The 72,089-nt window shown below is 42.4% G+C and overlaps 2 protein-coding genes and 2 long non-coding RNA genes across 4 annotated transcripts; all 4 read right to left on the reverse strand.

Moving 5' to 3' along the window:
* Positions 1-7,739: 7,739 nt before the first annotated feature.
* On the reverse strand, positions 7,740-10,922 carry LOC311252332 (uncharacterized protein). Its single transcript, XM_084345410.1, has 7 exons — positions 10,688-10,922; positions 10,506-10,556; positions 9,937-10,009; positions 9,589-9,742; positions 9,369-9,479; positions 8,823-8,935; positions 7,740-8,560 (listed from the first exon to the last, which is right to left on the reverse strand). The coding sequence occupies exons 3-6, from the start codon at positions 9,994-9,996 to the stop codon at positions 8,826-8,828; spliced, it is 435 nt and encodes a 144-aa protein (XP_084201536.1). The 5' UTR covers positions 9,997-10,009; positions 10,506-10,556; positions 10,688-10,922; the 3' UTR covers positions 7,740-8,560; positions 8,823-8,825.
* A 3,432-nt stretch (positions 10,923-14,354) lies between these two features.
* LOC311252430 lies at positions 14,355-15,768 on the reverse strand. Its single transcript, XR_014621530.1, has 3 exons — positions 15,608-15,768; positions 15,326-15,529; positions 14,355-14,650 (listed from the first exon to the last, which is right to left on the reverse strand). It is a non-coding gene; the product is annotated as an uncharacterized lncRNA (long non-coding RNA).
* A 2,528-nt stretch (positions 15,769-18,296) lies between these two features.
* LOC311252262 lies at positions 18,297-19,401 on the reverse strand. Its single transcript, XR_014621508.1, has 5 exons — positions 19,336-19,401; positions 19,159-19,247; positions 18,836-18,941; positions 18,644-18,749; positions 18,297-18,548 (listed from the first exon to the last, which is right to left on the reverse strand). It is a non-coding gene; the product is annotated as an uncharacterized lncRNA (long non-coding RNA).
* Positions 19,402-32,933: 13,532 nt separating this feature from the next.
* LOC311252808 (uncharacterized protein) lies at positions 32,934-34,117 on the reverse strand (the record flags this gene model as incomplete). Its single annotated transcript, XM_084346345.1, has 2 exons — positions 32,934-33,444; positions 33,822-34,117. 2 exons carry the CDS (start codon positions 34,115-34,117, stop codon positions 32,934-32,936), a joined length of 807 nt encoding a protein of 268 aa, XP_084202471.1.
* Positions 34,118-72,089: the final 37,972 nt, after the last annotated feature.

Genomic DNA, 72,089 nt, shown 5'->3' on the forward strand with positions numbered 1-72,089 from the left:
CACCTCAGTCAGGTAACGGTGTTTTGCTGCCGCGAGTTATCGCGAGATTTCGGAACGAGATTTCTAGCGTGGTGAGATTTGGACACAGACCACAACAAACAGCGATCTCCAGCTAAGGTACAGACATACGTTCATTTCTCCTTTCTAGTATGTTGTCGGACACTCATTGTAACTATCAGAGCCTGTCAGTGTGAAAAAAATGCACGTTTATAGGGCGAACTTTGACGGGAGCCACTTGCCCCGTTTAGGAGCGTTAGCTGGGCTGCAGGCTGCCTGCCTAGCTCAATACTGGAGCCACCTCAATAATTGTAATATCCATCACTCACGTATACAGACAAAAATATGAAAACAGGGCCCAGGTTGAAAAAAACCGAAATTCCCCTTTAACAACGGCAGCCTTGGCCTTGTTAGAAGACATCGCAAATGGTAATATCAGACATGAGAGGGTGTTTAGAGAACGGGAAGATCTGTTGGCAAATGACGACAACTGGCTCATGAGTCGTTTAGGTTGCCGAGGCCAGTGTTACTGGAGCTGTGCGCAGAGCTGCGGCCGGCCCTAGAACGAAACACAGCCAGGAGCCAGGGGTTGTCCGTGCCCACACAGGTGTGGGATCATAAGAATGTCATCCCGGTACATCAAATTCCCATACAATGCTGTTGAACAGGCCAACATTAAAGCGCAATTTGCAGCAAAAGCCGGTTTCCCTGCACACATGTTGCTATAAAAGCGCCATCAAAGGAATAATTTGTTTTTGTCAACAGGAAACATTTTCATTCAATTAATGTTCAAATATGTGATGCGCAAATGCAGCTCACCAACATCGTGGCAAGGTGGCCTGGTTCAACATGACTCGTTCATTCTTACCAATAGCATGGTTGGTAACAGGCTGGAGGCTGGCACGGTGCACGATGGGTGGCTTCTTGGTGACTAAATCCGTTTAATTGCGCCCCGAATGTAAACCAGCACAATGCCTTTGGGCACGTGCATTCAAATATGTGCATTTGTTTTTCCCTGGTGAAAATAGAGTGGCAGAGCTATCTAACAAGCCCTTTATTGTCTCCTTGTGTTCAGTATTTGTGTCATTAAACGTGTGCGTAAAGTTGGAAATGTCACACTGCAGTAGCCACGGCGCACTTCTGCAGTCATTAATATAAGTGTGATCCGTCTCGTCAATCCTTGTAATGAAGTTGTTTTGTCCTTCTGTTTGTTTCCCACTAACGGTGGCACTTATATTATAAAATAAATATATAAATATATATTATTCCTTTTGAAAGAAGTAATAGTGATTCAATCAAGTGGTGCATGAACAAAGGAAACGAAATCTATTTCACATGCTATTGGGCAGAAATCCTCCGCTTCACCTCCACCGCCACGTCGGACCATTTTTTATTTTTGATTTCAGTGAGTGTGCGCTGCTCCGACCCCACAGCGTGCATTGCCTCACACACACGCTCCCACTCACATTTCTCTTTTTTTTTTTTTTTCTTTTTTGGTATTTATCCCTGGCGAGAGGCGACCAAATAATACAGATCTTCGCATCTCGACTTTTTTTAATAGCGTTTCGAGCTCAGACTCGGTGAAGTTGGGCTTCTTCCCTTTACTCATGGTGTAAATCTGATGGTGCAGAGATGGGAATCCCCGCCTATTTAAATTGATTTGCATATTTAAATGAGGGCGTGGACAGGGAGGAGTTTCTTACGTCTACATGTGCGCTCAATTCCACGTTGATTGGGATGTACAAAGGAAAAGTGCTTGGATCGACGCGTACGCACACTTTGATACATCTGATTTTTTTTGTGCGTACGACAGTTTCTGGATTCTAGCGTACGCCATGTTTCAGTAGGAAATCCACGCAAGTCTTAGTACATGAGGCCCCTGGTCTCCTCTCCACTTGCTGTTATTTCTCGAATCAGATGTGGTACAGCGCCTCCTAGTGAAATACATGTTTTCTAGAGCTTCAAGTTGTTTTGCTTTGTCTTCAGTGATCCTAATGTTGTTTTTCGTCGTCTCCTCCAGTGATTGTTCAGCTCCTGCATATACTCCCTGGCCTCACCAAGACCAAGCCTCTCACACCTCTGCCACCAGCCAACTTCACCTGGGACTCTCAGTGTCACACTGACCCGAGCCTTCAGCCTGTCTTCCACTGTGAGTCGCCTCCCCTCCACGGTGGAGCCACCAGCTTACTCCTCAGCCCTCCTCTACCACCAGCCTCCTCATCGTGCTCAATCAAATACCTTTTCACTATCTCCCTGTTTCTGGTGTCCACTTTTGGGTCCTTATAAAATAATCTACCACAGATTGTAACATTTAGTCCCTTTTACGCTACATAGCAGAAGCCTGAAGAAAGAAGCTGCTCTGTAGTCTGGTGGTATGGCAGTGGACACTTCTGTATCTGTTGTCAGATGGCAGCAGGGTGAACAGACTGTGGCTGGGTGGGTGTTGTCTTTTAGTATCCTTTGGGCTCTGTGCAGACATCTCACTTCACTGATGTTCGGCAGATAGCATGCTAACCAGCTCTTTAAAAGAGCATTAGGTATATTTGAAACACTTGTTACATGCACAGTGTTTGAAAGACCTTTTACTACATATCAAGCTTTAGATTTAGAATTGTTGATAGGTGTGAGGTTTAATAATAAACAGCAGCCGAAGCCACCCAATCCTGGCAACAAATTGCCTTGGTATGAGTATCAACATATGTTAAGTTGCCAAGTCACACCTGATTTGTGTCTGTGAACCACTTTTAATCTTAAAATCTAGTAGCAGCGCAAAGACAGCAGGGAGGAGAGTCAGAGATGACAGAGATCTATGTGATTACAGCTAACACACTAAAGTTATCACTTGATAGGCTTCAGTTTTGTTATGGGCCTATTGTTTCTCCATTCAGCTACATGTCATCTTACAAGTACAAACATTTATACCATTATGAAGAGACTCGTCCCAAAATCCATTACAAAATTTAAAATCTGCCACTTTGTACTTTAATCCATTTTAAACAAAAACACACAGTACATTGTCTGTATGACTTACAGCAACCAGATCATTATCAGGTGTTTATCTCCATGATGAGGTTACTGTTCATGTTGAGATGTCAAACTGTGCTCCCTTAAAAATTAGATGCTCGATACCTCAGATGCAAACAGATTCATTTTTTATTACCTTTGGGCAAAGACACAGCCACTCAATTTGAAGATATTTCAGTGTAAAAACTTGTTTCTCATCTCTGTTTGACTTCAGTTTATGTACTGTACGTATAGTGAAGGACATGGAAGAAGTCCGTGAGAAAACCAACAGAAAGGACTTCTTGGTAATTTTTGAGATCAATCAGATACATCTTTAGCTAACTACAAGCAACAGTAGGTAGATGTACAGTTAGTACACTGGCTGTTTGGGATGATCAAACAAGAAGTGATTAATAAAACATATTATACACTCTTTTTGCTGTCCTCGCTCCAGTGGGGTGAGAGGTCAGGGAAACTGCAGAAACTTTCACTGCCTCCACAAACACTTGAATTCACCTACAGAGTTGTTTTTAAACTGACTTTAACCTGTAGCTCAGTTCTGTTTCAGGGACATGAACACTGGAATGTATAAACTTTTAAACCCAAGGTAAAGCCTTGGTTGTTAGCTCAGGTGATCTGATATAGCTCAATTACAGCAACAGCTTTGGGGACACAATCGAAAGTGGTTTTCAGATCTTTTCCTACATACAGGGGGGAATCAAGCCTGGCAAATATTCTTTGGAGTGTATACCCATGAGATGAACACAGAGCCGTGTTGACATTCTATTTTAAAAGCCTTCCTTCTGCCTGTGCCTGCTCTCCCCCCGCAGTATAATGGATCTCAGGCTGATGCTGTACATTCATATGCATGAGCTCAGCTAATTTGCCAAGGCTAGCACAGTTGTTTGCATGAGCAGATTACTTTCTTATTTGATGTTCTCATGCAAAGTGATGTATCCAAATAAAAGTGTTTCACATGAAATAATTGGGGCGCATTTATACTGAATCTTAATGAAAGCAGATTCTGTCAGTAGGTGATCATTGGATGTTTATAAAGTCTGGTTTGTACTGTGTACTGACAGCAGACGCTTCGAACAGACGGCTGTATTTACAAAATCATTGAAAGGGTCGGAAGGGTGTTTTGGGTTAAAAGCTGCCCCTTAAAACTGGCCAGGCTTGGGTGGGACCTTATCGGAGTTAGCCATCCGACTCGGTAAAGAATGTCTTGATTTCCCTTCATACCAAGCTGCCATCTGATCACTCATTAAGAGTTTGTCTCCCCGGGTTTCCCCACAAGTGAGACAAGTTTTAACGTCTGGATGTACACTGATGAGGTATAAGATCTACTGTTTTTAATGACGTATGTAGAACCCTTAACTGACACCATGGCCTGATATGAATTTCGATTTAAGCTTTTTTATAACAGAAAGTGTATGAGACAAATTAGCAAAATTGTCACACATTCTGTTATTGTGTTACTTACAGTATAGATGAAATTACAGTGAAAGTACATCATTCCATTTTTTGCTGTGGACCCCCTGAAACCTCTTAAGGGCCCCACCTTTCTGTATAATGCAATACATCTTAACAGCAGCACAAACTACATCTTATAAAATGACCATAAAGTTGTGTCTAAAACACTTTCAACAACAACTGAACATTCTAACATCATGAAGGGGTATTTACTGCAGGTGTGTCGTGCTAGATGCACCATCTGATATCCCTGTGTTGTTGTTGTTCCTGGAACATCATTGAGACTGACCAATCTCTTTTTGCAGTGTCATAGCTTAGTGAGTTGGGGCAAAGACTGGAGAAAAATACACACATGGGAGATCTTTTCTGGTAACACTTTACAATAAGGGTCCGTTACGTAACGTTAGTTAATGCATTATTAAGCATTAATTAACAGTTTAATAATAGTTTATCAACCATTATAATGTATTACGTAACATGAATTAACATATTAATAAATGTTAATTTAATACATTATTAAGCATTAATAAAAGTTACATAATGTAATTAGTTATCCTTATGTATGCATTACTTAGTATTAATTAATACATTAGTTAATATATTAGTTAAACGTTAATAATGTCACTAGTAATCATTTACTAATGGTGTACATGTTACCTGGATGGGCATTAATAAACAATTATTTAGAGTCTTAAGTAATCATTTACTAATGCTGTGCTGTGTATGTCATCAGGTAGCCCTTACCTAACCTTAAGTAAGGTATTACTTAACATTAGTAACCTGACATAAACCTTAATAAATATATAGGAGTGCCTCATAAGCATTACTTAACCATAGTTAACCATTAGTGAATGTTTTCTGGACCCTTATTGTAAAGTGTAACACATGTATCCCTTAGGTAACAGATTATAAATGTTTAACTGCCTCATAAGCATTACTAAACCATAGTTAGCCAATAGTAAATGCTTTTTGGACCCTTATTGTAAAGTGTAACACATGTAACCCTTAGGTAACACATTAATCAGAATCAGAATCAGAATTTCTTTATTTGTCCCGCAAATGGGGAAATTTCTTTGTCACAGCAGCCAAAAGACAGTAATTACAATAAACAATAATAAAAAGTGAAAAAATAAACAATATAATAAGATGATGAGAAATAAAATTGACTCGTACATACATAATATTTACAATATGAACACTGTACTAATAGTGTATATAAATGCTTAACTGCCTCATAAGCATTACTTAACCATAGTTAACCATTACTGAAGGCTTTTTGGACCCTTATGGTAAAGTGTAACGCATGTATCCCTTAGGTAACACATAAGCCTTACTTATTAGTTGAAATGTAGTTGAAGCAATCACTTATAAGAATTTTACACATTTTGTTTAAAACAGAATAAAACTTGAGAAAAAGTTCCTTGACAAGACCTTGAAACAGTATGAAATAATTTCAGTCCAAACCCAAAAACTAATGTTCAGTAAAAGCCATAAATTAATTTAGGCTTACTTAAAGGTAACCTGCCACTGATTTACTTAGTGTAGTATTGTCAACAACATTCGAAATATAGACAAATATTGCCAAAGTTAGAAATCTCAGTATTGTGACAACACAAGCTTAGTGGGCTACACACATCCAAACACCAAACAAAATAAATGTATTATTAGTCAAACCTGTACACAAATTTCATCCAGTTAAACAGAGACACCTTCGATCTTGTGAAAATCGACTTGTGTCGAATAGACTTCTTGCGCTTGCAGTTGTGTCGCTGACACCACCTGGGAAATACAATAATGACAGAGGTATAAATCAGCATAGCTAACACATTCTGTGCTGGGTTCAGGCACCACTAGCCTTGGTACAAGACTGTCAATACTATATGACAAACTGGTGGGGGCAGCCCTAAGAAGCCACCATTTTTGAACAGGCCCAGCAGAGCCGTCAGTGCATGTACAGGTATGGGTAAGAGGCACTAAGCAATATCAAGAAAACAATTATTCGCTTAATCTTCGACCGATTTCTAATCAGTTTGATGTGTTAAAAACTTCACACATGTAGCTATGATACAGGAGGCTTGGATACATTAAAAATGCCGGTTTTGCTACCCAAATACTTTATGTTAACAGCAGTTTCCACGTTCTGCTTGTTTGCATGTTACTCTACTCAAATGCAATATGTAGTAATAATAATAATACTGATATAATACTTACTGAACAATAATACTGACCAAAAAAGTTATCCCACAATGTAAGCTAAAGTTACCTACCATTCAAATCGGTCCACTGATCTTTTTCTTCAGTTTCATTTTATGGTGACACCGGTTGCACTTCACCTTCCACTTGGTTGCTAACTTTAACCCACGCATGCTGTGCTCCTAAAATGAAACGTGCAGCTAGGTGGATGGATATAATGTCGGTCTATCCTGTTAAAAGTACTGCCCTGGTCCAGCCCCGCCCACATTGGGTCCAGCCCCGCCCACATCCAGTACCTTAGTCGTGCTTCGTTCAGGACAGTGGGGATTTCGGACTTCTATGAAACTCGCTGCATTTACGACACCTGGAAACTGTAGGACTTCGTAATTTTCTTTTTAACGTACATAAATGCTGTCATCTATAAAACTAAATGGAAACTCTATAATTAGATCAGCCAAAAAAAGACAAATGCATTTATATTTTGTAATATATATAGGCCTACATCATTATTTGCCTCTCTACTTGCTCTCTATATCACTATTCCTACAATGACTCCTTTTTATCTTCAAGTGGACGTCATGGGGGTAATAAAAGCACACACAGGTCCAGTAACAGGTATTGTTATAAAAGCACACAGGTCCAGTAACAGGTATTGTTTACTAGTAGTACTTATCCATGAAAATATTTTTTATTGTAGTTCGCAAGATAAAAAATTGAACTTATAACTGCTGTTACAATACCAAGCTTTGAGTGTCCTTTGATCAATATGATTGGAACCTAGATTTTACACCCATGGTAAAAACAATGTTTTAAAAATAACACGGGGTGTTATGCCTTTTTCATTCAATACCTGTAGATGAACAGTTTTGGGAATGGGACAAATCATTATCCAGATACATATGGGCACAAATCATTATCCAGATACATATGGGCACAAATCATTATCCAGATACATATGGGCAGGGAAAAAACCAAAGGTAAAAACAAAACTCTGCAGCTGCCGTCATAACCTGGCTCTTCGGCCATGACAAATGTGGGAGATACGCCATGAACGGTTTAAGAACAGTAATTTATTTAACAAAAAAGGCAATGAATTGAACTCAACATTAACAAGGTGTGGGGTGTGGATATCAGTGGAATCAGTAGTGTAAGGTGTGCATGAGGGATGATGGTGCGTGGATGTTGTAAGGTGCATCCCAGAGGTGATATTAACTAAAGCTTATTGGCCCTGACAAGGACCCTTATATAAAGTATTAGCAAGATTTGTACACAATCTTTCATAAAAGTGTTGATTTTATAAAAGACTGGTCATGGCTCAGTGGTTAGCACTGGGTTTAAACTTTACCACAGTCCCTTCTACTGTACGTGTGGAGTTTGCATGTTCTTCTCATGTTCATGTGGGTTTCTCTGCGGTTTTCTCTCATAAAAAAAGACATGCACGTTGGGTATCAGGAGGCGAGGAACTGATCTCAGAACAGAGAAGCAATGCACAGTTAACTTTGTTGCTACACAGATGATGTGTGAAACTAGGACATCAAACTTCCTTCCCATAGGAGAGATATTTGTAACAACAAGATCCATCTCACACACACACAGTATTGAGTATCTGATTGTGGTTTAACGAAATGTTAAAAAAGCTGGGACCAGCTGTTGAATCCTGAGTGTTGAAGCCTGTTTCTGCTTCAGATGCTTCATGCAAACCGTCTGAATTTTTGCTGGATTGACATGAAGTCACTGAAAGGTAATGCTCAGCTGCCCTAATGGAGCCAATCACATTCTTGACATGAAAAAACTCCCTCTCCTGGCAGTGCTCTGTAGTGCAATCCAGTGTGAAGTAACGCCTTGTGACGTGCGATGAACGAATCCGATGACAGATCCCAGGTTCGTGGAGTGTCTAAAATTGAAAGGAATCATGAAAGGATAAATCTAGTGATATATTCTAGAAGACCAAAACCAATAGATAATTGATCCTACTAACAAGTATTAGTTGTGTAGCCAAAGCCTGATGTAGCATAAACATGAACACAAAGCATTTTCATATATATTTTGGAGTTGCCCCTCTGTGGCTCCTTTTTGGACTAATATTCACAGCATCCTGGAAACTGTCTTTTGAATCAAATAAAATTATAAATAAAAATAAATAAATGCTCACCCACCATTTACTGTGAAAACCCTGCACAGAGCTGGCAGAAGTGAGAGCAGAAGCCAGGGTGCGAGTTCTCAGAGTAGATGCCCTGCAGCACCCCTCTTTTCCCTTTTCCTGAATACCCTGTCGGTAAATAAAAACAGTCCTTGTTAGAGGGCCCCCCGTTATTTTCTATGGATTGTCACATTGAAGAAATCCTTGGTGTCTAGAAGTCCTCTGGTCAGTATTCTACCCATAGAGATACTCACTGTATGGCATTATTTTTGTGTCTCTTGTGTTTTATTACCGTACTTGTAATTGCAACGTTTATTTGTGTCAGTTTTAAAGAGCTACAATTATTAGTTATTAAATTATTTATATCCATATTTATTCTTTTTCTTTTTCTTTTGCATTATGGATGCCCATGGAATGGGAATGTATTAGTTTTCCAGTACTTGGTCAACACACTACAGTCTTTGCAACAACGTCTATCAACATTTTTAAAACAAACAAGTCATCTTTAGGTAGCAATAACTGAAAGAAGTACTCAATACATTTCCATGCACAATTTTCATACCTGGTATGCAGTTTTTGAATGTCACCCTGCACTCTCTACAAGTATCCAGAGAGTACATTTGGTAAAAGTCTGCCCTGTACGCTGCTGAAAAATTGGTCCAGTTTGCAACACCTGTAGAAGACAATTTTGAGAATAAGCTGATTTCTCTAATTTATTTAACATGGAAAACATGCAGTATATAACCATAACTATATAGCTACAACCATTTTTGTAATCTTACTGTCAAGCCACAGATAATGCACTTTTCTCCGGAAGCAATCCATTCCCACCACTGCTCTGAAGCGGGAACACACCAGTGACAGGGTCTTTAAAGCTCTGTCTCCATCATGAAGGACCACCTCAGCAAATATCTTCTCCAACAGGCAAGATGGCAACTGAAACAAATAAGATTTTATTTTTACATTTTCTATTTGAAGACATCATCTTCAGTTAGTATAAAGCCAAACAGCTTTAATAGAAATACTGAAAGCATGAGCACTGAATGTATTCAATAAATATTGTATTCCCCAAAAATAGAAACACATGCAAACAAACTACATCATAAAGAAATTATTAATAAATAAAATACCTGATCAATACATGTTGCCAACTCCTGCTCCTGCTCTCTTCCATGTGTCATGGGCTCCATCCGTCTTCTCTTCCTACGTAGAAATGTCATAGGGGTGACATTAGCAAGATGCTTCTAATGTAACACATGAAAATCCTCAACTTTAATATAGAAACGTTACACAGAAGTAGGGGTGTTCCAACAAGGGTACCTCACAATTCGATTTGATTTCGATTATGGGAGCTTCGATTCGATTATTGGCCACGATTCTTTGATTATTGCAATTTTTAATGCTTTTTTCCATACAAGATTGATTCTGTCTTCATCTGTGGCTATATGTGTAAATAAATAGCCTATCAATTAACTCAGTTCCTCTAAAACTACACTCATGAAGTAAATAACAAGGTTTTTTGAACATTTGACTTGTATTTTTCAAAGACACAAAATATTTTATTTTATGACTATGTAAACATTTGCACTTTGACCATATCTTTAAACCATGTCAATGATCCTTTTCCCTTGGCACCTGCCAATGTTATTATGTTTGTTGATGCCGAGGTGCACAATCCCATCACTTATTTATCACTTACCATTAGCATGAACACACCACAGTCCACGCTGCCCGCTTGTGCTGGAACATTCTGATAAAAATGCCAGAAGTTATTGACAACTCAATTATATTTAAATATATTTAATACAATTAAATTTCTTGATACTATTTCAATGCATAGCACATTTCACAAGGCATATAAAAATCAAAAAATTCCTTCACCTTGTTTGAAACAAATGCCCAGGATCCTGGCACTATCTGTGCTGCAATGGTGCTATAAAAGACAAAAGGATAGCATGCTGAAATACACTATTAAAGACCTCACATGATGGTGATGTGACGTGACATTTGTGGGCAACATTTTAAACACTTCAAACACACAAACGCTTCATTCTGAATAGCACCTTTTCCATCAGCACAGACAATCAATTGTCGATTAATTGGCTTCCATTATTGCTTTAAGCAACAGTGGAGCAGGTGTGCATAGTATGACTCCAGACTGTGCTACCTTGATTGCCACAAATATAATGAACACATCACCAGAAGGCTTCTTTAGAACACAGCAGAAGCAACATTGAACGATTGCTAACATATTAAAACTAAACAAGCCAGTATGCTGGGAAAGTCAGCCGTGATTGTGCTACTGTGGTTCATAGTAAAGTCGGAACGACACAACAAGCGAGAAAAGCCAGCTTCTATTGTTGTGCTAACTGAGGCTAGCTCGGGGCCCCGGAGCTGAGAAGGTAATGGCTGACGGTGCGGCGCGAACGCTGGGAAATTCGCTTATTCGCGTCTTTGCATTGACTTTGTACAGTTTAGCTTCATAACGTAACAACAATTCTCTGCAATAAAACTTATTTCACTCCTCATTACATCTGAATGAGGCTTTAACATGTAATACTGACCAACATGATGGACTTTCATAGTCTTTCTTCTTCTCAACCTTCAAGGCGGGGCTGGACGGTTCAGCCCCGCCTTCTTCTTCCTTCTCGCAGACTGCAGCCATTACCTTCTCGCTAGAGTTTAGATTCTCTGCCCAAGCCCGAGCCCGGACTTGACCTGAACCGGCCCGCGGGCCAGGTCAGGTCGATATTTCCCGTCACTATCCTCGGGCCGGACCGGGCCGGGCCGGGCCCTTGATCAAGCATTTGTGTTTTGTTTTTTTTTAATCATGACTTTATTCATTTGCGATCCATTCCGTTCTGAATAAACAAACAACGCTGTTTACATGCGGATACAACTCGGAGTTGTAGTTGAGAGCGTCAGTTATAACAGCCCACTGTACCGTGGGCTGGTGAAGGGGAAGGTGATGGTCCACTTTAGTGCGGGTAGCTCCGGTTACTCAAGAAACGGCAGGCAACATGTGGGGGTTTCCGCACGGCACTTTATTCATAATACTGACCACACCATGCCAGGTCTCTACGGCACTAGATGTTACAGGCATACATGCAAACAAACACAGGCCAAGGTTCTTGCACCAACACTATAAAATAAAGACAAAATAAAATGGGGAGTCTTCGCTCTGTCAGCAGCATCCTGTCTCACAGGGAGCGGAAGTACACCTGCTCTTCTTCATCGTACAGGTTACATTACCCACTAAACAAAAGGAGGCTACATTGAATAACTCTGACTGTTACACCACGTATTAAAAAATTGTCGGGTTTAAATCGGGCTCGGGCTCATAATTACAGTTAATATGTCGGGCCGGACCAGGCTCGGACACAACGTGCACGGGCTCGGGTAGGGTCGGGCTTGATTTTTTGGGCCAGATCTAAGCTCTACTTCTCGCCAGAAACCTCTACTCCTACAAGGCAGTTCGACTGTTCACCGCAGTAACTCCTGAGTTCCGGTGCGCGCTAATGCTGCGTTCATGACAACTTGGAACTCTGGCTTTCCCCCATTGAAAACTCCCATTTCTGTCTTCAAAGCGTTCCAGACATTGACATTAGACATTGTTGTGTGATGTCAGACAACTGATTCTCCAAGAAGTCTCTGAATTCCCGAGTGGGAGCACCCATAGATATATATATAAAGGCTAGGGCTGTGTCCGAAATTCCATACTAACACGCTATTGAGTATGCTAAAACAGTATGTGAGATGTTTTAGTATGTCCGAAACCTTAGTATGAACCCAATAGTACGCTAGGTGCATACTATTTCCGGTAAATATTACAGTATGCAAGCACTGGACACTATGGCGGCCAAAATATCCCACAATGCAATGCAGCTGTGACGACAACAACAACATAATGGACGATTTTTTTATTTTTTTTTATTAACCTTTATTTATACAGGTAAGATCCCATTGATACCCATTCCGGGTAAGCAGCAGCAAAACACAAAGTTACAGACTAACTGAACATACAGGAGGCACAACACAGAACACAAAACATTAAAATAGTATAGTGCAAACTACAAAGTGCAAGAAAAAATAATAAGACTGGTTAAGTACATGTGCAGACCCCCACAGACTGTCTCATCAGCCTTCCTATAAGCAGTTTGAAATCCCCCAAGGGAATAAAGCTGGACAGCTTCAGCCTCTGCTGGAGCATGTTCCAGGTGGCAGGCACCGCATAGGAGAACGCCTTCTTGCCAAGTTCCGTGCGGACTGACGGGATGGAAAACGAGATGAAGTCCAGGGACCGGAGGCTGCGATCGGACTGTCTCCGTATCAGATATGTGGACAAATAGGAGGGGAGCAGTCCGATGATGGATTTATAGATAAATAGATACCAGTGAGTGGTTCTGCGCATGAAAAGTGAAGACCAGTTTGTAAGAGAGTACAATGTACAGTGATGAGTGAGGGGTTTACAACCAGTTATGAATCTCAAGGCCCCATGATACACGGCATCCAGCAGTTGCAGGGAGTGAGCAGAGGCATTCATATATACAACATCACCATAATCCAAGAGTGGCAAGAAAGTGGCCGCAACAATACGTTTTCTGGATTTAAAAGAAAAACAGGCTCTATTTCTGAAGAAAAACCCCAGTTTTAACTTCAGTTTCTTCAGTAACTGGTCAACATGACATTTAAAAGAGAGGTTATCATCCACTGTGATGCCTAGATATTTGTAAGTGGTCACAGACTCAATAGGGGTACCCTGAGCAGACATAATACAGGGTAGAACAGCAGGCACCTTCTTTTTATTTGAAAAGAACATAAACTTAGTTTTACCTGCATTTAAAACTAGCCTGAGTCTGAGATCAATAAGAGAAGATTTGGTTGGGCATTTGGGATTAAGACGCGTGGGGCTTTCAATGATTTGCGTAAGGTTAAGAGCCAAGCACTGGGCCTTAAAAGGATCAGACACTGGTGAAGACCAGTCCCAATTAAAATCACCCACCACAACAATTTCTTTGAATTTCAGTTTTGATAACATCTGCATTAAAGAGGATAATGTCTCTGCAGTGGCAGAGGGGGGCCTATAGCAACCAACAATAGTTAGGTGATGACCACCAGACAAAGCAATACTTAAAGCTAGGATTTCAAACTGATTACTAATAGAATTAGCAAGCAAGACTTGTGCAGAAAAACTGGATCTGACATAAATTGCCACTCCACCGGCCTTTTTAGGACGATCAGAGCGAAAAATATTAAAACCCTCAATTGCTACATCTTTATCCAAAACCGATTTAGAAAGCCAGATCTCAGAAATGACAATTACATCTGCATCGGTTGACTCGACCCAAATTTTCAGCATATCCATTTTCATATTAGAAAGCAGACTGCGAGCGTTTACATGTGTGGCAACACGAGGGTGTTTACTACGTAATGTACTTAATACCGACAACGCCACCTTGGGTTAGGGCCCAAGGACCCGTACTAAAGGTAAACTACTCTATTATAAAAGGACACAGATTGGTTCATTCAGGGAGAGCAGGAGACGTGGTTCAATTATTTGATACAAAATTTTATTATTTATTAAATAGACATGGTTTGGCACTGTAAAAGAAAAGAAAAGAAAGAAAAGAGCCCAACTTAAAGGGGGGTACAGGCTGAGGCTTACCGGCTGGAAGAGGGGTTTATCAGGGGAGTGACATCCAAAAGAAAAAGGAGAGCACCCCACTCATACAGCAAAAATGTGACGTGCAACAAAGAAAATCTTGAACAGGGATCACAGCACACAGCACACAAGGGATCACCACCACCCAGGGGAACCACCACCACCAACACCGGCCTTCAGCACTAGGGGAAGAGGAAAAACACAATTAGGAGGGCCCACAATTATGAAAAACCAAACTATTGCATAACGTGTGCCAACAAAATATAAATGATAAATAGATAAATGAAGTGTTGAATTGAATTAATTGTAAACCAATCACACAACAGAAATCAAGAGTCTCTGGCCAGAGATCAACTTATAATAATTAAATCAATCTTAACACAAATAACAGGGGAGTTCAAACATTTCTTGGGAAATTCCCTCCCCAAACGAAAATACAAGAAACTCCCAAAAATAAACTTAATTAAATAAATTAATTACCCCAAAGAAAACCACCCAAACTACTAAGAAATTACCAAAAGGAATTCAACCATTGAACAGAAGATAAACAAATAAACATCACCAAACCTCAGCAGAGTGCCTTTAAAACACTAAAACACACAAACACACACACACACACACACACACCAGCACCACAGGTAGCAGCAGTATGTGGAGCCAGTAGCAGGAAGCAGGCTGACCGAAGGCGGCCGACCAAACTAAAGCCGTCGGAGCAGCGACAGCCAAACAATGGCAGCAAAGCAATGGCAGCAAAGCACCAGCAGCAACAGTACAGTGACAGTTCAGCGGCGAAGCAGCAGTAGCAGCGTAGCAGCGTAGCAGTGGCCCAGTAGCAGTGATTGCGCAGCTGCGCTTACTTAGCTTAATTAGCGTTAGCATCCATAACTCCGGTTATCTGTCCGGGTGTATTGGCGTCCCATCCAAGGAGGGAGAGGTGCGAAGAAAACATGCCCAGCAGGGGAAGACAGCCACCATGCAGCCCACAACCAGCCGACAATGCTCTAGTTGACAGCGGCGAACAAACGCAGATAATCGCCACAACCGCGGTGGAGACGCCGGATCTATTAAAAGGATCACCGTTATAATTTACATAAAACGCGGATTAATGTACACAAAACAGCATAGCAACGTGCGCCTACCTGTGCTCAGCTGCTATCGGCGAGTCCAACGACCCGGAAGTGGGCGGGCCGAAGAGGCAGGAAGCGAGAGGTCAGGAGGGTGGACACGGCCTACTTTTATCCCCTCTGTATGAGCCACTATTGGCTAATAAGCCAGAGAGGCGATGGTGCAGCAAAGCTAAGGGCGCAGTGATGCCTCATACCACTACACATGTATGAGACCAGACATATTCTTAAAATCTGATGGCGTGCTACATGTAACTGGGGGACCAGGATTAGGGTGAATACCAGATAGCAGAAGAAGCATGATTACTAAACATTACCGCTTAATGCTCAGACCAGTAGAACCATTACAGGAATTAATAGAATAAGGCTTACTTCGTATGGCACCTGTGTGGTTCCACAAGGAGAACGCATTGGGGAAACAGCAAACATCCAAACCGCCCAGACAAGAGAGAAAATCGGGTCGAGCAATGTTTACATGTAGTAGCCAATCAGCTGGCTCAGGTCCAAGTGAGGAAGTTGCACCACTTGTGATGGTCAGCTGCGGGCAAAAAGAGTCTGAATTCCCGACCACAGGACCGCCAGGATGCCAGGCCATGGCATGGCAAAGAGCGAGGGGCAAAATCACCATGACAGCAGCTAAGGAGCAGGTCAGATGACACAAGTGCGGAGCATAACAGCTCCGGTGTTAGCTCAGCCGGTGTAGACCGGGAATGGGAGACCAGCAGCTCCCCGGCGCCCAGCCCAGTAGCCCACGGTGTTAGCAGCGGCGGCTCGCGGTGTTCGGCTCCTCGGGTCCCAGTGTTAGCAGCGGCGGCTCGCGGTCCGGCTCCTCGGGTCCCGGTGTTAGCAGCGCCGGCTCGCGGTCCGGCTCCTCGGGTCCCGGTGTCGGCGGCGGCGGCTCGCGGTGATGGTCGTTGTTAACACTGCTCATGAGGTATTAGCCATGCAGACATCAGAGGAGGCCAGCTACCAGCTTGGAGCTGAACGAGCTACCGGCTTGGGGCTGAGCGAGCTACCGGCTTGGAGCTGAATGAGCTACCGGTGTGACAGTTTAACTGGTGTTCATTTTAACTGGCGAGGGTCCCAGATGTGCTGGAGGTGTGGTTAGAGAATCCCGTCTCGAGAGGGGTCCTCGGCCCTGTCCGCTAACCAGGAAAAACAGTCCGATCACCCTGCACAGCGATCCAAGTCATGTATATGTATATTAATGTTGACGTGGCTTGAACACTACTATTCCACACGGAGATGCCGGGGTCTGCGACCTGCAAGCCACTTCACAACGAGCGCCACAGAGCGCACAGTGACAGTATAGGTGACTGTGTCGATGCCTGTCCAAAGAAACGCAACTGGCATAAATCGTCCAAAAGTGCATGTTGTCGGTCTCATATCTGTGTCGTGAATGTCTGTACTTACATACAGCTGGTGGGTGGAACAATCTGAGGCATTTGTTCACTCCGAGCGGCTCGAGAGCAGCGTGGAGAGCGCTGTTAACTGTGGCGTTGAGTGCGCAGCGTCCAGGTCAACTTGTGACACTTCGTATCATCGAGTATTTCTTTCATTCCACACTCCGTTCAAATGGTCACTTAAAGCCATCGGTCCCAGCGGTATACATCGTTATTAAGCTGGCGCCAAGTCAATGTGAAAACTGTGTACTCTGTCATACAGCCTGCTCGTCAAACAGTCTGCAGAGTATGTTGACATCCAGCCCGTGAGCGTGAGGTCGGTCAGCTGTGGCAGAGCGTGAGACGTCCAGATCAATCTGTGATACAAACACCTGTATCGACCGTCGATCGTGGTTCATAGCGAAGTCCAGGCATGTACTGTATCTCACACTGCTCAAAGTGTTAAGATGAATATCAGAAGGGAGAGGATGACTTCTTGCCAGGAGTTAGGGCATGTGTCAGCAACCTTTACTATCAAAATAGACGTTTCGTCCCGTCTGGTGCTGCAAAACACATAACGTAACGCAGCCCAAAAAGTATAAGGAGTATCAATAGGCCCAAATGAGCATTCATATTTTCACATGAGGTGGCAACTCTGCAGGGGGCAACTTATGCTTACAGTATAAGGTTCTTGAACTTTGCATGTCCATTTCAATGATGCCATGGTTTGGTGCATTTATGAAATAAAAGAACTAACCTACCATTAATAGAAATACAGTAGCAATACAGACCTATATATGCAGACCTACTTAAGTCCTCCCTGTATTTGTGAAAATTTGATAAATAAAACACATAGCGGCAGGCTAGATTTAAAAACAGTAAAACACAGAACAGTTTAATTTTATTTTAGTCCATTTCACTGTTAGTTAATCCTTTTTTTTAATTCTCAGCCACATACAGTGATCAACCCTCAGGCTTGAGCATAAAACACAATGATATCAACTCAGGATCATTCGATTAATCACAACTCGACAGAACAGAGACAATCTTGTGTGTATGCTGCACACGTTTATTGGCATTAATGAACCTTATTTCTGGCCATTGCAGCCTGTACAAAAATAGGCCCCCTCAGACGAGGGACGACCAACACACGTCGAATGAAACCACATGCTGCATGTGGTACACTCAATCTAGAAGGGAAACAGAAAAACAGATGTCAGATTTTGGCAAACAGGTAAGCGTCACAGTAAGAGAAGAGGTGTACAATGAATAAAGTAGTCTAACAATGAGTGCACATCAATACGGTGTATCAATACTCAAGATATTGTGACAAGGTGTGCTGGATTCTGTGTTTAAGTGCAAAGACATGCAAGTATAATGAAACCATGCATTTCCAATAGCCGTGTGATAGATAGTGAGAGTTCACCCAGTGTTGTGGAGGTAACCTATCCAAGGTGGATCCCAATCTTCCATCTTAATGTCAGTCAACATTAAAATACACTGTCTTACCCACTCATCCACATCAGCCCCTGAGCTCTCCTCCCCACAGGCCCGACACAGCTCCGACAGGTCATCTTCAAAAACACAGCCACAACAATGATAAGTACTCATGTATGTAATGTCAATACAGACACAAATGTTTCAGTAAATGTGTTGGAGTGGTACATACCAGTGTTCGTTAAAAGGGCTGTTGCTATGTCGAGCCTGATTTTGTCTACACCCTGCTGGTCCACAGGATAGTTGATGTGTTCACCCTGCAGGATCTGCTCTGCAAGCTGAGTGAAAGTGACTGCTCAGTATCAGAAAATTGACTCATCCTGATGATGGATTGGCAAAGGCAAAGGCATAGTCAAATTGTTACCTTGCATATGAACACACCACATGAAGTGGCATCCACCTGTTGTGGATGCCTCATGGTAGAGCAGGCCCATCGTCCCATTGCTGGGCAATGTCTCCTAACCAATGCCCTACACAGACAAGACATTGATCACAGCTCATTATTTCTAACCTCAGCCCATTCAAGATCTTCACCAATTAACTGTCAGTTAACTGGTGTTAAATTCACAAGGACAAGCTCATGGTAGCTAAGTTAAACAGTGGTCACACAGAGAATGATGTAATGTGTTGGGTCTCTGCCACAATATCATCCAAGGAATACATCATTAGAGTTGACATTTCACTCACCTTGTGACATCCCTACAGTGGTCAACCTGCTCTTTTGTGGCGCCAAATGGGTCCAAAAATAGGGCCCTGTTCTCCTTCAGATACAATATCTATGGAAATGCAATTGATGATTACAGCCAGCCTGTTGTACACCAGATAGTCACATGATTTGTATCCACTCAGTGAACAATTACTCACAATCAGGGTCCAGTGTCCCTGGTGGCATACAGCCCCAGCTGCCACATCGTGGTTCACAAGATCCAGCTAGAAACAAGAATCATGTTTTACACACAAACATCTCAATGTACAAAATGTCACTACATAGGAATTGGTAGACAGGGTACTCACTCTTTTAAAATGCTTCTGTGATCCTCCTCAGACTGCAGACATGGCGAAGGAGTCTAATATATGTCTGCCCGTCCTCCTTCCGAGCAGCATTAAATATGCATTGACAATCTGTGTACAACAGTGATCGACGTTACACTTAGCTAACTGAGAGAAAAATAAATTGAACAACAATGAGCACTTAGAAGATATTACCTCCGTCTCCAACTCCTTCCCTGGGGCCAGGTGCCGCAGGGTTTCTGAATGGATTTTATATGGTCCGACCCTTGACCATAGGGTCTCCCCTCGGCCACCTGCCCATATGTCCCTGATTACTGCAAGGATGAAGATCAATGACAGTCATTTGTGAAATACATGATTCATGGTGTACTTTAATGAATCTTTACTCACAATGTTCTGTATCCTTTGCAGGGCCTGGAGCTTTTTGGCAGCCTGGTGTCCCAGTGGATGTACGCTAGAATCCAGAAACTGTCGTACGCACAAAAGAAATCAGATGTATCAAAGTGTGCATAGGCATCGATCCAAGCACTTTTCCTTTGTACATCCCAATCAACGTGGAATTGAGCGCACATGTAGAAGTGCTAAACTCCTCCCTGTCCACGCCCCCATTTAAATATGCAAATTAATTTAAATAGGGCCTGCACCGGGGATTCCCCTCTCTGCACCATCAGATTTACACCATGAGTAAAGGGAAGAAGCGCAACTTCACCAGTCTGAGCTCGAAACGCTATTAAATAAAGTCGAGACGCGAAGATCTGTATTATTTGGCAGCCTCTCGCCAGGGATAAACACCAAAAAAAAAAGAAAAAAAGAAACGTGAATGGGAGCATGTGTGTGAGGCAGTGAACATTGTGGGGTTAGAGCAGCGCACACTCACTGAAATTAAAAATAAAAAATGGTCGGACGTGAAGGTGGAGGTGAAGCGGAGGATTTCTGCCCAATAACGTGAAATAGATTTAGTTTCCTTTGTTCATGCACCACTTGATTGAATCACTATTACTTTTTTCAAAAGAAATAATATATATAAGTGCTACCGTTAGTGGGAAATAAACAAGAAGGACAAAACAACTTCATTACAAGGATTGACGAGACTGATCACATTTATATTAATGACTGCAGAAGTGCGCCGTGGCTACTGCAGTGTGACATTTCCAACTTTACGCACGCGTTTAATGACACAAATACTGAACACAAGGAGACAATAAAGGGCTTGTTAGATAGCTCTGCTGCTCTATTTTCACCAGGGAAAAACAAATGCACATATTTGAATGCACGTGCCCAAATGGGCATTGTGCTGGTTTACATTCGGGGGCTATTAAACAGATTTACTCAACGAGAAGCCACCCATCGCGCACCGTGCCAGCCTCCAGCCTGTTACCAACCATGCTATTGGTAAGAATAAACAAGTCATGCGTTGAACCAGGCCACCTTGCCACGATGTTGGTGAGCTGCATTTGCGCATCACATATTATTTGAACATTAATTGAATGAAAATGTTTCCTGTTGACGAAAACAAATTCACCGTGATGGCGCTTTTATAGCAACATGTGTGACTCATGAGCCAGTTGTCGTCATTTGCCAACAGATCTTCCCTCTAAACACCCTCTCACGTCTGATATTACCATTTGCGATGTCTTCTAACAAGGCCAAGGCTGCCTTTGTTAATGCCATTTTTCATCACTTTGCGCATGCTTTTATGATTTATGATTTATGATCCATATGATTGCAAACACGTGTGTGTTAACTGTCCGTGTCTCTGATGTGCACATTACTCTGAGGACAAATTGTTTTCACATAATTAACAGTTTCCCAGCATCACCTCAAAGTGTCGCCAAAGGAACAATAGCTGTAGAAACGTGCATACGCCAGCCATGAAGCTGGCGTGGGGCACCGCACATTTCCACGGTCATTTCACTTTTGATACATCTGAACGTTGGCGTGGAAAATGACGTACGCCACGTTTTTGTGCGTACGCAACATTGATACATGAGGCCCCAGGTCTGCACTTTTCCCCTCCAGTTTTACAATTTTAAGGGGGCCAAGAAGATCGTCCTCCAGCTTGCCCCCTTTTCGTTCTTCCTGGCGCCTGTTCTTCCTGACGACCAGCTCCCCAACCTTAAAATGGTCCTCCTGGCCTTTGTCCTCCTTCCTTTTTCGGACCTTCTCCTGGCTTCTCTTGATGTTCTTCAGTACCGCCCTGTGAACAGTGCCCTGCCTCTGAAGGCCATCACAGGGTTCCTCCCTGTTCAGTAGGGTGGTGACCCTGTCTTCTGTGACCTTCGACAAATCATTTGTAGTAGTCACACACACACACACACACACGGGGAACATTTAACAATCTTACCTTGTACTCTTGTGGCACCTCTGAGGGGTACCTCGCCTCCCGCCCAAACATCAGATAGTACGGGGAGTACTTTGTTGTTAATTGTTTCTTTGTTCGCAGGGCGAACATTGTGGACTGCAAAAATCGGTCCCACTCAGCATGATGGTCAGCCACCATTTTGTTCAGGGACCTAGAAATGCAGAGATCACATTCATGTGCATAATAAAGCTGCTCTGCTAGCAACAGCAACTTTGTCATATCGAGAGAGCTACAACTCATTCCGGTATTGACAACAAATTATACCTCTGTATTGTGCCATTTAATTTCTCCACAAGGCCGTTGGTCTGTGGGTGATATGGGGAACACAGGCTTTTCTGGATCCCCAGCCTCTCACAGAGTTCAAAGTTGACCTTCAAGTGATTAGTTGAATGAACATGACATAAGTCAGTACAGCAGTAGTTGCTTACTGGGGACAAATGCAGAACTCTTTGCCCTGGTCTGTTAGCAGTCTTTTAGGTGCACCAAATTTGTAAAAGAAATCAAGTATACAATTTGTCACCTCGATTGCTGTTTTGCTCTTCAGTGGGTAGGCCTCAGCCCATTTGGTGAAATAATCAACCATAACACATGATTGCCACCACCTGTGAGTGTTAGTTTACCCACCAAATCCATCCCAACAAGCTCGAGAGGCTCGGTCACCTGAGGGAACAGACAATAGGACATGAGAATGTGATCAGATCAATGGTGTATTTGAAAGCCGTCTGCCATGACTGTCTCTACCTCTATTGGGTTGTATTGCTTCTTTTCTTTAATGCTTGCCCTCTTGGCCTAGCACTGTGGACACTGAGCAACCTGGAAGAGACGAAATAGTAAAATTTGTGATGAACGGACACATTAGTTCAGTGTTACATCCACAGACGCCCCTACTACATTTGCAAGAATACACATTACACTCCCCAGTGCACCAGGACAGAACTGTGGCAGGTGGATGTACCACAGATAATCAATAATGAAGTGTGTGTGAACAGCACATGTATCAACACAAGAGTCTGAGGATACCAACTTACCCATTTGCGGATGTCTTGCAGCATTCCTGGCCAATAGTATCTACAGATGATGGCACTGTGGGTTTTTTCCACCCCACAGTGTCCACCAACTGGACTGCAGTGGAACTCCTCAAAAATGGAGTTGGCCTCCACTGCAGTCAGCACAACTTTGGCCAGGTGCTCAGAGCCGTCTTTCCGTCTCCTGCAAATGTAATGCAGCGCTCCATCTGATGATTCAATGGTATAGTGTTAGTTTTGTAGGGAGTTGAACCGTAGCAGATGATCGTTCTGTTCTAGGGTTGATAAAGCATGCATCCTTACCCTTCATCCTGAAGGTGTCCGCCCTTCGTCTGATAATGTAACACTCGTTGGATGTCAGTCCGTCAGGATACTGACCACGGAGCTTCAGGTCCAACACCTCCTGCACTACTTTTGGATCCATTTTATCTATCTAGCTATCTATCTAGCTATCTAGCTATATCTATCTATACTATATCTCTCTATATCTATCTCTCTATATCTATATCTATCTATCTCTCTATATCTATCTATATCTATATATCTCTCTATATCTATATATCTCTCTATATCTATCTATATCTATATATCTCTCTATATCTATATATCTTTCTCTGTCTCTCTCTCGCTTGCTTGCTTGCTGACTAACTCCAACCTACTTCAAAACCCACAAGGATGTGATGTGTGTCTGAGTTTTAAAGGCTACCACCCCTGTAATGGTTTCAGTTTCTACACCTGTGCATGGGTTGCCATTTTACAACAGCCTGTGATTCTCCCTACAGATGGAGTACTCTGTCCACCTGTGAGTGATGACCAACCAATGTCCTTCCCTAACTGCCCAACAAGTAACTGGTGTGTGTCCTTTGGATGGCATTGTGTTGATTTGTGTTGGATGTGATTGAGATGTGTGGAATACATGTCTGTGGACCTTGCAGAAGAGCACAATGACAACACTGACGCCACACTGACAGGACTGACCCAAGCTAGGATTTAAACACAGAATCCAGCACACCTTGTCACAATGTCTTGAGTATTGATACACCGTATTGATGTGCACTCATTGTTAGACTACTTTATTCATTGTACACCTCTTCTCTTACTGTGACGCTTACCTGTTCGCCAAAATCTGACATCTGTTTTTCTGTTTCCCTTCTAGATTGAGTGTACCACATGCAGCATGTGGTTTCATTCGACGTGTGTTGGTCGTCCCTTGTCTGAGGGGGCCTATTTTTGTACAGGCTGCAATGGCCAGAAATAAGGTTCATTATTGCCAATAAACGTGTGCAGCATACACACAAGATTGTCTCTGTTCTGTCGAGTTGTGATTAATTGAATGATCCTGAGTTGATATCATTGTGTTTTATGCTCAAGCCTGAGGGTTGATCACTGTATGTGGCTGAGAATAAAAAAAGGATTAACTAACAGTGAAATGGACTAAAATAAAATTAAACTGTTCTGTGTTTTACTGTTTTTAAATCTAGCCTGCCGCTATGTGTTTTATTTATCAAATTTTCACAAATACAGGGAGGACTTAAGTAGGTCTTCATATATAGGTCTGTATTGCTACTGTATTTCTATTAATGGTAGGTTAGTTCTTTTATTTCATAAATGCACCAAACCATGGCATCATTGAAATGGACATGCAAAGTTCAAGAACCTTATACTGTAAGCAGAAGTAGCCCCCTGCAGAGTTGCCACCTCATGTGAAAATATGAATGCTCATTTGGGCCTATTGATATTCCTTACACTTTCTGGGCTGCGTTACGTTATGTGTTTTGCAGCACCAGACGGGACGAAACGTCTATTTTGATAGTAAAGGTTGCTGACACGTGCCCTAACTCCTGGCAAGCAGTCATCCTCTCCCTTCTGATATTCATCTTAACACTTTGAGCAGTGTGAGATACAGTACATGCCTGGACTTTGCTATGAACCACGATCGACGGTCGATACAGGTGTTTGTATCACAGATTGATCTGGACGTCTCACGCTCTGCCACAGCTGACCGACCTCACGCTGAGCTCGGGCTGGATGTCAACATACTCTGCAGACTGTTTGACGAGCAGGCTGTATGACAGAGTACACAGTTTTCACATCGACTTGGCGCCAGCTTAATAACGATGTATACCGCTGGGACCGATGGCTTTAAGTGACCATTTGAACGGAGTGTGGAATGAAAGAAATACTCGATGATACGAAGTGTCACAAGTTGACCTGGACGCTGCGCACTCAACGCCACAGTTAACAGCGCTCTCCACGCTGCTCTCGAGCCGCTCGGAGTGAACAAATGCCTCAGATTGTTCCACCCACCAGCTGTATGTAAGTACAGACATTCACGACACAGATATGAGACCGACAACATGCACTTTTGGACGATTTATTGCCAGTTGCGTTTTTTTGGACAGGCATCGACACAGTCACCTATACTGTCACTGTGCGCTCTGTGGCGCTCGTTGTGAAGTGGCTTGCAGGTCGCAGACCTCCGTGTGGAATAGTAGTGTTCAAGCCACGTCAACATTAATATACATATACATGACTTGGATCGCTGTGCAGGGTGATCGGACTGTTTTTCCTGGTTAGCGGACAGGGCCGAGGACCCCTCTCGAGACGGGATTCTCTAACCACACCTCCAGCACATCTGGGACCCTCGCCAGTTAAAATGAACACCAGTTAAACTGTCACACCGGCTTGGAGCTGAACGAGCTACCGGCTTGAGCTGAATGAGTATATTCTTGAGCACAGAGAATACCCCTGATCTAGACCAATGTTTCCAAATGGAGGACAGCTACCAAACTAGCTCTGAAACGTCCATTATAAAGCTTCAATTTAAGTGTAAGATATACGTATGATACTTTAAGTATAAGGTTTCACTTATGATGACATTGTTGTGGTTGTAATGTTAACTGAGTTAATTAAGGAGCTAACGTTAATTAAGGAGCTAACGTTAATTAAACGACTACCGTTAGTAACGTTATGTGTTAACGTTAAATGAAATGAGAGGGGATAGGGGACGTTACTTAACGTTAGTAGGTTATCGCTCTCTTCCTTTGCTTATTGCTAAATTTATTTGATTGATTCCCCAGGGACAGATGAGCTGACAAAAAAGCTCATCCACTGGCGAGCAGCCAACGGCAGCCTGTTTACAGGCAAACGAAATGCGGCCATGAGAGGTTTTGAGTAAATTGACCCTTCTATGCATTAAGTAGGACATAAATTGCAGTGTAAATGGTCATAAAAGGTCTTAAATTTGACTTGGTGGACCCTACAGGCACCCTGCTCTTTAATGTGTATTCTTGATTAAACACCATAAAACGTTTGCATCTGAAAAACTCTGCTGTATTAATTGTGAACATAATTGTGTTTGCTTTAGAACATTTGTAAAAGAATCTGGCCTGCAGGGAGTGCTGAGCCCTGCCTGGGTCAAGAAGAAATGGGAAAACCTTAAGCAAAAATATAAAGTACGTTGGTCAAACAGTTGTCACAACAGTAAGTTCTAAAAAAGCTCATTTTAATGGTTGATATTTTTGCTGTCATGTTTTGTAGGACTTGAAATGTCTCCAGTCAGGGATTAGTATCGAGAGTGGTGAGGCTACAGCAGCATCATGGAAGTGGTATGATGCCATGGATGGGGCAATAGGCGGCAGGCCGTCCATTACACCACCTGTCCTTATTGCCTCAGCCAGTCCAGATGCTGCTGTATCCTCACCACCCTCCAACACCGAGAGCAGGCAGGAGGAAGACACTCCGGTGAGGAAACGGAGTAGGGCAGATGTCCTGCAATACTTGAGGGAGGTTGAGGAGAGACAGGAAGAGCGAGAAAGAGAGGCACAAGAGAGAGAAGTTAGACAGCTGAGAGAGGTGGAAGAAAGAGAAGAAAGACGAGAGATGGAGAAAATTGAGAGAGAGGAAAGAAGAGAGAGGGAGAAAATTGAGAGAGAGGAAAGTAGAGAGAGGGAGAAAATCGAAAGAGAGGAAAGAAGAGAGAGGGAGACAAAAGAGAGAGAGGAGCGTTTCCTAAAATTGATGGAACTTTTAATTAGAAATAGATAATACAATAGTTTAATCAGTTCAAAATAGTTTTGATTATAGTTTTTGTGTATAGTTTTTGTCATTATTTTGTATATTGTAGATATTTATTAAAGATGTTTTAAATTCACCAATAATCTTGAACTTAAAGGGGAACTCCGGTTTTTTGACACCTGGACCTTATTTATAGGTGTAAGTATGCTCGTATACTCACACAGACAATTGTAGTGCAGCTCAGAGTCCTTCGGACGTTATTTAGATCCAGCCGATCATGACCGCAGCGCACCGGGGCCACGGCAATGGAGCTTCTATATAGGAATTATCTGCCGCGAAACTCGCTCATTTCACCTACATTTTGTCACAGATGGATGGAAACAGCTTCCTGTTGAAATAACACTGGGCATCGGCAGCTGGTGGCTTTATTCTTACGTGGCAGCCATCAACTGCCCCAACCACGACACTGAATGGGGGACATCCAGCCAGGTGACTGAATCCAGCCCCCACTTCTTCCAGCTGGTCACCTCTCAGGAAGTGGATTGTTCGCCCCAGGATCCCGATGACTGCCCTGCTTGTCTTGTGCAGGATATTGTGTATTGTGGACCTCGGGATGTCAAAGGCAGTGGAGACAAACCTATATGATGCAGCATGAGCCAACCAGTAGACAAATACCAGCACTTCAATGTCCTTAGCCCAGCCATGGGCTACATCAAAGTGAAGGGCAGCAGTTAAGGCAGCAATCGACAGACGAGACAGACGCAGGTTGGGGCGCAGGTCAACTGTGTCATCCAAATACTGCCTTATGATAGGCACTGTTGTGTTCAGCTGGCAGTCCGTCCTGGTGCTCACATGCTATAACATGAACAAATTAAAGGATTAAAAGAAACTGTGTATGTTTGTCATTATACACAAAAGCATAAAACATGTTTCTTAATATATCATTTTGTTAACAATCTTTTCACTTAAACACAAGCTGGCTCAAAAAGTACAAGTAGGAAGTTTCAGGATTAATTACATTAGCCTGCATCAGTTACTCAACTATACATTTAAATAGCCTAATGCCAGTTTAATGTCATGTCAGTTACATATACAAGATGTTCAATACAAAGTTTTTTGTGTGTATGTAATATAGTGGCCACTTTATGAGGTACACCTGAACAATCTAATGCAATTTAATACAGTTGCTCTGCTGTAAAGTCTACTTTTATGATGCCTTAACATTAATTGTTTGTTAATTGTCAGAGGTGTTACATAACATGTTTTAGCATTGAGGTCATAGTGATGTTGTTGCACGGGACTGCATTATATAAACGTTATATTATATTATTACAGAGGTACAGTACAACAGCGCCTTTAACTGTGACCTTAGTAATAAACATATAACTGTTAGTTGTATTTATACATTTCTGACAATGTCACCAAAACATTATAAACCTCGTAGAGTTTATAGCAGGGCTGTTGTATTGAACTGGATTAGATTGTAACGTGCAACAGTTAACGTTACCAAATAAAGTGGCCACTGACTGTATATAACTTACAGTATATATATAACGTTAAGTTACAGTACACACACACACAAACACACACACAGTATACTGTATAGATTTAATAAACTTAACCATTTAATTACACATAAACTTGCTGCTAACAGTTAAGGTTAAAATCCGTTGGAGTAACGTTAACGTTAGTTGCTTACCTTTTCCAGAAATGTCATGATTATCTGGTGACTAAGATGCCTGCGAGTTACAGAACGAATTCGCCTGCGGTTCGCATTTATTATTGGATGCATATCAAATATTATTAGTATTAGACGTATTAAAGTAGTATTGCAGATTGCCGGTAGAGGTGAGATTTGCACGGGTTACCACGATTAAGCGTCTCCAATCCAACCGGCAAGGGTCTCAGGAAGTGCGTCACTTCCGCACTAAGCAGTGCGTCGGAAAAGATGCATACTACTGTTATTCACTCAAAAGTATGTTGAACGATAGTACACATATTGAGTATGTAGTGTATAGTATGGAATTTCGGACGCAACCTAGATGTCTTACGGCGGAGTCTAGAACGTCATCACAGGTCGGCCATCTTGGTACAGGTTAGCTTTCTGGCTGGATCTGTGGAACCTGAGGTAACCTGAGGTAAAGTCAGTGATCTGCACAAACGCTAATACTCTTATCTCGCTGAAACCTTGACGGATTTACAAACAGTTTGGTTTCTTACAAACGTTATTAACGTGGTTATAATTCTGGATGCTTGAACATGTTGAAATCACATCTTTTCTCTTCGAAGAAATCATCACAGTTTTAGTTTGAAGGATTTTTAGCTCCTCTTCTGGGTTTATAATGGGTGTGTATTGCGTGAGCTAGAGTGCGTGACATCATCGCTAGAGTGGAGAGCAGCTGCAAGAACTTTAGAAAAAATTCTCTTCAGCTTGATTTGGGTCCCACATCTTTTATTTCACATAGACAATATATACATAGAAATGTAGGAAATCTTGTTGGCTTTCATATGATGTTCTTATCTCAGATGTAGGACTTCAACTTTTGGCTGTAGAAGCCCTCGAGCGACAAGCACTCCAGCAGCTCCCCCATAAGCCGCAGTGTTAACTTTGAGCCTAAATTTCTGGAGGAGAGCAGACGGTACCGGTTTTGTCTCTCGCTCTTGTGCCCTCATTTTTCACTCTACAGAAATAAAAAAACACATCATAGGTTCAGCAATGTCTCCTGTTACTCACTGTATACATATTTTGGCCATAACCATTACAGTTTTGTCTAGACCTGCAGGTGTTTGGGAGGTGTTTTCTCATTCATCCTTATGAGGAATTTTTCAAATTTCATTTTACTACTGCTTCAGCATACGTTCAGCTATAGAAACCGTTCAACTATCAAAATGTTCAGACTTTTAAGCTCTTTCAACCATGTACTGTTCAGCATTTTAGCTTTTCAAGTTTTTCAAATATTAAGCTTTTTCAAAAATAATAGTAATATGGAAGCAAATGTGAAAATCCTCAAATCCTCTTCAAAACTCGTCCACTTTCAACCTCTTCTTCTGTTAAAATATTTTCATTCAAAATTGGAAATATGGACTTGTGTATGATAAAATACCTGATTGCTCGGAGGTCATGCACTGTAGGATCGCCTGCAGTTTGTCCTGGTCGGATAGACTTGCAGAGGTTCACCTGCTTGAAGTCCTTGAAGAAAGCATGGTTGACGTACCTCACCTCCAGTGGCGGCTGCTGGTCTTTCAAGGAGGGGAAGCTCATTTTTAGGCTACTGTGAAGTGTGACCGCCTGTCAGTGTGAGTGATCGTGATGGGGGGAGAAGCTCCACAGCTGCCGCTGCTCGTTGGGGAAAGAAACCGCAGAGTGACAGAACAGAGTAGCCAAACACAACTCTAGTCGTTTTTAACAAAGACACAATCGCTGGGGATCGGTAAAGTCTCCGGATCAGTTCAGAACAACAGAATGAAAAACTTGGAAAATGCTCCGGTGGATGTTTATTCTTCAAGATCGCTGATTCGCTCATTTAGCTGTCAATCAAAAAAGGATTCCGCCTCAGACAGCTCATCCAATCATCATGCAGAAGCCGAGCGTCCGGGCCAGCCCACTGCCCCTTAGACCCCCAGAGACGCTGAGCGTCCGATGGGCAGGACAAAACCCAGCATTTATCCAATGAGCGTCTAGTTACGCTGCAGTGGAACAACCCGCTCTACGCTTCCCCACTGAAGTCAGTAGAAGCTGAGCGTCCGACTGTGGAAAGCGCTGTGGCGCTGCAGGGATGAATGAGAAGGAAGTTGCGCCGGTTACCTGTGATAAGTAGCTGATTCTGAACAAAAGATGAAGGCTTTTTTGGGTGACATTTTAGGGGAAGCTGAGCTTCCCTTGCAGTCTTAGAGCAATCGCCTCTGCTCACCTCGTATGGCCTGGGATTGGCGCGAGCACCACGTATATACTCACGGTGTGTTCAGACCAGACGCGATGAACGCCACAACTTTCCATACAAAGTCAATGTAAATGACGCGATGACACGGGATGGCGCGTCGGGCGACGCTTTTCGGCCGATACGAGCGACGCAATGACGCATCCATCGCGGCCATCGCTTCAGTTAGTGGAAGTTTGCCGGAGGAAATGGAAGAGCCTCCGGGACACGTACCTCAGGGAGAGGAAGAAGGAGATAGAGAAAAGGAGTGGGTCAGCAGCAGGGCAAGTCAGAAAGTGGAAGTACTCTGCGGTCCTGTCTTTCCTCGACCCCTTCATTACACCCCGGGAAACGAGTGGCAATATGGCTCGGGGGGTCGAGGAAGACGGGGCCGCAGAGGAAAGCATGTTGTTCGAGGGAGAAGACAGAGAAGATGAGGCAGCAGCAGCAGGGCCATCATCAGTCGAGGTTGAGCACAGAGGTTGGTTGACTAGTACATGACACACAACAATGTATATTCCCCCAATACACCCTGGAGGATTATAAAACACCTTGCATCATATTTAGAGTAGAAAATGTTATAAATTGGTGATACTTGAAAATTATATTGTGATTTTCACAGAGGTATGTATAGCAAAATGTTGAACACTGTCATAAACTGGAATGACCTAAATCATTCACATATATATTTTAAATTAAAAAAAAGAATATATAGGAAGTTATGTATGTATATCACAACCACAGATCAGTCCTCAGATGAGCAGAGTGACAGTGCTCCTCCTCCTGCCACTCCCAACTCTGCTGCTGATGGCCCTCCTGCTGCTGCCAGAGGTCCTGCTGCTGGCCCCTCAGGAGAAGGCAGATCTGCCAACGGTATGTACATACCAGTCTACCATCCACTCCTCCCATTAAGCTGGCCTGCTCTCCCTGCCTTTCCTCCCACCACAAGCTGCCTTAGCTTAACCTTAACCTAACATAAGCAGAATCAAGTTTATCCTTTTCATTGCCTGACACTTTTGATTCCTATGTTTGTGTTTTAACAAGTAATGTTTTTCAATTTTCAGCTGGCTGGAGGTGCCGGAAGAGAGGCAGGGAGAAGGATGAGAGCAGGAGGATGAGGATAGAGGAGCTCCTCATCCATTCCCTCGAGAGGCAACAGGCAGCACCTCCACCTCCTCCACCAGCATGTGAGGATGCTCAGTTCCTCAACAGCCTGCTTCCTTCCCTGAAGAGGTTGCCACCCCAACAAAAAGAATATGTTAAATTTGAAATCCACAGAATTATTTATGAAGCGGGCACATACATCCTCAATCTGGAACCTGTAGCTGATTAGCTTATTGGGTGACAACCTCTTCAGGAAAGGAACCAGAAAATGTCATGACCCCCGGAGCTGAGGCGCGAGGTAACCTCCCTGGGTTTTCTGGGGGTTTTTTTCTTATTTTTTTTTTTTTGTTTTTGTTTACATATGGTGTGTATACATTTGACATGTTGTATAATAAAAATATACTTACCTACCTTACCTTTTTGTTCTGTCCCACTTTTTCTAGTTGATAATGTACAGATGTCAATATAACATTCAAATCAGTTTAAATTTTTTTTTTAATTATGAGAACATAGTTTATTACAACAACAAAAATGGCACTTAAAATTATATTTTGATATTTCAGGACTTTTGCTCTGTTGGAATTGTAGGTGGCTCTTAAAAGAGCCGTTTTGGTGGCTCTTAAAAGAGCCGTTTTGGGGTGCTTGTGCACTAGATGTTATCTTGCCAGGGGACCTTTCCTTCGCTGGTGAAGTAGGAGGTGAAGGTCTCCCGCACCCTGATGGCCTCTCTTGCTGCATTGTTGGATGCAAGTCTTCCCAGTCCTGGCAGAGGCTCCACCTCACCTGGGACGCTCCCCACCACTGCAGCTGCAGCTGGAGTTGTACATCGCAGGAAGTTGTGGAGAAATCAGGTTGCCTTCACACACCTCTCTGCGACTTCTGGCTGGACCTCCACAGCACACCGGTACAACCTCCACTGTGACGCCAGGATTCCAAAGGCGCCCTCAACAACCATCCGTGCTCTGGACAAACGGTAATTGAAGACCCGATGTTCTCTGGGAAGAAGGCGCCCGGGGAAAGGCCTCATCATGTTTCTGCGCAGGGGAAAGGCCTCATCTGCAACAAAAACATGTGGCTGTGGTCCTCGGTCCTCAGCTCCTGGTAGGGGCCGGTCAGCAGGAGGGTGCCAGATCTCAGTGCTTGACCGAAGGCTGAGCTGGCCAGAATGCCGCCATCACTGCTCCTCCCATAGCCTCCGACATCAACAACCCGGAACCGGTACTCAGCATCTACAACCGCCAAGAGAACTATAGAGTGAGTTCCCTTATAGTTGTAGAACTGAGAGCCCGAGTTGTCTGGGGCCTTCAGCACCACATGCTTGCCATCAACTGCTCCGCAGCAGAGAGGGAAGTTCCACCGCTCCTCAAACCTCCCAGCAATGGACCTCCACTCATCTGTTGTTGGCACAGGCATGAAGTCATCCACCAGGCAGTCCCAAATAGCGCTGACCACTTCTTCCACTATTTTGGAGACAGTGGAGACTCCCACGCGGAAGCTGTCAGCAATGGTCCTGAAGCTGTCACCTGTAGCTAGATATCTTTAACACAAAAATAATATACAATTATACACGACTACTATCATTATTATTATTATTATTATTATTATTATTATTATTATACAGTATAAGGAATTAGAAGGGGTAGGACTCAAGTCTATACTTTTTGAAGAGACAGAAGTCATTAATTTGTTTTGTTTTCATACTTTTTGATTATCTATGTTGATCTTTTTCTATATATTTTTGTATTGGGGTTTGTTCATGTTCCAGAAAATTGCAAAGTGCTTTGAAAACAGAGAATACTAAAATCAAACCATAAAAACCGGGGGGGAAATCAACAGTTTGTTTTAATCAGAAACACTTTAATTTCTTCTATGTATTTAGTTCATTTTCATAAAGAAATTAATTAAGAAACTAACCGGAGACAGATGGACAGGCGCTCCGCAGCTGGGATGGAGCGCCTGTAGTTGGTGTCAATGCGGGAGATCCTCGCACCTACCCGGGCCAAGAGGTCCTCAAACTGGGCCACCGTCAGCCTAAAGTACCGCTGGAAACGGCCGTCATCCAGACGCAGCTCCTGGAGGAGGTGATGGTATTCACCCAGCTGTGAGCGTCTGCGGAGGATCTCATGAACCCAGACGCGGCGGCGTTTGGGTTTCGGATCCAAATACGTCCACAACAGATAAAGCGCAGCTATGGTAGTTAACTCAGCCATGGTTGACGAGAACAGTGGGAAGTGAAGGAAATAGCGGGAGGTGGATTGCGTCATTGCGTGATGAAGCGATGGTGAAAAATGTGACAAATGTGTCAAACGACGCGATGCTCGCGTTACGGGCGATGGCATCGCGTCCATCGCATTTGGTCTGAACGCACTGTCAGCTGGTATGCAGATTGCTCTGTGCCTCAGTTTTCTTTCTATGACACTATGCACAGAATCACACTCCATTTGGGTGTGGCCTCTTTCGAGGTATTTCTGTGTCACTGGCTTCTTCTTTTCCGTAGCAAACCTGAGGAGGGCATTGCTTAACAGCAGGTTTCGGTTCTGGTAGCCGCATCCATCGCTCCACAGGATGTACTCATCATACAATGGGTGGGCTTCAAGATAATGCACCACACATGAAGCAAACTCGTTAGCAGAAAGACCAGCTTCACCCTCATGCCACAGGTAATTTGTTGCACTGTGTGATATCATGTCAAAGATGGTGAAGTTATGGACACTGAGCTTGGTCTTGTAATAGAGGGCGGAGGCTTGCAGCTTAGGGCAGAGCAGGAGCCCTTGAAGATCCATGCACACCAACAAGGTCTTCTCACCTGCCTCATCTTTGTCCCTCTGCTTCATTGCTCGTGCAATGTCCTTTTTAATGACATGCTCCTCCCATGTGGCAGCGTCCAGGTTCCCAGCCTTAAATGCGCAACAGGTATCACACTGATCTTTTTTTGGATGAAAAAGAGAAAGATTCAAGTCATGAAAAAAAGTGGAAAAAACTTGTCTTGACAGAGGCTGTAAACCTTGTTCTGCACAAGAGCGCTTGTACTGTGTGTGGAGGTGGCTGACGGACTTGAAAACAGGTTCCAGGTACATCTTTGTGGAGGAGGACCTACAGTAGTGTGAGGGGACTTTTGGCAGGTCCAGAAGGAAGGTCTTCAAGAACTCTTTCTCTTCTGTCCCTGCCCTCACTCTCACATTAACCCTTTCAGTCTGCTCAGGACTCTTCCCTCTTCTCCCCACCCACTTCAAAAAACACCACTGCTTTATTCCCGATGTTGACAGGAACATGCGTTGACACACTAGAAGTCTTCTACCATCCACAACAAGATTACAAAAAATGGATGCTGACCTCCTGGACTCATCTGCTCCTGTCCGCCGCCGCTTCACACTGCTTACCTCCACTAAAGATTGGACAAAAATGTTCCTCTCCTTCCAGTCTAATTTCTCCCAAAAGTATTTAAAAATCTTCTCCCTTTTTGACTCAACAACTTGTCTGCAGTGCAGTTTAGAGGACCTTTGGCAGGCTGCAGATTGGCAGGGCATCCCCATATGCCTTGCCTCCTTAAATGCAGGCTCTTTATCTCTCTTTCCGAGATAGGATTGACCCCTCATTCTCCTCCTTTTCTGGACATTTATCTTCCAGGTCTCAGGATCAGCCTTCTTCCTCCGCCTTCCAAGACTACCCTCACCACCTGAGGAGTCCACCTCATCTTGTCCTTCTGATTAAGAGAAAAATAAAGAAAACACATTAACATACATTAACCCTCTGATGCCTGAATTATGAAAGCCTTGGTCAATATTTTTTTCTGAAGTGTTTTTATTCTTCTCAGGACATGAAAAAAATGTTCAACTTTTTTTTTTCCAAAAATATGATTTTTTCATAAAGTTACAGACATGTCCAATCCAGTGGACTACATACGCCTGAGCACTCAACATAAAACATTGTGAACTTACTGTAAAAATTAATTAACTTGTGTTCTATTGTGAATATACAAACCCTTGTTTCTTTTTATGCTTTGAAAAACATTTCAACATTTTTTGGGAAATTTCAACATTGTATAGGCGCAATGTTTAGGCCTGAATAAGAAAACCAATGACACTCATAGCCGTGAATCTTACACCTAAATGTGTCAAACCATCCCCAACAGGAGAAACATTACTGTGAGTCTCCACAGTTCTATAAGGAAGGACAGTATTACCAAGCCCTTATATTAGCATGACAATACATTAACACAAACTGATATTTCAGTCCCTGCATCTCCGAACACTTCTATGTTCATCACACCTAGGCTGTATGAAAGTTCGCAAAGCATCCAGGGCACAGTGGCACACAGCATTGCATGCAGATGTATTTGGTCTTCCGTGTGCATGCAGCATCATGGCATCTATTTGCATTTTTCACCTCGGTGAGTTTGGGCCAGTGATATCCTGTGGCAAACCTGACCTCACGGGCTACTTTGGTGACTGCTCTCCGCTTCACGGGTTGTGGGGTCCCACTGGGTCTTCCTCTTTTTCTTTGCTGGAGGGTGCCACTATTTATCAGTGCACGAGCCACAGAAGCTTTGAAGAGGAGGAGTCTCATCTTTTCCAAACCAGACATCAGGTAGAGGCGCCAGGCATTTACAATGGTCACATCCAAAAAATGAAAAAACACTTGGATGTACCACCTCTTGTTTCGACGTCTGTGGGGGTACATTGCCAGACATTGGTCAACAAGATCAACCCCACCCATGTGTTGATTGTAAAGGGCCACAGAGAAGGGTTTTTGGACCATCATCATCGTTTTTTCCTTCTTGACCCATCTGTTGGCAACATCTTCAGGGGACTGGCCAGCACAGGACGAGACCATGTGGACGACTAAACTGTCGAGCCAACGTGTGACAGTGATGTTTGCATTATTGCTGACAACACAGCAAGCTCCTCTGCCCATTTCTTTCAGTTGTTTTTCACTCTTGAGTTTCTGATTTGCTCCCTTCAGCCTGTTTACTCTGCATGTACCTGTGCCATAGATGCCTTGGTCTTTCAAGGCCTCGATGAGTGGAATGCTGCAGAAGAAGTTATCAAAAAACACCTTGTGATTTTTGTGTTTTATGTCATCACAAAGACGCATCACCACATCTCCAGCCATTCCCAATCCACTGATGCGACCACTACTTGCAGAGCCTTGGTACACTTCGAATCTATTCATATAGCCTGAGGTTCCTGCCCTCACCCACACTTTCACTCCCCAGGGTTTGGGCTTTTTTGGTATGTATTGTTTGATGGACAGTAGGCCTTTGAAAGGAATGATCTGCTCATCAACTGACTGAAATTCTTCAGGGTCTGCTGCTGCCTTGAATGTCTCCTGAAGTGCACTTAGAAATGGTCTTATTTTGAAGAGCCTATCTGTGTTTGCTGGCTGGTAAGTCAAGTTATCCACAAAGTGCAGGTATCTCAGGATTGGCTCATATCTGTTTACAGACATGGCATTTGCAATTATTCCAAGACGAAGGCCATCCTCACTAGACCAGTACATTCGTGCCCTAGGATACCGAATGTACCCCATGATCAGATTGATCCCTAAAAAAATCTGCATTTCTTCTCCTGTCACTGCCAGATTTTCTTTCCCTTTCTGGAGAGCATACAAGTTGGTGTTGTGCACTATATCATCAATGAGATCTGCTGGAAACAGATGTCTGAAGAAATCTATGGGATCTCTTCCCTCCACATTTAGTTTCCACTCTCCTAGAAAAGGAGGCAAGTCTCCATCAAAGTCATTGTCTTGGATTTTCCAGATATTTTTTCGGGCTTGAGTATAGTCAGGTACCATGTGCCCATCTTCCACAGCTCCCTGATCATGCTGACCATCCTCTGCATCCTGCCCCTCATTTGCATCCTGCCCCTCATCATCCTCACTTTCTGCATCCTGACTATCTGTATCTCCATCATCCTCAGCTCCTATGTCTCTGTTCTTCTCTGGCAGCCACTCATCATCACTGTTGTCACTACACTCATCATCACTGTTGTCACTACACTCATCACTGGAGCTGGACGGAATTTCCTGGACTATTCTGTAGGCTGCCTTATTCTTTGCTGCGTTTGAAGTCTACAAAATACGATAAAATAATTATTATAGTAACTCAAACTACAGCTAATCTGCACAAAAATGTATATTTTAAATGAATAGCTTATAAATATAACAATTATACACTGACTTATAACCAAAACAGTCACAAGAAACAGTGAAGCAATTATATGACTTGTGTTAAAAAATATACTGGGTGATGCATGATGTCCACTTCATTGGACACATGGTTAATCGTAATTTTCTACATATTGGACATAAAAATTTCATATTCCAAACAGATAATATCCTTCCCTAGATGTTACTGTATATCATCATATTTTTCTTACCACTGGGGCTCTTCTAGTATAGAAGGATTGACAGGAAATGCCAGCAGTGGCCGGCAGCGGTGGCTGCTTATCGGCCATCTTGGATTCAGAGGAAATTTACTTGCAGTTACACCAACTGACCACTGAATTGACCTCAATGGACTATGGCAGCAGAGAGCACACTAGAGGCTGATATGCAGTTCCACCATAGAAACCAATGCATTTAAGAGAAAGTTACTTTTTAGTAGCTGTCCACTGTAGTGACCGCTATGCACCAGAGGGTTAAAATACATTAACTGTCAAATATTGTTCTGTGTTCATTGTGAGATCTGTGAAATCCCTTTGAGGTACAGTTTTTTAGTGGGAAGGTTTCTAAACAAAAAATGTAACATTACTAATAACAATAATAATACCTACCATCATTTTCTGATTCATTAGGAATATAGTCCTGTGTAGAATCTTTTTCACTTTCTTGTGAATCTTGAAAAGATAAAGAGGAACAGATTTAGAACAGTGAATGCAATATTGACATAATTCAATGTTGTAAAAACTCTGCATCCTTTGCTGTGGCTGACTTAACCCTATTAATTCCACAAACCTTCCTCTTCACTGCTGCTGAGTCTGACCCTCCTCTCTGCCTCAACTGCTCTACTGTATTTTACTTTCGCTATTGTACAGCTCCTCTAAAGTGAGTGACATGTCTAGCCTGAAAAGGAGAAAACAGTGCACACAACAGACACATCAGACGTCGATGAATACACCTCGGTCAGTAATCTAGCGCAAACAACACTGTCATGATTATAGAAAGTTTTTGATCGGCATCACTCGATGCAAGGACAACAACATTAGCCTAGCGTTAGATGCTACAGTACAATAAGCCTGCCAAGTACTGACGGTATATAGTCTGTTTATGGACATGACAAATCATCTGATATACAGGCAACGTTAGTAGAGGTTGGCAGCAACAAAACTCTTTTTGGATCGAAACATAATTATCAGTATCAACAGGATGCTAGATAATGTTAGCCATCTAATCACCATTAACGTTAGCGGTTAAGGTTAGCTAGCGGTTAGCCCCCAGGATTGAGTTGTACAGAGCGAAAATATGTGAACTACCACATACAACTGACAATCGTGAATGACTATTAACTAGCGGAAAACTTGAACACAGTTGTCAAACAATAGATTTATGGTTAGACTTTACCTTGCTGGTGAACGAAACTGACGACGGGACTCTCGCTTCTTCCACAGATGCTATTCCTCAACGAGAGAAGAGAGGGTGGGAGAGGTGGGAGATATGCGCATTGATGGGCACTTCTGACACCCAATGGAGATACGTGTTACATACATGACGTAATAAAACGTCTGTCCATTGGTCACTTGGGCACCCAACGCTGCCTGTTGCTGGGGGAGAATGCGGATATTGATTTGGAAGTAGAAAGTCAAAATCGTAAAAAGTGGAGATACATGTTTTTTATCGGACAGCGACGATATAGTATTGACAGTCTTGTACTAAGGCTAGTGGTGCCTGAAACCAGCACAGGATGTGTTAGGTATGCTAATTTATACCTCTGTCATTATTGTATCTTCCAGGTGGTGTCAGTGACACAACTGCAAGCGCAAGAAGTCTATTCGACACAAGTCGATTTTCACAAGATCGAAGGTGTCTCTGTTTAACTGGATGAAATTTGAGTACAGGTTTGACTAATAATACATTTATTTTGTTTGGTGTTTGGATGTGTGTAGCCCACTAAGCTTATGTTGTCACAATATTTCCCTAACCCTAACCCTAAGCCCGGACTCAGAGGGTAATAGCACTAGCGTATCATAACAAAATATTGGTGAAATGAACTAGTTTCGCGGCAGATAATGTGTTATATAGAGGCTGCGCTTCGGTGCCCGGATCACTCGCATTATATGGATATACGCGGCGCTCCACTGGATCTAGTTATCTGGGTGAGTAAACCATCGTATTTTATGCTAGAAATAAGGTCCAGGTTGTAAAAAACGGTAGTTCCCCTTTATGAATTTGTAATCTGTTACCTAAGGGATACATGTGTTACACTTTACAATAAGGGTCCAGAAAGCATTCACTAATGGTTAACTATGGTTAAGTAATGCTTATGAGGCACTCCTATATATTTATTAAGGTTTATGTCAGGTTACTAATGTTAAGTAATACCTTACTTAAGGTTAGGTAAGGGCTACCTGATGACATACACAGCACAGCATTAGTAAATGATTACTTAAGACTCTAAATAATTGTTTATTAATGCCCATCCAGGTAACATGTACACCATTAGTAAATGATTACTAGTGACATTATTAACGTTTAACTAATACATTAGCTAATGTATTAATTAATACTAAGTAATGCATACATAAGGATAACTAATTACATTATGTAACTTTTATTAATGCTTAATAATGTATTAATTAACGCTGAGCAGTAGACATTAATTAACTGCTTATTAATGCATTTATTAATATGTTAATTCATGTTAAGCAATACATTATAATGGTTAATAAACTATTATTAAACTGTTAATTAATGCTTAATAATGCATTAACTAACGTTAAGGAACGGACCCTTATTGTAAAGTGTTACCTATTTTCTTTTAAACATGTCTCAAACATTGTGGAAGGCTGTATTTTAACCCAAACCATGTTTTCCTAAACCTAACCGATTTTTTAGTTCCTTAAACAGAATATAAAAATATGTTACAATCAGGGTCTGAAACCTGGTGTCCTGGGTGAGAGTACTGTACTCAAATTAAGTCACCACGGGTTGCTCAAAATGTGGACTATTGCTTTCTTGCCCTGATGGCTCACCTGGTAGGGCAGGCAGCCAACGGAGTGTTTTTATTTACTTATTTTGTTTCTGACACACAAACTTAAAGCATCTACATACACAGTCATAATCAACACATCTTCCTCCATCGACACACAAATGCTAATAAACTCTCTCCTGTATTCTCACTCACTTGAGGTCTTCCATCTGCATTCATATTTCTTGTCATGCTCTGCTTGTCTTATCATGTCATGTTTATTTACTTTTACTGCAGCTTCACCAATAGAAAAGTACATGATTAAAAGAAGCAGTACAGTTTTCTTAACTTTAATCCATGTGTCCAATGTATCAGCCTCTGTCTGTCTGCAGAGCCACGTGTCATTCTTCTCAATCGTACACTTTCCTCTCAGCCACATCTCCTTACTTTTGTTGAACAGGTCTTCCTCTGTTTTACTCGTATGTAGCCTCCACACTTCTAGCATAGCTGCTGTATCTATCCTCTCATTCTGTCGTTCCATCACTCCTTACCTTAATTTGTCTCCTCATCCTCTCTCCTCCTCTCAGCCCTCTCCTTGTGTCTCCCTCAGGTCTTCAGAGAGGACCGACTCACAGCCAGATCATTAATATATGCCAGCAGTGGAGCCTCTGCAGTAAAAACAGGTGGCAGAGGAAGCAGGAAGATTTATTACATCTCTCTCTGTAAATACCATTAGTCGGTCTGAGCATCTGTGTTATTACATTTCTCTATCTGTGTGTGCTGGGTGCTCGCTCACGTGGACACAGATCATATTTGTTTTTGTGTGTGTGTGCGTGTGTGCATGTGTGCATGCATGCGTGTGTGTTAACAGAAAACTTGTTCTGAGTGTTGTCGCCCAGTTGGTTTGCATGTTGCATCATTAAATCTGCCTAAATAGAAACATACTGTGTGACTACCACCAGTGATCAAACGGAGCACATGAGCGCACTAGAACTGTTTTCTACTCACACAAAACTATTTTTGTAGTAAACTGCTTTGAAAGAATAGTTCTGCCAGGATCTAACTTCAGTCTTTCGAACAGAACATCAGCTTGTAAAGATGCTCCTGCTGGCTTGGGCTGCTGCAGCTGCATCTCTATAGAGGTTCACTACCTGTGCAGTGATTCCAAAAACAGTTTGGTTCACATTTTTAGCCAAGCTAACTGTCCTGAGCACAATTTTGTATGGTTATTCATGGTCCCCAGAGGATGGATTCTGATTATCTGGTGGGACCCCGACTTTTGTTCTCTCGCAACCAACAGGTCAGAGTTGTCACATATCCTGTGAAGTATCAAACATCTTCTGGTTTGGCACAGATGTAGGTTCAGGTGGCCATGATGCCCAGCTGATTAATTCCATTGACTTTGGTGATCCCCTGACTTTTTATTTTTATTGCTTTTTAACACATGTAAGAGTGCACATTTAAATAACCTAGTCAATCAGCTGCAACAACATAGTTTTATGGGTACTGTTTTATTCATAATATAAATCTGTAGTATTTAATGTGTATTTTGTTTTGTTTTGTTTACCTTTGAAAATGCAGTGAAAAGGATGGACTTATTATTACAAGAACACCTAAGTCTACCATCACAAACAAGATGGGGTTCCAGACAGATAATGATTCAGCAGAATACAAGAGCAGCAGAAGGCTTTCACTCAGGTCCTGGTTGACAACAAGAAGGCATCTACCTCCAACCTGGCAACATATTGATGTCCTGGAATCTGTCAACAAGCCACTGCTGGACTTAACAGACACCCCTTCAAGGGAAACACACAGTGTCTCCTATGTAAAGTCATTTCGTCACATCTTCAACATTTCAATGCTACTAATGTGTGAGGAAGACACGGACCTGACCAAGAGCTTGAAGAAGAAGATGTTGGATTACATCAAATCTAAAGATGAAGCCACTGAGGAGCAGCTAGATGTAGCATCTTGTTTGGACAACATGCCCCAAGTATAGGCATCTCGCCTTTACTGACAAGTTATTTTCATTTGTATTTTCTCAGGTCACTGGTGTATAGATGCCCTTTTATTTTCATTTTGCTAATTTTGTTTAAGAGCTGTTTACTACTTTGCTATTTACAAAAGAGAGGTTTGTAATTGTTGAATAACAGGTTCATGACCTCAGTGTCACTCATGTTTATTCCTTACTGATTTAAAGAAGCCTTCTCCTTAGTCTAATGTTCTGTGAACCTGGAGTACAGACATATAGCCTCCTGGAATCGTGCCTCTTTTCTAATCACCACCTCCTTCTTCATTCACAGATGAGCAAGCAACATGCATCACTGATATGATGATGTTGGATCATGGACTTCAGCCTGGACTGATTGAAGAGAGTATGATATCTTTTACGGTTTGTAGGTGGTTTGTTTGTACAATAGTAGACACCAAGACAGGGAAAAGGTTGAAAGGACTTTATTAGGTAGCGTAGGTAGTGGGCAGTGGAGGGAAGCTCCACTGCTGGTTGCTCAGCAGGTGGAGTAGCTGGGGTTCATGATGGTGAAGACTGAGGCTTAGGCGTAGACATAGGTGAGTGAGACTAGGAGAATCCACAGTAGGATCAAGGCAGGTGGCAGAGGTGCAAGAGGCTGGGCGGCAGGGTGGCTGTCGAGCTGGAGCACAGAGTTTGCACAGGCTCTGGTTAAGGCAAGGGAAAACAAAATTAGTCTCTTAGGAGCACAAGAACACAAGAGCAAAGAGTCACAAAAAGAAGCACTAGCAGTGTAGCCATATACCACGTAGACGAGTGGAAACAATCTGGCAGCAAGTGGAGAGAAGACCAGAGTATTTTAGCTGGCGCTGATGATCGGATGAGCTGCAGGTGTGTGAGAGGCAGGAGCTCCAGCCATCAGGGGAGCCACGGCCAACTTCTGTAGAGCACCTCTGAGAACACATGAGACACAAAACAAGGCACGAAGCACAGAAAACTCCACACAAAGTCCAGTATCAATACAATGGTTTCATGGTGTGTCAACCATTGTATTCCTTTCCCCCTCACTTTAAATCACTTCTGAAAACAAGTCACTGCACTCACCTGATTTTGCGCTTGGTGTTTTTAAACCAATTGTATAGCATTAGTTCAAGAAAAATGGTTCACCCTAAAAAAAAGCACCTCAGAGTGAAGAATGTTAGAATTTTTCAGCCTATATTAGTTTTTTTTTTTTATTTCTGCTTCAACCCGACTTGGATAAGATCTGGTGGAGATGGTGATGGAACCAGAAGCATGTGGCGACTCTGCCGGATTAGGTGATGAAGAGTGGGTCTTGTGGGGAAGTGCAGCGTGCTTGTCTCTGGTGTACGTATGATAGGATGGGTTCATAAAGGCTAAGGCAAAAGTTTAGTCGGAAGAGGAAGATAGGATGAGAGAGGCCGAACTGGTCGGAGGGTGTCTTGGGAGTGGATGGAGATGTCTGAGAGGGTTGTGTGTCGTGAGGGGTCATGAGTGGATGTGGTGGAAGTGAATTCCGAACATTGCAGGAAGCCGAAGAATGCCAGGAGGAACATTGATTCAAGGGTCGAGTCGATGAATGGGGATAAGTATCTTGAGCAGAGTGTTAGGATGCAGTGGGTGAGGAGGTCTGCGGTTAAGGGTAAGCGTTTTGGTGCAAGCTGGGGTTCTGCTTTGCGTAGGCCTTTGATCAGCATGGTGACGTGGGGATGAGCAACAGCAATTTGGGGTTCAGTATCTTGCTCAAGGACACTTCGACACATAACTGAGGGGAGTCGGGATTCGAACCAGTGACCTTCCGATTACTAGACGACCCGCTCTACCTCCTGAGCTACAGCCGCCCCCGTCGATGGCAGTGAGGTTGTCTGAGTGGATGAGGATGACTTTTCTGGACCATAGAAGTGCGGCGATTATGACCGGATAAAGTTTATAGAGGGCAGAGGAAGGGGAGAGTGAGGACAATTCTGGGGGCCAAACAGAGGTGAACCATCTGCCGCCGTAGTAGCCTCCGAAACCTACTGAGGGTGCAGCATCCATGTACAGCTGATGTCCTCTGGTTGGGTGATTCGGTCATCGTAAAAGAAAGAAATGCCGTTCCATGAAGACAGAAAGTTGCGCCACATTCTCAGCTCCATTTTGCAGGAGTCCTCCAGGTGAGCCCTGGGGGACAATGCAGATGGCGTAATTAAGGTGTCTGAGCAGGGAGAGAAGCTGGCACTTGGTGCAACGGTGGGCAGGGAGGTAGTTGGAGATGAATAAGGAGGTACGTAGTAGCTTTTCAGTTGGCAGGGAGGCTTGGAAGGAGAGTGAATCAAGGGTGATGCCAAGGAATTGGAGGGACATGCTTTGTCCTGTTGTTTTTTCAGCGGAAAAGGGAACACCGAGTTGGTGGAAGGTTGATTTTAGGGTGGAGAGGCCTTGTGCTGGAGGGGAGGATGGCAGAGTGACCGTGAGAAAATCGTCCAGGAGGTGGACGATGTAAGGCAGGTTGTGGTTGTTGAGGAGTACCCAGCAGAGGGCTTCGGAGAGGGAAACAAATATTTTTGCGCTACTTCTGCATCCGAAGTTGAGGCAGACTGCAAAGTAGAAGCAGCCTCTCCAGGATACACCGAAAGACCTCCAGAGATCTGGGCGGATGGGCAAGACCTTGAAAGTGCTGGTGTATCCGCTTTTGCCAGCCAGGCGTCAGATGAGGTTGATTGCACAGGTGATGGTGGTGTAATGCATGGAAAAATCTGGGCTGGGGATAGGCTGTTGATGCTTCGTGTGGTGGTGCCATGGGGGGAAGATAGGTATATGATAAGCCTCTTTTTTCCGGAGTATTTGCGTGTGGCAATGCCAATGGGGCTGATACGGTAGATGGAGAAGGCGGGGCTGGAAATGGGCCGATCATGAAGCCGTCCTTGACTTCTTTGTGGGGTAACGTGTCTACTGTGTCAGGTTCGTGAGTGCAGATTGAAGGTTGTGGCAGATGAATGAAGAGTCTGTGATGGTGTCATTGCCTGGGTAAAAGCTAGAAGTGAAACCGTGGATAATGAAGTGGACGAAGGAACTGTCGGGGTGGTGTTTCAAGGTAGTCTTCAGGGCAGTGATGGCAATGGGTGTCTTAAGGTGTCGGCTTAGTCAGGGTGCGTGTTTGGTGGAGTTATGGGGGCAGGTGTACCTGGCATGGGCTCTGCCACAGAACGAGCAGGTGTGGAGGATGGTAGCAAGTTGACAGCCTGTGGCTTGGGAGGACACGAGAATGTGGTATGTGTAAAAACCTGTGCTGCCGAACCGCAGAGCCAGGTCCAAGATGGTTGAGACGTAGTTCTCTAGCTTGGCCCTGCGGTCGGGGAAGACTGAGCAGATGGTGTCCCAGAAAAGAAAGAAAGAGAACTTCACTGTTGTGAGTTCCCGGGAACGTGGCGGTGGGGGGTGCCTGAGCTGGGAGTTGTGAGCTGAAAAAGTTGTGTGAGGTCAATGTATGTACCTGAGAGGATCTGCTGCCTGAGGGAAGATGAAACGGGTGAGGGTCATGCAGCTGAAGGGGGGCAAATGGGAGAGGTCGGGAAAGCCAGTGTGAAGTTGCCTGTAGTCAGGGTTGATGATGGGAGGTGTGACAAGGCTGATGGTAGAGGGCGCTGTGGGAATAGAAAATGCAGGTGGGTGTTGGGGGAGGGAGGGGTAGAGGGATAGAAAAGGAGGAAGTTGGAAAGGACCGGCAGTGGATACGCCCTGGCCCGTGGTGTCAGTGCATGGTGGCGTAGTTGGTGGTTGCTGGAAATAGGTAACCGGATGTAGCTGCGGAAGCTACGTTAGTGGGAGGAAAGGGAGAAGGAAGAGAAGAGGAAAGGATGCTGGGATGGAGGGATGTATGTGCGAGGGATTATTGTGCAGCCTGCAGGTACAGGGAAGAGAGGGATGAGGAAAAGAGGTGAGACAGGTGAGACATATGGGGAGCAGGCACAGAGGGAGATATGACCTGGCCCTCTGCAGTGGCTGGAAGAGAGTGTGGGCCTGCTGTGGCAGGCTGTGCGGTGATGTGAGTGTGTGGTGGCCGGAGTGCTGCAACCCCTGCGTGGGTGAAGTGGCGTTAGTGGTGTCTGGCTGGAGCCGCTGGATGCAGAGTAGTGGACTATGCACTGCCGGGGCGGAGCACAGGCGTGGTGGCTGCCTGGCCGGCCATGCTGGAGTGGAGTTGATCACAGACGGGGGAGATTTGGACATGACTGATCGTCGAAGAGCAGTAGGTGGTTTGATTTGCTGGGCCTGGGTGGCAGATCAGCGAGGAGGAGTGGTGTAGTTATAATAACTTCATATCTGGTGAAAATCCTTTTCTTTCATATCACAATATGTATCCCAAAGAAAAAATATTGGAATGTCATTAATATTGGAATGCCACCATGTGCTTCACATTTATGGTTTTGAGTGACATGTCTGAACAACTATTTGATCCGTTGCCATGAAATTTGGTGCAGATGTTCATGTTGTGGTCCTCTGACTTTTTAGCTAGGAAAAATAAAGTCAGTAATTAAATTGTTCAATACTTTTATGTTCATATATTCATATCATTTAAAATGTGTATGTCTGTATCATATGGTAATCCTTGAATTTTGGTTTAAAAAATAATAAAATTGCAATTCTGCAACCGCCATAATTTTAAATAGTAAATTTTTTTTCTATATTATCTCTCATTTCTCATTTGTGGATATTAACATTGTTTGCAAATAATACATGGAGGAATTGCTCATCATAACAAGCTCAGTAAAAATAAATCCATGTTGCCAGTCAAGGTGCAGTCTCATTGAAACACATTGGATGTTGTGTATTTTGTTTGGCATTACTAATACTGATGTATTGAGAACGACTGCAGAGTAGGGGGGGCCATGCTGTGCCATCCACATTAAGCAGGGTCATGTGAGACCCTGCAGAGCCACAGGGCTCACTGGAGAATTAATACCTGCCGACATCAAGTGTCCCCTGGGGTGGAGACTCACTGGGTGGCTGAGACAGATGAGAGGGGGCAACGGGTGAGGGCTGAAGGAGAGGATAAGAGAGAAGAAGCACTGGATGGACACCAGGGGAAGGCTGTAAGATTTAGAATGGGTAGGGGGTGACTGATGAGGAGAGTCGGTGCAATCTTGTACAAGCAGACCTTTCTCTGCTCTTTGTTGTACCTTTGTTCTAATAAAGGATGTTCCTCTCGCAGGAACAGAGGCTGATATAAGCATTCCAAACAGGGTTTGTGCTGACATTTTTAGTTCTGTTACAGTCAATTCACAGAAAATTACAATTAAATTATGAGGCCTTTGAGCTCCTCCATGGATGGATTTGCTGCTTTACTCTGTTTCAATGACTGCAAAGTCAGTATCTTTAGGTTATGGAATGTTGATAAGAGAACATATGTTGTTTGCAGATGTCAGCTTGGGCTTAGGAGACTGTGGAGTGCTCTTGTCTAATCACACATAGAGCTGATCTCTATTATAACCTAATGAATGGATTACATGTTGACTTCTATGTGTTTATGGATAAGCAGGACATTGTTTCTTCTACAACATTGAAGTTAAAAGGACCATAGACTTGTGTGATGATGTGTGGGGAGGGATTGCAGCTTTTGTGTCTGTGTGTGAGTCTGCTCATCTCTGAGGAATAAATAGGCCTACATAAAAACACAAACAGCAGTAACACTATTTCTAAAAGATTATCAGTGCATTTCTTGCCTGATTCACTCATTGCATGCAGAATAAATAGATCAAATGCCAAAACAGTCACTGCAGATTGCGGGATTGCTCCGGGGCACAGTGCACTCTGTTAAACAGCCCAGTTGGTTAACATGGGCATCAAAGGAAGTGGGCAGCACTTCGACTACGCCTCACCGTGGTATGGAGAGAAAGAGTACTGGCAGCTTGTGAGAACTGGCAGTATGGAAGAAAAACTCACAGTACACCAAAGAGTAAAATGTAGACATTCTGGTGCTGCACATCTGTCAGTACTTAAAGAACTGCAACAAACACAACATGGTAGGTGTGGCATGCACAGACAGCATGGGCATTCTGTTGTTGTTGATGGTGTTGAGTATGTGTAGCAGAGTGAAAAAGGAGCTAGATGAAGGCAAATATAGGTTGTTGTGGATAATAATAAATAGACTCTGAACTTAAACATGAAGGCCGTTATTTTTGGTGTAGGGAACTGAACGCATTATGGCATCACATTGACTTCTCTGTGTGCCCCAGTGAGAGGAGAGCAACAGCAGAGGCTGTGGCGATGTCCATCCAGCACTGCACTGTAGTCTTCGTGCCAAGATGAGTGCATCTCACTAGGGCCGTCACCAACCTGCTGTGAGTGGCTTAGCAAACCTTTGACTCTTATTTGATAGTAACCTTGATTGTGTTACTGGATTTGTGTTTTTTATTAATGTGGGACACTTAGGGTAGTGAACTGTGACGACTCTTGGGGAGTCACACCTCGGCCCACTGATTACAGATAAGCGACAGACAATTGTGCGAGTCATGAGGAAGAGCCAAGAAGTCCCCCTGACAAGCTACCAGCTACCAGCTGAAAGAGAGGAGTTTCTGTGTGCAGCAGCCTCACTCAGGCCTGGGTTGGTATCTGTTGCCCAGGAAACTCTGAGTAACTTTGACTTAATTTGGTGTTGGCACAGAGAGGCAGACCAGGAGGGTCTTGTTTAGCTCTTCTAGCAGTGTGAACACACTATTTGCCTTGGTTTCTCTACTTTTTCACAGATATTATGAGGGTGGTGGAACGCCCAGGCAGGCCAAGGACCTGTACATAGGAGAGAATTTGCTGGAACTGGACTCCCACTTTTATCCTGATGCGTTCTGTGCTTGAAGTGTGGGTTTTAGGCATCTGACATTGTTTTTTTTTTTGGTGGTACCATCCTTTGTTGTCATTTACATTGTAATAAACCAATTTTAATGTGAGTTTCAGTCTCCTTTTTGGTTTTTAACTCTCCTCCTCTGATTTTAAAGAACATGTGTGCTTAGAAGTGTCCTACACCCTTTTTATTAGACTCTCCCCTTTCACTTAATTTTAATCAGTGTTTTAAGGCCCTGTTTTTTTTAGGAGCTAGGCCACATAAACCTTCCTTAAATGACACAAATCCCTTTATTTAAGGTCTCTTTGTCTTTCCACTTTATGTTTTTCAATCAACTGACAGGTACTCAGGCAGACATACAGTGTATTCATACAGTTTCAGACCCCTTCACATATTTTCACATTTTGTTATGTTGCAGCCTTATGCTAAAATCGTTCAATCATTCATCGTTCATCATCAATCTACACTCAATACACTAAAATGATAAATTGGAAACTGAAGGGAAGGACCTGCCTGCAGAGTTCAGAGACAGGACTGTGTCGAGGCACAGATCTGTGAAAGGCTACAAAAAAAATTTCCGCTGCATTAAAGGTCTCCAAGAGCACAGTGGCCTCCATAATTCTTAAATGGAAGAAGTTTAGAACAACCAGGACTCTTTCTAGAGCTTGCCACCTGGCCAAATTGAGCAATTGGGGGAGAAGGGCCTTGGTTAGAGAGGTGATCAAGAACCCGATGGTCACTCTGGCTGAGCTCCAGAGATCCTGTATGGAGATGGGAGAAACTCATTCCACTTATCTGGGCTTTGTGGCAGAGCGGCCAGACGAAAGCCTCTCCTCAGTGAAAGTTTGCAAAAAAGCAACTAAAGGACACTCAGGGCTTTATCTTACACTCGGTGCAAAGTGACACACACCGCAGCACAAGTGTCTTTGCTAGTTTCAGACTGACACAGTTGTCATTTTCACGTCCAGCACCCACGTTGTGTGAATAGCAAATGTACCTGCACCCACCTGAGCTCCCCTGGGTGTGTTGGTCTTAAAGTGAGGTGTGGTCGGGCCCACTGATGGAGGATTGCTCTCTTGAGGCAGCAGAAAGCGACAGCACCACAGACCAACAAAAAGCTGGTCTGAAGTCACAGCTGCAGTCTGTTTCCTGATATTTACAGGACGCATTAGATGCTCCAACACAGGCGGGTTCACACCGTTCATACACTCTGATGTGATGATTTGAGAGGCTGCTTTCAGTTATTTTAAACATTTCCATGAACACAGTCATGTCACTGTGACAAATATCGTGGCACATTTAATCAACAAAACTAAAAGCTGTAGTTAAAAACTCTCCAAAGGGAACGAGTCAGCAGTTTTAAATAATCAAAATAATCAAAAAGTTTATCAGCTGCTCCTCGTGTTGATGTACAGATACACATATTGTTCCTGCTGCTGGAGGATCACTGCAGGTGATGTCATTAATATTTTCCTCATTAAGGACGTATTTCACCCTCTCATCCCACCGTTAGTGATCAGGATGATACTTTTTATGACCCGTCCCGTCTGTACGGGAAGTACACAACAAAATCGTCTATAAGTACACAACAAAATATATAACAAAGGTCTAATTGTTTTAAGACATTATAATTTAGAATTCTTACATATTATATCTTTAATAGTACAATCAAGGTAGATGTGAGTGATCACCAACATGATGTGATAGAGATTGTCTTGGTTAAACTTTAGAGTGGCGTCCCAAGAAACCAAAATAGCATTACCTTATTTTTATTTTATTTATTTTATGTGGATCATTACCAGGATCACGTCAGAGGTGGCAAAAGTACTCACATTCGGTATTTAAGTAGAAGTATAGATACTTGTGTAAAAAATTCCTCTTGTAAAAGTAGAAGTACTGATTCAACTCCTTTACTCAAGTAAAAGTAAGAAAGTACAGGCTCTGAAATGTACTTAAGTACAAAAGTAAAAATGAATTTTTGCCGTCAATGATACACAATACCTCTTTTGATAACTCGACAAAATGAAAGTTCTCGGCACACAAAATAGGATAGTCTTCCTCTTTTATTAACAACCTGCACAGTGCTGGTATAGAGAAAAAAAGAAATCGGTTTGATCAGTCAGAAGTCTGTTTGCTGCAGGTTAAATTTCAGACATGAGCACCTAGATCATTTTTAACAGCTTTGGTACTCCCAACACTATACTTAACATATATTACTTTTAATAGAATTTGTATCTTTTAAACACTTCATATAGAAAAACTAGCCAAGTTTTGGCAGGCTTACTTAACGCCAATGTGCAAATCAGTTTTCCATTTCAGCAACAGAACTTGAAACATTATGATCTACATGGAAACTTCAAGCCTTTTTTATTTTGTGAGAAATTCACTCATCTCTACAGGACTACCACAATCTTTTATTCAGCCTCAGCAGAAGCTGGTTCTCAAAGTTCTTTGAATCAAGGCGTGCCCTTTTGGGTCTGAAAATCAGTCCTGCAGTGCTAAAAAGCCTCTCGCAGGCAGCTGAGGCAGGTAGGGGTGTGTTGAGCTTCAGTGACAAGTTGCAGACTGCTGGGAAAGATTTCAGGACATCCATGGTATCATCTGGGCAGGCCAGGTAGGACTCTAGTTGCTTGGAGTTTTCTTGAGTAGTTCCCTGCATGATGGGGGAGAAGAAGTCCTCCACTTGGATGCACCATGGGTTGCTCCTTCAGATGGCTTTTGATGAAGTCAAGGCCTATGGAATGCAAAACCAAATAAGCATTTTTTTTTTATTTTTCCCAATAAACATCACCTTTGTAATACTTAGATAAAAAAATAGATCATGGAATTAGATTAGGGTACATACAAATCATATAGTCAAGTAATAAGGATCTATCATAAATTCCTGCTGCTCGCCATTAACAAATGTTCACCTCACTATATTTTTATGTGATAAGCTAACAATTAATATGATCATCAGCTAAGGAATGTTAATTGACAGTTACTTCATGTATTATATGCTATAAATTAGCTAGATAACAGTTGCATAGATGATTATTTCAGACATTTATTTGCTCAGCCTCAGTGCCTCTTCTCATAGAAATATGAAGCCATCAAACTGGTCATTAGATGCAAACATTTACATAGAATAAGATTACATAAATACAGTTACATAAATTAACTTATGTAACTGGAATCCAGCTGACATGTTGCACATCAATTGATGTATGAAATAACTGATTTTACATTCCTCAATTGATGATCTACTAGGTGTGAACTAATCACATGAAGTCATAGTGATACATCCTACATTAATTCAGGCATTATATCATCATGAATCCTGCGTTAGTTAACCGTTACTTAAGTGTATGATTTGTACCCTTTATTGTGAAGTGCTCCCAATATTTTTATGCTAGCATGTTTTTGTAAAATAGTTTTTGAAACACATAACATGATAAGCATAGGGTTGTAATTTGTTTGCAAAAATTAATGTGACTTTCACTTGTTCTTGTATGACAATTACCCAGTATGTTATGGATAATTCAGATTCTAAAATTCCCTCCATTATCTTCAATAAATGTAAAGCATTAAGCAAATGTTTTAACACATACCAAGTTTTAGGATGTTGTCGTCACTTGTCCAGCATGTCCTGAACTTGGGGACAAGAATTGCAGCAGCAATCAGCTCTGGATCAGCAAGCATCTGCCCGAATCGCCTTTCAAGTCCTGCTTGAAAAGCAACTACCAAAGGCACAAAGAACTTAAATTAAATTTGCACACTGGCCTCTCCCTGAAGAACAACAACCGCCTTTGCAAATGGGCTCATCGTCTTCACATATTCTGCTAGAAAAGCAATCTCAGCAGGAGTGAACCTGTCAGAAAACAACGTTTAAAACACAACATATCAGTGGCTACGAAGAGTCAAACATGTAACACATGACTTATGTATGTTGCAGACACACATACACGTAATTGAATTAATATTAACTAACTAATAACAGTCACTAAGGTGTGAAAATGTAAGCTACTAACATGGGAATCTTTAGCGCACTGCACACAGACGCAATGGCTTCTTCTCTTTGTTCTCTCATGATCCTCACAATCCTCTCCACAGCCAGGAAAAGAGAATTCCACCTCGTCTCATTTGGCCTCAAGAGCTGGAGTTTGCATTTTTCTTTAGTTATCTCAGCAGCTGCAGTAGATCTTTCGGTTTTGTTCCATAGACTCCAGCACTTTGAAAATGCTGAACGAGAGAGTCGCTTGCAGACGGTGTTGGTATTTGCTTCTGACACATCAGCTGTTGACACCAGGTTCAGAAGGTGGCAGGCACAGCGATGATGCTTTGGCAGTTAGTATTCCAGGCCATCATCTTCTTCCAACAGAGTTCCTGCTTCAACAACCTCAAGATCGTCAATATTTTCCTCCTCTTCCTCTCCTTCACTGTTTTCTCTTTCTGCTCATGCACTCAGCCTTGCCTCCTCAAGTGGAATTTGGGTATTATTTTCATCCAGCTCTCCGTAGACTCAAAAAGCTTTGATAAAATTAGAGCCATTAACAGTGGTTGTACGCACAATCTTGTCTCGGATGTTGTACTCCAGCAAGTGCAGAAAATGTGTGTGATCCTTTGAGCTGTTGGCATGCTAATGCAGCAGAGCATCTGTCCATTGTTTCAGGCTCTATCCAGTGTGCTGTAACTGAAACTCCATCTGTGTGCTGTCCAGCAATCAGTAGCGGTAAGAATGAACTCGACCTCACTCACAGCAGCCTTCAGATTATTCTTCATTTCTAGTGTTGCTTTCTCAACTTTGTTTTTCATGGCCCCTTGGGACATTACAACCACATCCGGTTGCAGGTGATGCACAAGAGCTTTAAAACCCTGCTGTTGGACAATACTGAGAGGGTGCAGACCTTGAATGACAAAGTTCATGATAGCTTCATTCACACTTTTCTGTGACACCCTCTTGGTTTCCCTTCATCTGAGGTTGACTTCCTCTTCAAAGTAGGTGCAGTGAGGTTTTTGTATCTCTCCAAGTGACTCACATGCTTTCTCTAGGAGTGACAATACACACATATAATATACTGGCACACAGGAGACGTTAGCCTTCAGACCTTTTGGCATAAAAGCCTTTTCTGCCAGAAAATGTATTTATTTGAACCCAAACCATCATTCAACCTCCCATCCTACCCACGAGGGGCTTTCTGGTAGATAGCCCTGAAGAGTTACATCTAACAACAGTGGCAAAACAGAATGAACTGAGGATTATTTGGTTGTTGTTGTGGTTTTAAACCGAGAGCTAGCTTGTGTTAGCTCTATACTATCAAAACAATGTGTTCCCATTGCATTGCTAACGTTGTAAACTGGCTTACAAGAAATGCTAAATAAGCTAATGATAACAACTGAAAATACACCTTACCTGTATGTATTTATTTCAGATTAGACTCTTGAACACCAGAATCTCGTGTTTTTTAGGTTGGCACAGGACACAACGCATTCGCCAGGAATCATTCTTTGAACCGACAACATCAAACAGTTCTCTTGAGGCCATGGATGGGGAATGTCTTGCTTCTCTGAATCTGATGTGTCGTCGTTCCCTGGTTCACTTTCTTCCTCCATGTCGCTGCAAAGTATATGTACTTGGTTACTTCTCACCTCTGGATCACGTATATGTCACAAGATGATCAGAAGATTAAACAGGCAACTATTGTAAACTAAACTAGACAACAGATGGATATCATCTATTATCCACAGACACCATGATGACTGTAGGTTTGCAGTATAGTAAAGCTGCTATATCTACATTTGATCCTGTGCATGTACAAATTTCTGGAATTTTCCGATCACAAAAATTAAATTCATGAAGTTGTTGACCTTGAAGACAAACAAAGAAAGAAAAGAGACAAGCTGAAAAGCCCCACTAGAGGCTGGAAGCCCCAGGCAGAATGTTAATACACACTTCCAAATACTGTGTTGAATGGGAAAAAAACATGACACTGACAAATTAGATATTCCTAAAGCTTTACCAGTACTAGGGCTGAAGTGTTACATGTAAATTTGCCCTTGAAACCAAAGTCTCACCCAAAACCCATAGATTCATGGCCAAGTCTGAAAAAGTACATGTCTTGCTATTGGACCAACAATGGCAGCAGGATAAGAAAAGGAGAGAGTTATTTTAGTGCAGGGATGGTAAAGAATGAACAAGACACAGAGACTTAACAAAGGTTACGTTCAAGTGACTGCAGCCACTGAGCAGTGGAGAGATAAAACAGACAGATGAAGACGGGGCGAGGGCTGGTCTGACAAACTCTGGGCATCCTTGGCCAAGTGGCCACCACAGCATGTGACCTCTCATCCAGGTGTGTGTGTGTGTGTGTGTGTGTGTGTGTGTGTGTGTGTGTGTGTGTGTGTGTGTGAACAAGAGGTTAAGCAGAGATCAAAATGCTTGTGTAGTGCGTGGCAGCTGCGTTGCTGAGCTGCTGCAGCTCACTCGAGTGTTTGTGTCCACACAGGCTGCGTTGCTGCTGCACCACGGCTCCTGCCTGCCCGATCTGTTTACATGGAGTTTACCTTTGATAATTATCAATAAGTATGATGACGTGATTTTCCTTTAACTCCATTGAAAGAGCGAGAAAGTGTAAGGGAGAAAGAGAAAGAAAAAGAGAGTGCACAGGAAAGAAACTGCCCCTCACCATACCAAGCTGGTATGATGTCCATATGCCTACAGGTTGTTTTCAGGTTTATTTTTGCTGAGAACTGCCAAGCGTCCCTGTAAAAATAGGCCAGCCGAATCTCTATATGATTCTCCCTGATTCTTGTGCTCCTACTATGGTTGAGTGGGCTATACAGTTAAATCTTTTTTTGTTGTGTTAAGTGTGTTTATTGTTAATATGTCAGACTTTGTGGTGCTGTAGATCCAGGGTCAGCCCTGGGTGTTTTTATTTTGAAAATTGACTGGACGCATGCCGTTCCGCTGTCTGACTTCCTGTCTGGTTAGATCTGCTTTGTGCAGCTTGATGCAGCTGTGGTCTGTTTCCGTCAAAAATAGTCTCATCACGTATTCTCCATGGAGCAGAGCGTAGAGCCGTTTCTTGGATGCTGTTGAAACATGCACAAACATGGCACAGCTGGTGGAAACACAAGTATTGTCTAAAATTGCCACAATGTGCCCCGGTGACCATATTGGGCTGTAACGCAGCGGGGACAGGCCCAATGGAATCTGGGGGTAATTTGTATTGTAGATTTTACAGCCATCAATATGCACTGATTTCCAGTGCGGAAAAATACATTTTCTTTCAGAACCAGCAACTCCACACAGTATTCAACTCTGCATGTCATTGCAAAACTAGTTATACAAATGACAAATTAACAGTGAGATTTATAGTAATAGAACTAGTAGCTGTCTTGGTAGTAGTAACAGTACTATTATTCATCATGGCAGAGACCACAAAAAATGTGATCTGATTGTTTTGTTCGAACTGCATCAATAACGTGGATAACTGCAAACTGTATGTGATATAGAGTTACAGTTTTGAATGGTTTGGTCTGAGCTCATATAATTAAACTCCAGAATCCCTCAGACTCCCTGATTGATGGATCTTATTGTGCATACTCATAAATATATATAAATACAAAAACACATAAAATAGATACTTGTGCAGATAAAAGCACCTTTGCCAAATACATCTTCACTAATGTGACATGAATGAGTGTGTTGCTGAACTGGTCTGTTAGATTTGCTGTTTTTTCAGTGGCATACTATCAGTCATCTCACTGCTGTCTGAAGCTGCAGAGGAGCTCAACACGCACAGGCTTTTAAGCAGCAGCAGCATTGTATTATATTCTTGTTTTGATGTGCATCAAAGCCCTTTCACCATATTTACATATTCATATCTTTGTTGATACATTAAAGTGTTTTTTAAATGCATTTTGAAGGATACATCACCTTCAGATGTAGCTGAGTTGTTGTGATGAAGAGCAGAGCCCCGAGGGCTTCGCGATGATGGTAGAATGGAGCATGAAGGCTCTGTGGATCCAGGGCAAATCTGCCACAGGTCAGCCCAGGACAGGGCACTAAGCCTGGGGGTGATCGCTGCTAGCAGGGTGCCTGCCCTGAAGCATTCTAGAGCTCTGGCACACTTAAAGCTCTGCATGCTGATGTTCCTGTCTCTTTGTCTCTGTTCTTAGCTGAATTATACATCAGAAGGAGCCTATATACTCCTTGGCTCAGGGTGAATCGCATCTGCTCAGTCCAGGAGAAAGGGCCTGTCAGGCCCCCTAGCTTCAGCACATGTGGTAACACAGAGGACATGCACACCAGGCTATACACTCTGTAGTCAAAGGAAGTGAGGAGACAGTGGAAGAGGAAACTAAGAAAAGCATGGAAGCAGGTTGTGTGGTCCTTAAAAGCCTCTCACAATGAATTTGGAGCTGGGCCACAGGACAAAGGATGGTGTATACTGGAGACTCAAGTGAGGTCAGGTAAAGGCTGAGTAAAGTTTGTACAGCTTCCTCAGAGGTCAGAGCTTTATTTCCCTTCCAGATTGAAAGTTTCGAGCCACAGCTTCACTGATGCCTGGGACTCATCTGAGCCCATAACCACATGTATATCATATCAGCAGGCAAAACCACTCGAGGTCAGCAAAAACAAGACTTTCAGAGGGTGGAAAGTTACTCTTTTAAAGCAACATCATACATTTACTTAAACACTACCAGAAGGAGTCCTTTAACTCTCATATTGACAATTATTGCATTACTCAATTGCTTGCATTACAGCTGCTCCCATTCAAAAGTCTTAGATATATATACATATATATATCAGAGGCGATTGCTCTAAGACTGCAAGGGAAGCTCAGCTTCCCCTAAAATGTCACCCAAAAAAAAAAAAAAAAGTGGTGAAAAATGTACTGCTGTGTGTACATTTCATTGACTAAATACGCGCTAGAAAGCCTTCATCTTTTGTTCAGAATCAGCTACTTATCATAGGTAACCGGCGCAAGTTTGGCTTTAGGAAAAAACATTAAACGGAAACAGCATGCTGCTACTTCCTTGAAGTCATTAAATCAAACCTAGATCAGGGAGGAGTGGTGGGAGCAGTTTTTCTTGATTTGCGCAAGGCTTTTGACACGGTTAATCATGACATACTATTAAACAAACTGGCAAATTATGACCTTTCCATACACACACAAAATTGGCTTAAATCTTACCTGAGTGGCCGACATCAGTGCATGCGGGTGTGCAATACTCTATCCCCATTTAAAGCATGCACCATGGGAGTGCCACAAGGGTCAATTTTAGGGCCGCTGCTTTTCAGCATATATATTAATGACCTCCCATCTGTGTGTAATGAAGTTGATTTAATAATGTATGCTGATGATGCTGTGTTATATACCCACGGTAAAAATGCAACTGAGGTTGCTTTGAAATTAACTAAGGAAATGCAGAAGGTTGTTGAATGGCTAAACAACTCTTGTTTGACTTTAAATGTTGAAAAGACTGTAACCATGTTCTTTACAAACAGGAGTAAACTCAGGGATTGTCCTGACATCTTAGTAAATGGGCAAAAAATCAAAAATGTGGATGAATTCAAATATCTAGGGGTTACCCTTGATCGAACTCTTACTTTTAAAAATCATGTTAGAAAGCTGAGTAACACACTGAAATTTAATCTTATAAACTTCAGACACATAAGAAACTCTCTCACTGTTGAAGCATCACATACATATTTAAATGCAATGATTCTCCCACATCTTTTCTATTGCATGACAAGTTGGTCTCAGGCATGTAAAACAGCCTTAAAACCACTTGAATCATTATATAAAAGTGCCCTTAAGATTCACGACAAAAAAACACGTCAGTATCATCACTGTCATATTCTTACCAAATATAGTATTTTAAATCTTGAAAATCTAATAATGCACGCAAATGTATGCCTGCTGTTTAAAATCATTCATAATGCTACTGCTCCTCCTTTGAAAGAAATGGTTACACTCTGCTCAGAAAAAACAACAAGAGCTACACGATCAGTTACTAGGGGAGAGTGTAGTATTCCTAAACGCAGGACTTCATTTGGTAAATCATCTTTTTCTTTTGTTGCCACAAATCAATGGAACACACTTCCAACAGAACTGATTACATGTGCAGATTTTAAAACGTTTTCATGTCACACAAAACGCTGGATGCTGTCACAGCAAACTTGTAGACATTTGTGAGCATGTGTGTGTGTGTGTGTGTGTCTGTGTGTGTGTGTATTTGATGGGGAGGTATATTTGTTTATAAAAGTTGGCGGGAGGGGGGTAATTTGTTTTGAATTGTTTTCATTTTAGTGTTATGGGAATGTGTGTATTCATCTTTTTGTAAATTTAGCAACTGTTTTTAATTTATTGGCTGTCCCATCTACCTGCCCAGGGACTACGGGTGGAAAATAGCAACTTGCTAAAACCCGGTGCAATGCATCTCTCCTTGTTATAAGCAGGGTTAATGTTTTATTGTGCACTGTCCCTGTTCAAATAAAAGAAATAACATAACATAACTTCCTTCACATTCATCCCCGCAGCGCCACAGCGCTTTACACAGTCGGACGCTCAGCTTCTACTGACTTCAATGGGGAAGCGTAGAGCGGGTTGTTCCACTGCAGCGAAACTAGACGCTCATTGGATAAATGCTGGGCTTTGTCCCGCCCATCGGACGCTCAGCGTCTCTGGGGGTCTATGGGGCAGTGGGCTGGCCCGGACGCTCGGCTTCTGCATGATGATTGGATGAGCTGTCTGAGGCGGAATCCTTTTTTGATTGACAGCTAAATGAGCGAATCAGCAATCTTGAAGAATAAACATTCATAAACATATATATATATATATATATATATATAATATAGATATACATACAATATGCAGAAAAATAAAAACCATATATAAGCAAGAATAATAAAATAGAATAATAATAATAATGTACATTCTACTAGATATATATCTATATATACAGTGTAATAAATAATGCTACAGTTGAAATATGGGTTATTGCATTATTTGTCGTAATTATGTCAACATAACATAACATTCCCATTATTATACTATCATCCAATACAATTCAGGATCAGTTTAGAATTCTTCCAAACCTGCATCCTGCAGTGCTCAGGACGTTTTAGCCTTGGATTACTGTCTCTCTGTTTTTCTCTGGGGTCCCAAAATTCAGATTCTCTTCAGTCAACACGTAACTGTTGGACGAGTGAGCAGAATTGAATTTCCAGCATCATCTGGGTTTGTCTTCTCCCAAGTCACCAATGGAATCGATTCTGATTAATTCAGTAGTGAGGAGCGGGAGATGGAGGGCATTTGATTCATGACCATCCATTGATTGGAAGGTGCAGGTGACAATGGGGTAGTTTGTGTGGTTTTCATTTTTTTAAGAACCACAATGATGTAATGGTTGCTTGCCTTGGGGGAAGAGCAGCTTGCCAGTTCTGCTGGTGTAACACTGTTACGGCCCCAGCCATATTATTGTTACACATTGGAATATTGTGTGTATTTTGATTTTAATTGTGGTCCTCGGAGAGTGTGAGCTCTCTCTCCACTCTGAGGATCTTTGTTTAACTGACAGGTACCGGCTCCTGTAGGGATTGGCTGACAGCCCATGACATCATCCTGGCGGATTGGCCGATGTGGGGCTTGGCTCCTCTTCTGGGTAAGCAGAAGAAGTGGAGGGTTGTTGCTGGCAGCAGTGCCCTGACTGTCCTCAAGGCCGACTGATTGTGACTTTGTTAGATTGACTGTTGTTAGTGTACAATGAGCCTGATTACCTGTGTGTGTCTGTTGTTAGCCTAATAGCTATGTTGTGCCTATTATTTAGCCTACTGCTGGTCACTAACTGATTCTGTACCTTATATTAATAGTCCACGTACATTCAGTGCATTCGGAACGTTTTCAGACCTTCACTTCACTTTTTTCGTTATGTTGCAGCCTTGTGCTAGAATCTTTTTTTTTTTTATTTTCCTCTATCTACACTCAGTACCCCATGATGACAAAGCAAAAAGAATGACAAGAATTCTTTGCAAATGTATTAAAAAGGAAAAACTGAAATATCACATTGACAGAAGCATTCAGAGCCTTTGCTATGATACTTAAAATTTAGCTCAGGTGCCTCCCATTTCTCTTAATCATCTTTGAGATGTTTCTCCACCTTGACTGGAGTCCTCCTGTGGTAAAGTCAATTAATAGGACATGATTTAGAAAGGCACACACCTGTCTATATAAGGCCTCACAGCTGACAATGCACAGAGACAGGACTGTGTCGAGGCACAGATCTGTGGAAGGCTACAAAAAAGTTTCTGCTGCATTGAAGGTCTCCAAGAGCACAGTGGCCAACCAGAACTCTTCCTAGAGCTGGCCATCCAGCCAGACTAAGCAATCAAGGGAGAAGGACCTTGGTAAGAGAGGTGACTAAGAACCTGATGGTCACTCTGGCTGAGCTCCAGAGATCCTGTATGGAGATGGGAGAAACTTCCAGAAGGACAACCGTCACTGCAACATTCCACTGATCTGGGCTTTATGGCATAGCAACCAGATGGAAGCCTCTCCTCAGTGAAAGTTTGCAAAAAAGCACCAAAAGGACACTCAGACTGTGAGAAACAAGATTATCTGGTCTGGTGAAACCAGATTGAACTGTTTGGTCTCGAAGTGTCATATCTGGAGGAAACCAGGCACCGCTCACCACCTACCATCCCAACGGTGAGGCTTGGTGGTGGCAGCATCATACTTTGGGGGTGTTTTTCAGTGGCAGGGACTGGGCGACTGACCAGGCTTGAGGGAAAGCTGAACAAAGCAAAGTACTGAGATATCCTTCATGAAAACCTGGTCCAGAGCGCTCAGAACCTCAGACTGGGCCAAAGGTTCACCTCCCAACAGGACAATGACCCTAAGCACACAGCCAAGACAATGCAGGAGTGGCTTAGGGACAACTCTGTGAATGTCCTTGAGTGGCCCAGCCAGAGCCCTGACAAAATGTGAAAAAAGTCAAGTCCTGAATACTCTCTGATTGCACTGTATATCACATGAAACTTAGGGAGATAGGTTAAGTAAATGTCTTTTTGTTTCTTACTTTTTCTCTTTAGGGTTCAGATAGTTTAACTGGGGAGATAATTTTGTTTTTTGGGGGGTTTTTTTTGGCCTTCGGTTCAGCCTGAAGTTATGCTTCATCTGTTAATAATCTCGCTCACTGTACAACAATTTAAAGTAAAATCATGAAAAGTAAAAAACATTTAAAGTAAATAAATTGTCTATTGTTTTTGCACCAATTTCTGCTCTCTGCATTTCATATTTATGATATGCTCCTACATCCCTAGATTGGGGCGTAACAAACAAGTTGACAATAAATAATTCTCTAGTTTTTACTAGTATCCAGTGACGTAACCTTTACTCTGCTACAACACACAACACACAAACAACAGCTTAGTTTTAGCGCAAGTAGCTGCAGGTGTGTGTTGCATCAGGTTGCAGCTTCCTCTGAGGCTCTGGGCCAGGTAAAGGAGTGCACACAAATTAAGCATTGCAGCAAAAACTTGGGTCCAGTGCTCAATGGTCCCTAACGCTGTGGCCCTGAGTCCTGCCCCTTGACTACAGAGAATTGGTATGCAACGGGACATTTAGATTGAGTTTAGTACAATGAGAAAAAGGCAACAAAAAATACAAATGCATAAAGCAAGGTTTCTTTTAGTTATTTTTAACAGACAGTTACAGCAAGTTACAGTTTGTCCCGCGTAGTTCCACCTCAGATAGTCAAAAAAGATGGTTGCAAATCAAATCTTTTTGATTGACTCAAAAAGTTCCTTCATGCTACATCACAGAAACAAAAACAGTATGGAGTGGAGCACTGCGCTCCTCCCACTGGACTTCTGACCATTACTGCCTGCACCCACAAACATTCTTACCATTCACTCCCTCACAATAGAGTTCCATTGATTTTGTGCCTTTTCTTGTCCTGCAGGGAAAACAGTGTGTGATATTAATAAAGAAATGCATACCTGGGGTAACTGAGTTGTATGTCATGACTTTGGCACACGTTTAACAACAAACAGTCCAGTCCCTTTTCATTTGATTTGTTGTCAAAAGAAAAGTCTCCTGCAGCTCTTCATCTAAAACCTCCTTCATCCATTACTCCCACGGACTGTTTAAATCTACTCAGACATATTTAAACTGATGTTTACCGCTGTCAAAAAATGCTAAACAACGACTGTTGTTTTTCTCTGTCATTTTTGACGAACGAGAGCGTCGCTAAATTTACTGAACAATGCATTTCCTGTGATACACTACTTCAAAATAAAAGTGAACTTGTGTTGTTGTGTTTTTGTTTGATTTGCATTTGCGGTAAATTAACACAGCGCTCTACAGATAGTATTCTCCCACCTGCAGCAAAGTTAAAACTGCCCCTCCTATGAGATTTGCGGTGGGTCCTGCAGGCCCAATACAGGGCTCTTGTACAGAGGAGTTGTTGTTCATTAAGGAGTCTCACAGCCTGAGGAACGAAGCTGCTCTGTAGTCTAGTGGTATGGCAGCGGATACGTCTATATCTTTGATGGCAGCAGGGTAAAAAGACTGTGACTGTTTTAAGCAGTAAACGGTGAACACACACTGTACATAGGTCATATTTTGACGCAGGTCTGATGAAATAAGTAAATACAAAGTGTTAAAAGGGTAAATATCTTTCTGATGTATTTATTATCAAATGATATCATCTCCCAGCTGCAAACAATATGTTTGTGTGTGACTGTCAGTTCAAAAAGGGAGAGAGGAGGATGGAGAGAAAGAGTACAAGAGCAGGAAGAACTGGGTGAGAAAGTAGACAGACAGTGATGATTGTTAGGGTACCAAAATAGTAACTTTAACCTCATTTGCAAAAGAATTTCATAGGAGCTGAGCACCCCTAAAGGTCCAATCCTAGACTCTGCCCTGCTCTGGGGACACAAAGTTCCCTAAAGTAATTTACAATTACTCCTGAGGAGAACATGAACGTACTAAATGAAGTGCGTCGAAACAGGTTAAATCCTCGGACTGTGGACTCACAAACACTAGGCTAAAACTCTGAGTAGTCCGACACGTAAGGGTACTATTTTGTAACAGTTCACCATTACGATGTGATCAATGCTTTGTTCATGTGTGAGAGAGGAAAAAAAGGCAGAGTTCATGTTCAAAGTTTAAACTGGTTGAAATGTTCAGACCTCTTTTGCTGTTTTATTCAACAATAAATCACAAAGTTTGGACCAATTTGTTTATTCTTTTAATTTTTAACCTGGATCCTCCCTCTTCTGAGAGCGGGTGGAAAGAGGAAACGACAAACGAGAGACAGCTCTGTTTTGGTCTCCTCTGCTCCCAGCAGCAGAATCTGCAACACAGACCATTTTCTATGGTGTAGTCTGCTGGAGCAGCAGCATCTCGGCAGCAGTTAGGAGGAGACTTGACAAACTAATCAAGAAGGCCAGCTCCATCCTGGGATGCCCTCTTGACCCAGTGGAGGTGGTGGGAGAGACGGGATGATGGATAAGCTGTCATCGCTGCTGGTGAAGGAGTCCCACCCCCTGCAGGTCACTATCACAGCACTGGTCAGCTCCTTCAGCTACAGGCTGATACACCCCAAGTGTGTGAAGGAGAAGTATCGCAGGTTCTATTCAAGTCTATTGTATTTCTTATTTTTTATTATATTGTTTATTTTTTACTTTTATTACGTTTATTGTAATATTCCTGTCCTGGCTGCTGTGACATAGAAATTTCCCCATTGGCGGGAAAAATAAAGGAATTCTGATTCTGATTCTGACAGCGGCTGCTCTCAGTCTGGTCTCAATTCTCTGTCTAGTGCTCATATGGTGCATCATGTTCTTTATGGGTCAGGCTGGGTACGGGTTGTTGTTTTAACGGGTTGGGTGGGGCAGGTTGGCTCTCATAACAGATTGGTTGGGTGCGGGTATTAAAAAAACTGACCGCGCATCACTACTGTTCACTATTTCAGGCTCACTTATTATGTTTTTACCCAAATATTACATTATACATATATTTTTATAATTATATCACCATAGATATTACTGATATATATTTATATATTTACTCTGCTCTCTATGCCAGCTCTGTGTTTGCTGCAGCCCCATTTGGCCGGTCATCCTTTTCGCATTAATATATGTCAGCTGTGCCTGACTAACTCTGGAATTTTTTTTAGCAGCCTACAAAATGTAATGACAAATTCAGAGTCTGCTGCTGTTATAGAATTCCAATTGCAAGTTTAGCTGGAGAGGCAGGAATCAGATGAATACTTTTCATGTATCCAATAATATATTGTATTTGTGTGTGTGTGTGTGTGTGTGTGTGTGTGTGTGTGTGTGTGTGTGTGTGTGTGTGTGCGCGCGTGCGTGCGTGTGTGTGTGTGGGTGTGTGCCACCACACAAACCTGCATGAAACACTAAGAGCAGCACTTGAACCCTTACATCCCTGTATAATCTGTACCTTGTGAGCAAAACAGAGACAGACTGATTAAGATGAACAGAAGAAGAGATCAATGTAGAACAGCATACAGACAAAGTGAATCAGTTCAATTGGTTAGTCTAAGTTGAGGCAAGCACTACTAATTCAGGAATAAGCAATCGCTCTGCCGTTCCTAACATGACTTGACTGATGATAGGTCATAGACTCTGTGTGGGAGAAGGTGAGCCAAACGTGACACAGCAAAGATGATTTGTCTTTGAAATGAAGTGGCTTTAAAATCAAATCATAGATGCACACACACCAAAACACACACAGACCATGGTAATGTCCTCAGTGACAGTACTGGTATGAGTCTAATGCCTCCCATGATCTGGTAAAGCACTTCATGGACACAAAGTTCATCCAACATGGCTGAAGGATTAGGAAACGTGATAAAACATGTGTAACCTCACTGGAAATGTTTATTTGTACTTGCACTTTGACACCATTTTAACTACTAACAATTAGGAGTGGGCCAAATACGATACAGCAATATATCGTCTTCCTTCCTTGTGCGATATGAGTATTGATGCACTGGCACCGATTATCCATATTTTCATTTTGAAAATAATAAGGTGCGACTTCATGGCTACTCACAGTGGTGTTTATCAAATGAATGAGGGACACTAGCGCGGAAGATAACTGGCCGATGAAGAGGAGGTTTATAGTGGAATCATGGCGGACAGCAATGTGAAGAAAGTTACGAGAGATGCCCCAGCCACGTGTAATAGGACAAACAAAATCAATAAAGACCACGCAATGTGCAAGAACTGTCTGGTAAATGTAAAGCACACAGGCTTTCAAAAGTTTGAGCACTAAAATGTGTACAGGTTAACGTACACAGGTTAGTTATGCTTTCAAAGCACTAACATTTGTATTTTTATACGTGCCTTTTATAAAGAAATGTGTTTGTTTTTTAAACGTATTTGTTTCCATAGTTCTATAGTCCTGTACATTCAATTTACAGGCTGAAAAACTTGTTCTGCTGCAGATCTGTGCTATTTTCTAACAGTTTGGACTTTTGCCGGCTTATGTGAATGTCACATGTGGACATTGACAAGTAACAGTCAGTGTGTTTGTAAAAGAGGCACTATGCTAAGACTTTATACATATTTTGTTCACTGTTTCATCTCAGTTTGGCACAGATACAGGTTTCAAACAAACTTCTGCTGAAAATTCATCAAAGTACATGCTGTATGTGGCTGACAGATACTGAGGCAGTTTGTGGCCTCAGCTGATCGGAATCACAACATCACTTGGAAATGATTTGGTCTCTTTTTTGTTCAGTTTGTTGACATCATCCTTTGTCACCATCTATTATTCATCTGCTGCTATCCCTCCTCCACGGATGATCGTGCATGCTCTGTAATGCTTCTGGATTTTAATGATGTGTGCATAGCAGAGATAGGGGAGGTCCAACTGTATGTGGCAGCTTTCCTCTGGCTACATGATGGAAATGCAGGGACAAGCTGGGAGATGTTGACAGTCCCTGATGTGGTTCATTGCCTCTGGATAAAAGCAGCTCTTCATGATACACAGGTGAAAGCCTCCAGCACATGTTCTTTATCACACTATCACGCACAGACATTCAGCTGGTGGTGATGACCAGCCACAAGAAGCACTCAGTGCTGCCACCTGCAGTTTAAAACTGGCTCATAGTTTAAGTAATAATGTGTCAAGTGCTTTGATGGCTATGTTGATGCAGTTTCAGCTGCTCTAGGAAGGGATGAAGAAGATGGGTCTGACCTGCTGCCTGAAAGCCCAAACGCAAAGTCCAAGGTTGCATCTGTCTACTCAATTCCACAATGTTTTAAAATCGTTTTAAGTTTTTGTTGTGTAATAAACTGAGTGACTTAAGTAGAGTCAGTTCAGGGAGAAAATGTCAGATTTAGAACATTTGCTGGTAAATTAAAACTAATGAAATTAATCATATAGTCAGTCATCAGGATTATCTTTGTCTTTTGAATGTTTTTGGTCTTCCACTGCACCTGTCCTGTATTCCCTGTATTACTCCATTGGAGTCATAATAGGCACCCACTTGTGAAAACATTGCTTTGTGGTACTGGAGCACTACCAGTGTGACCGGTGTGCATTAATGAGCCAGCAGTTCATGGGCTGTTGTGTCCCACACCCAAAATATACCATCGTCAGTATGGCAACAACCCTACTAGCGTGCCAAAATGTGTAGTGAATTTTTGGATATAATTGCTCTGAAGTCATATTATTTTAACACAGAACAAAGATTTTTCTTGATGAGCATACCAGAATAATATTGCATAATTGTCATCATAAATATTAAAGGCGGTTTCCTTTTCAAAATGAGTTAGAGAAATACATTTCTATTTGTTCTTTATGCAAAAAAAGAAACAAAACAAAGTGTCTTAGCCTGGCTGTCACATGCACTGATAAGCCTCCACACAACACACCAGTTTGAATTGCCATTTTGGGTCAATGTAAAATCATATTGAACATTTGAATCACAAATTTAATTATGAGTTCATTATAATTAGACTTACTGCCAGTAATAATAACCACAATACTGAAACTTAAGTTACGTACCAAGCACACCAGAAGTTTTCTTTCTTTCTTTCTGCCTCTGGTATGCGGTTTCCCTGCATTAAACACCAGAATGTGTCCTTGAGGAAGACATCGAGGCCCAAATTGCTTCTGATTTGTGATGTACATATTTCTAAGACACTTTGTACAAAAGCGTAGGCATGATGAATTTAATGTAGAAAATAATGGAGTCGGCAGAGCGAGCAGCATTCCCCTTTCCTCCACCTGCTCACATAAAAACACTATCATGTATAATATATGCATATAAATAATGAAGAAGAAAATGAACTGAAAGTATAGAGATAGAAAAGTAGACCATTCATTTGTACAACATTACACTGGTATCAACACACATGCACACTCACCCTGCAAGCATGATGTAACTTGTGCATCATTAGTTCCTGTTAGCAGCACATGACATGTTGCGCTTCCTGCCCAGGACCGGCCCGTGGCACAGGCAGTATAGGCAAATGCTAGAGGTGCCATCCATCCAGAGGGGCGCCACAAATAAAACCTCAAAAAAATGGTTGTAGAAGTATGTCATTCCATGTCATTAATAAGTCGCTCCCACAACGTGACCATGCAATAATTGTTTTCAACCAGTTATATTGAATGATAGTGTGCGTGTGTGTGCATGCGAGTGTGTACACTTATGCGAGTGTCATCTTTACTATCTACTACCTCTCTTTTTTTTCTGCCCTGGGCACCAGAGGGCTTTGGTCGTTTTGACATGATTTTTGATCAGCTGTTATTCATGTCACGTTCACGTCACAGCTCCAGTGAGTTGACTGGTTAAGTCTTATTAAGAGGGGGGTGCACTGTGTGATGCTACAGGTAACTTAGAAAATAGGGCATATTTAATAGGTTACACAGTTATGTTGTTGTGGACATTTTTGCAGGTTTTAGAAATAATAGAATTCAAATATTTTTGGTAAAATGCATTTTTTATTTCCCTTATTTGTGGCGCCCCTATGGATGGATGGCACCTCTAGCATTTGCCTATACTGCCTATGGCACAGGCTGGTCCTGGGCAGGAAAGTTCAACATGTGGGGCTGTAATGTGCTGCTAACAGGGACTAATGATGCACAAGTTACATGATGCTTGCAGGGTGATTGTGCATGAAATGGAGATACTGTAATTCAGCACATATGAAGACTGGACATGTGTGAAGCATTGTTGCTTTATAGGCCTGGGGTATACTTGGCTTAATGCAAAACGAAATCGGATCACAGTCCGTTGGTTCCGTAATCACACTTGCATGGAGCTACAGAAACCGTTCAACTATCAAACTGTTCAGCTCGTTAAGGACATTATTACTATGATGTTTGTATTTCTATCTATTATACTTTTTGAAATATTCAGCTTTTTCTGCAAAATTTTCTCCATTCATCCTTATGGGGAATTTTTCAACTTTTGTTCTGCTCCTGCTTCAGCATACATTCAGCTACACCATTCAACTATTGAAATATTCAGCTTGTTAAGCACATTCAGCCTATGACTTTTATACTTTTTCAAATATTCAACTTTTTCAAAAATAATTTTACAATGGAAACAAATGGAGAAATCTTCAAATCTTCTTCAAACCAACCCCACTTTTAACCTCTGCTGCTCCTCTATACTTTGAGCTGCACACAACATGTCAGCAGTTAGAAGACTTTGAACTATGAAGAAATCATCACAGTTTTAGTTTTAAGGATTTTTAGCTTGTCTTCAGATTTTATAATGGGTGTGTATTGCGTGAGCTAGTGTGCGTGACATCATTGCTAGAGTGCATAGCAGCTGGAAAAACTGGAGAAAAAATTCTCTTCATCTTGATTTAGATCCCACATCTTTTACTTCTCATAGCCAAATCTTGTTGGCTTTCAGCTGATGTTCTTATCTCAGATGTAGGACTTACACTTTTGGCTGTAGAAGCCCTAGAGTGACAAGCACTCCAGCAACTCCCCCATAAGCCGCAGTGTTAATTTTGAGCCAAATTTCTGGAGGAGAACAGACCGTACCTGTTTTGTGTCTCGCTCTAGCTCCTTCATTTTTCACTCTACAGAAATAATGCGATCGTCTACTTGTCCTCTCACTCAAAAACTTAAAATATCACCAATAGCAGTAGTACTAGCAGCAGTTTTTCTGCTGTCTTTACGTGGAGTTTTTTCAGTTTTCTCCACATTTCTCCTCTAATGAAACAGCAATTTCCAGCCTTAGATTGATCATCCAGTCATGTTGTTCCTCTGTTGGTGGACTGATGTTAAGCTCTTTCTAGTGAGTTTAAATGTTAATAAAGTCAAACCTTGATCTGTTTCAGATTACATTTCAATTGTTTCTTCGTCCGTCTCTTTCGGTTTCTCTTCCTCTCTTTCCCTCTCCCTCTTATCTCTCTCTCTTACACACACACACACACACACACACACACACACACACACACACACTTCAATCACCTTCAATCATCTTCATCTTGTCTCTCTCTTCCACCTCCTCCTCTCCTCATCCACTTGGTTCTATTCCTTCATTCTCCCACGTTCTCCATTCAGCTATCAAAATGTTCAGCTTTTTAAGACTTTCTACCTTTTCAGCTACTACTGCTACTACTAGTGCTTCTACTACTACTACTTCTTGTACTACTATGTCTACTATTGCTACTACTACTTCAACTACTACTTGTACCAGTGGCAGTCCTAGCTTGCATGACGCCCTGGGCGAACCTCACCTTCAGCACCTTCGGCCGACCGACATCAGTGTGCGCGCTAGCATGTTGTGACCGTGACTTGTAACAGCTAAAGGGGCTATACGTCAGAATTGTCATTTCTTTTACTTAAGTTTAATTTATGTCAAAGTATTGTTGTAGATAGAGGGATTGCAAAAACTGTTGAAAAATAAATAGACATTATAATTTTAATTATAATGTTTTCTCGCCAAATATTTGGCGCCCCTCACTAGGTGGCGCCCTAGGCAAGCGCCTATGTCGCCTGTAGGAAGGACCGCCACTAACTTGTACTACTGTTTCTTCTACTACTTAAACCACTACTACTTCTACTACTTCTTCTACTACTACTTCTACTACTTCTTCTACTACTACTTATACTAATACTACTACTTGTACTACTACTTGTACTACTTCTCTTACAACTACTTCTACTACTACTACTTGTAGTACTACTACTACATGAGGGTTTTTCAGCAGTGTAGTGCAATGCATTATAGTTTTATGCAATTATTTTCCAATATATTCAG

The sequence above is a fragment of the Pagrus pagrus genome (assembly GCF_965226575.1).
Source record: "Pagrus pagrus genome assembly, chromosome: 23".
In the NCBI taxonomy this organism is placed as follows: Eukaryota; Metazoa; Chordata; class Actinopteri; order Spariformes; family Sparidae; genus Pagrus; species Pagrus pagrus.

Excerpts from the sequence above, each read along its gene's own strand:
- LOC311252332 (XM_084345410.1), bottom strand. The coding sequence starts at position 9,996 with ATGGAGCCCATGACACATGGAAGAGAGCAGGAGCAGGAGTTGGCAACA. Across the intron at positions 9,743-9,936 it reads TGGCAACATGTATTGATCAG|TTGCCATCTTGCCTGTTGGA; the intron begins GTATTTTATTTA and ends TATTTGTTTCAG. Across the intron at positions 9,480-9,588 it reads GCATTATCTGTGGCTTGACA|GTGTTGCAAACTGGACCAAT; the intron begins GTAAGATTACAA and ends TGTCTTCTACAG.